The following is a 56,964-nucleotide window of genomic DNA, read 5'->3' as shown; positions in this document are numbered from 1 at the left end:
GAAAATATTTGGGTTGTATTCTGAAGACAATGGAAATTTAAATAAAATTGGGACAGCCTAATCTCCTTATCTTTCCTCAGCCAGTTAAATTTAAACACAATTTTACAAATACCACCCATTTTTCTAGAATTTTTAATATGAAAATCTGTTGAGTTCTTTACATCAGTCAAAATATATCCTCTTTGCATTCTAAATATCTACCTTGTTCTTCTCAGATATTTCATTTCTCAGTACCTTCATTTTTCAGCATTCATTATATAAAATCTCCTTCTCTTAAAGTTAAATGTTTAGGAAATTGATGCATTTCTTATGTATGTCAGTTCCTCTGTACAGAGCATGATCTATTTTTTGAATGTTTATTAACAATGATGTTCACAGAGTTAAACCACTCACATATCACAACTTTCTAGTTGGGAATTATATTTGCATAATAAATAAAATGTTTCATTCTTTCTTATTATCTATCAACATTTTTACTGATGAATATAGTAACGTTCCTTTTTTTAGAAAGTGAAATTAATTCTATAGAATTAAATTGATCCATCTTCATTTATATCTGACTTCATCTCTAAAGTTAAGAATGGCTTTATTTCTATTACTTTTCTCCTCTTTCCTCTTAAGTATTTAAATAATTTTTAAATATTTAACTCATAGTTAAAATATAACTTGAATAATATATTTTACTCCCTGAGAGTCTTCCAAGTCTCCATAAGTTTTATCACATTCACCAGCTTATTGGATATCTTTATTCTCTGGTGAGTTACAGAACCTTGTAAATATTTATTCTCCATCTTTATAAATGGGGTGAAAGATATCAAGAAGTTTATCTCTTTTTAAAGCATCAAAAAGCCACTATGCCCTTGACCAGTATAGAAAACTGCCAGTTACCCACTAAAAATGACTGCCAATTATTAAACACTTTGCTATGTACCAGGCACAGTATCTGAAGCTTTTATATATACTCTTTCCCTTAATCTTGACAAAAGCTTAGGGAATATTAGTACTCCATATATTTTAAAAAAAACCCATATCAGAGGGTAAACTTGTATAAGTGTATCAGGCTAACAAGCAGCAAAGCTGGGCTTCAGCTTAGGTGTTGGGTGTTTAAACTATATATTAATCAGTTGATTCAGCCCAATAATAATGATGATGCCTTCAGTTTCTTGGAAACTTGTCCTTCTCATCTGCTTGTGTCTGATGACATAACATCCCTAGGAGTAAACTCCACCCTTTTGAGAAGTTTCACCCAAAACAGCTGACTCTCTAAGAAACATCCAGTCCTCAAAACTATGATCATTTCTAAAACCAAGTTGAAATGTAGTATAGGCGTTGACTACGGCTGATGATTTAAAGCACTAAATAGGTTTAAAAATATAAAACTCTTCTGATTCTTAAACGATAATCACAGGAGCATTTCCTAATATCACTCACGATCTCCAGAATTTTGTTTTTCCCTACTTTTTGCTTTTCTACAAGAGGTCCTGTGATAAATGATTCCAAATACCTGTGATACGAGGAGGCAAGTTAGAGTCCTCCAACATTTGTTCTTTCTCAGGATTGTTTTGGCTATTCTGGGTCCCTTGCACTTCCCTATGAATTTTAGGATCACCTTCTTAATTTCTTCAAAGATAGCTTGTTGGGATTTTGTTATGGATTGTGTTTACTCTGTATATTATTTGGAGATTATTGTTATTTTAACAATATTGTCTTCCATGAACATGGAATGTCATTCTATTTACTTAGGTCTAATTAAATTTCTTTCAACAATGTTTTCTGTTTTCAGGGTACAAGCTTTGCATCTTTTTGTTAAATTTATTCCTAATTATTTCAATTTCTTTGATCTATGATAAATGCAGTTTTTTCTTAATTTCATTTTTGGATTTCTCACCGCTGGTGTGTAGAAATACAGCTGATTTTGAATCCTGATCTTGTATCCTGAAATCTTTCTGATCTTGTTTATTAGCTCTAGTAGCTTTTTAATTGATTCCTTAGGATTTCCTAAATCCAAGATCATGTCATCTGCACATACAAATAGTTTCACTTCCTTTCTAGTCTGGACGCCTTTCATTTCTTTTTCTTGTTCCATTGCCCTAGCTAGAACTTCTAGTACAATGTTCGATAGATGTGCGGAAAGCCAACAACTTTGTCTGCTTCCTGATCCTTAGATGCAAAAATACTGTCTTTCAACAGTAAGTTATGACATGAGTTTTTCATAGACTTCACAGTTTGAAGAAGTTTCTTTCCATTCCTGGTTTATTAAGTGATTTTTATCATGAAAAGTTGTTTTTCACTTTGTCAAATGTTCTTCTGATTTATTAAGATGATCCTGTGATTTTTGTCCTTCAGTCTGTTGATGCGGTATATTCCATTAACTGATGTTTCAGTAAACTAATCTTGCATTCCTGGGATAAATCTCACTTGGTCATGGTGTTTAATCCTTTTAGTACCTTACTGGATTCGATTCACTAACATTTTATTGAGGATTTTTATCTACATTCATAAGGGAGATTTGCAGTTTTCCTTTCTCCTGATGTCTCAACTGGTTTTGGTATCAGGGTAATACTGGCCTCAGAGCATGAGTTGGGAAGTGATACTTCCTCTTTTGGTTTGGTTTTTGTTTTTTGTTTTTTGGGGGTTTTTTTTGTTGTTGTTGTTTTTGTTTTTGTTTTTGTTTTTGATGAGTTTATAAAGAACTTACACTAATTCTTCCTTAAACATTTGGTCACATTTTGCTTTTTAACTTTATCTATTTTCGTATTTTTAAAAACGCAACTCCAGTAGCATGTCCAACAGGAGGAAATCAACGTCCACCCTTTCACTCTGTAACAACCCTGAAATTAATCTATGGGATGCAGCTGTGATCCACAACGGTATTTTCAGTTTGAGTTACTCCCAGGGAAGAAAAGTTCCCTAATTCGTCCTTAAAAGTTTTCCAAGTTGGATAAAAAAAAAAAAAAAAAGAGAGAAAATCTGTCTAGGTGTGAATGGCTGCTCCTGCATCCCCAGCCCTGCTCCGTTTCTCCACTCCCTCCCTTGATGCCGGGTTCAGGGGCCAGGTGCGAAGATCTAATAAATGACTCTGGGATGACAGTGGCATCATCCCACTTCCGCCAGCATCTGGAGAGGAAAGGGGGTTGGGCCAAGAGGGTCTCCCGGGCGGGGCAGAGGAGGAGGGAGTGCTAAACAGCCTCGCCCCTGGAACCCATGAAGCAGCAACGCCCCTCGCTATAAATTTGAAGCTGCCTCATAGAGGATGATTCCTGCGCCTGTCAGCCAAGCGCCCCAGGCAGTGGGCGACAGAGCGTCTGGGCGGACGCTCGACTAGCAGTTCAGCGGCCGGGAGGCGGCGATCCATGGGGAGGAGCCCGAGCGGACCCCGGGAGTGAGGGCGCACAGCCGGAACGCGGAGGCGGCGCGCCCACGCCCCGAACCAGCGCCGCCAGCTCTGTCGGCCGTGGGCGCAGCATCCTGGGTGCGGGTGAGTTGGCGCGGACTGGCCGTCAGGCTCGGGGTTTGGGGACAGGGGTGGTCACTTTCAGGCCAAAGTGTCAACTGGGGGTGCTGTGCCGGGAGGATCCCGGGAACGAAGGCGCGAGAGAGTTATTTCCAGTCGGCGCCCACCCCGACCCGAAGCTGACCGCCCTTACCCAAATCTGATGAAGGGCATCTGTGTTGGGAAGAAACGATTTGAGTTTGTTTGCTGCCTGCTCCCGAAATTTCATTCCGATTTGACCAAATTCTATCGAGCTCAAGCAAGAAATCTGTAGAAATGGTATGCAACCAAGTAAACTTTCTTCCCGAGGCTTCTAGTTAACTCTTGTCTTTTAACCGTAACCTGAGTGTACGACTCCGCAGGGCGTCCATTTAAAAGCTGTGCCACTTCTAAAGTGAAGTTAAGAGTGTCCCCACACTGTTTCCCTGGCCATGCACCAGCACGGCTCACCTCCCCCACACCCCTCCCTGCAAACCATATCGGTGGGTTCTCCGACGCCGCCCCCACGTAGGGCAAAGTCTCCACCTAGATAAAGTGCTCTTTGACTCATCTAAATGGGGAGGGGAAAAACCTGGGCTTCTCCACACCCCAATCCCCACAACCCTGTCCAGCGCACTTTTGTAACTGAGAGATTTTAGGAGCTCTTTTGCTTCCAACAGAGCCTGTTGCTGGCCCCTTCCCTTCATCCACTCCTCTACCTAGCACCCCATTCTCCAAGTCTCTTAAAGTCCGGCCAAGTATCTCCACAGTGCCAGATGCTACGTCTCCAGAAGGCCTCAGCAAGTCTTTCCCAAAGCATCTCCTGCCCTGTCTTCGGGCAGCCATCAGAGACTTGGCTAATGAAGCCACCTAGGGCCTCTTTACCTAATCTTTGCTGATGGCCTCATTAAGAATCACTCAGGAGTGGCCCTCTGGAGCCCTCTCTTCCTGGTCAAAGTTTGGGTGCTCACTTTCCCCTGGGATCACATTTGCAACTTGGCTACATTTACTTCTAGTGTCATTCCAAGAAGAGAATGTAACAGTGAGGGAGGCAGGAAATCTGGCACCCTGCTGCTCTGTTCTATAACTTTTTTTTAGCAATTTACATCTCCTAAAGGTGCCTCATCCCCAACGTGATTCTCTTGGTAGTTGCCACCGAAGGATCCTGGGTCCTCAGATGTATTCCCTTTAGCATAAGCTATAATGCCTTTATAAGTCTTCTCTAAAACAGAAACTGCCGGTTTTCCTTGTACCCTGCAGTGTTTCCCTAGCTCTAAAGGCCCCATGTGGATAATCTCTCCTCAGGCTGTGGTGGATTCCACAACCCTTCTGGAAGATAGTGCAGGGGCAGGGAAGCACAGGGCGCTGGGAATGGAGACTCTTACTTATCTGGCCATGTGCTGTTAGAGTTATTTCACAACTCTGAACCTCAAGTCCCTGCCTGTAAGTTTCCCTCCAATGACAGAATTCCTTGATTCCTTTTGTTGCCTAGTTATTGCTTAAAAAATAAAAGTTTAAAATAACTACCCCGTTAGCCCATGTCTGTGGCCCTCAAAGCTGTCTAAATAGCTCTCCCGGTAAATTTTCTGCCCTGGAAAATCATTAGGTCCAAGTGTCCCTCCGCAAATCACAACTGGCTCTTCCTACAACCTGGTTTAAGGCTCAGGGAGTGGCCCCAGTTGCAAGGTCTCACCATTTGCTGAAGTTTCATGATTTTTAGTGTCAAGTCTGTTATCTACTCTGTTTTCTCCTTTTTATTTCCTGACTTCGTTGTTCTTTGTGCCCATCATGAGGCCTTTATTTCTAGCTCAGTTCTTCTTCAACCTTAAACTGAATCAGCTCAGAAGAAAACTGGTTTTCTTCCAAGGATGCCAAAGGAAGGGAAAGTTTATCTTCCTTGAGATTTATAAAGGGTCCTTCAGCCACTGTTGCTTCGGCAATGCTCTGCATCCCAAGAGCTCCGAGCTTAAATCTTTCCCCTCTCTCTCTCTTACTCTGCTCCAGTGTTCAAACTGTGATTTTGTGGATTGTTCATGTTTCTTACTTTTTTTGTCTTTTCCTTTTCCCAGTTTGGGTCAGAGTTGTGTGTGTATGAGTGTACATAATTTGGGGGTTTTTGCTGCTGCTGCTGCTGCTGCTGCTGCTGCTGCTTATTACTGTTTTTGTTGTTACTATGACTAGTTGTTTGCCCTACACTAGAGGGAAAACAATGAAAGAAAATTCAATCTGTTGCTTATCTAAAGCCCAGGTGAAATACTTCGGTGAGAAGGAGTTAAGATGCATGATGCGTGTCTCCTGTAGTTTTATCTGTGCTGTCACACAGTCCTTTACAAGCAGATGACAGTTGCTGTGTTTTGCTTTCAAATTTGTTACAGGGACCAAGATCAAGTCCCATCACATTTAGAGATTTTGGCTGCCAGACGCAGGCACCTGGTCTTTAGCTCCAAGCTCGCTAGTTTCCCTAGTCCTTTTCCTGCTCAGTCATGAATGGGCAAAGCCAGAGAGCCTCCCAAATAAGAATTTTATTTAGAAGTTTGAAGTAAATCCAAGTGTTGTGAAAATTAAAAAGCTGTCTTGAAGACACACTGTAGCAATAAACAAATATACAGCCAGAGCAACAAAATATGACAAAACAGACAAGTCTGGGTTATAAACACTTCTCCCATGTTACCTAGCAAATTGGAAAAATCAGCTTTTAACCTATCACCATTGGAAAGTACTATTATTTTTCTTCAAAATGGTTATAAAATTTCTCTTTCAAAATTGCCTAAATCATTGGATTACATGGTTTGTGTTTCTTTTCACATAGGTGCTTATTAAAACAGTATATTAAAGCTCCCATAAGCAAAAGTAAATTCTGTTCCATTTCCAGCCTAAATTTAGCTATCACTTTACATTTTCTGTTTCATTCACATAACAGAGATTTTATTTACTAAAAATCAACTTTTCAATGGCTTATTATATAAAGCCATCTTAAATCAGGGAGTATCTATGGGGATTTAAGGTAAGATTCAACTGATTTGGCAAATGACTACCATTATCCTATTAAAGCTCTAAAATACACCTAAAACAAATCACAGCAAAAAAATAAAATAAAATAAAGAGCTATAAATTTGCCAAATGCTATGTTAGTTGATGGTTACTTTAATGACAAATTTGACAATTAGAAAAAAGTGTATACTTAGAACAATCATAAAAATGACAAGTGAATCCTGCTATTAGCTGTGGTTGTATTAACATTAAAAGTTTTTCTAATTTTGATTCTTTCTCTTCATAGCAGATGATCACAGGGGAAAAACTTCCCTTTAATATGAAAACCAAAAGTTCTTCAAACTGTTTTACTAATAAAGAATTCACTATATATTGTAAATGCTGTATGGCTGCTTTATATTACGTTATTTTTATAGCTTAGTTTAGAAGAGTTTGTTTTTATTTATTTGGCTCCTAAACAGATGTATCATCTAAATGTCTTAAGTAAAAATAAATGTCTAGACTCTGCCAGTTACTGTTTGATTTTCCTTCCTATAACTAGGAATATTTTAAATTGTCTGGCTGATCTCACATTTAATTACTTTTCCAACACAAATTGGAAAATGAGTAAGAAATTGATATGCCTCATTTTTTTCAGAATCCCATTGTGCCTTCATATTCCAAGTCCCAATTCTAGACGTCCTTAAAATTTTAAATCACAGAATTAATAATCATTCATTGGGTCAGCTTTTGTGTGATTTCTTATTCATTTTATACACATATAAGCTGCTTTGTTCTTCATCAAATAATGTTAAAATCTTATTTAGATAAGTGAATTAAAGTACATTGACTAGTTAACTTCACAGTAAGAATACTGGAGAATACACATTCAGTTGTGTACTTTTAAAGAGAGTTTATGATTGCTAATTTGCTCTCTAAGTTTTCTTTAGCTATTTTCCATTTTATATTAATCAAAGCTCCTCTTATCTACCTTGGAAAATGAAGGGTTATATCTATGAAATACATCAACAATAGCAGAAGATATTTACAGAGAAAATATAATGGATCGGAGTGATATCAGGCCCTGAGGACATACCAAAGTATAAAAACGGTCTTTGCCCTAGAGAGGTGTTGGTCAAGCTAAGTACATATTTAGACACGGGTCTCTTTAATCATCTCAATGCCACTGGGCTGCGCAGCCATTTAAAAACAACCCTCCTACCTTTCAGACCAAGGGGAAATGTTGAATGTGGTTACACTGATTCTGGCCACTTCCATAATAACCACCACAATCTTCCCCTCCCCATGGCGTTGTTACTCCTTTGATAGTATGCACTACATCCAATTCCATCCTTGTATTCTATTACTAAATGCTCTACAAGTCCCTTTTTGCCTGTTTGTTTTTGGTTAAAGCTATGGAAAATATTAAATACATTTTCAGATGCTTATATTGTAGAAGAGAAATGTTAGAGCGAAACCATTTCCTATTACACACAATAAAATGACTTAAAATCGATACTTTAGTCTTACTTAATGGGGAACTAAGTATTAATACCATTTTTTAGTCTAAAGCTGTAATGGCAAGGGGAAGGTAAGAAAAAGAGAAATGAAACAGAATAAAAGGTTGAAATACCAAATCAGTGGTTCTTCAGGCTTTAGGAAGCAGGTAAGGCAAGCGTATGACAATCACCTGGGGAGCAGTTTTAAATCTGTACATATTGTCGGCATCTTCCTTTTCCCTCCTTTCCCCCTTTCCGCCTATTGAGAATGTCCATATCTATTACAAATTAGAAACAACCATCCACAATTACTTCGGGTGTCAAGGCCCACAGACCAGCATCACGGGCATCACCTGGGAGCTTATCAGAATCACAGAACCTCAGACCCTACCCAAGCCATTGAATTAGAATCTGCATTTTAACCAGATCCCCATGTGACTCAAATGCACATTAAAGCTAGAGACGCATGAGTGAACAGTACCTCTGGCTTGTTCAGAATGATTCCCTAGAGGTTATTTTCTTGGCTTTTTAATAAACTAACATTTTTAATAAAGCTAACATTTATTGAGCACATACAATATGCCAAACAATGTTCAGCCTTTAAATACTGTGTTTTATTTAATCCTCACAACATCTCTATGTAATGGCTACTGCTTTACCCCCATGTTATAGACCAGGATACTGAGTAATAACAAGATAAGTAGCTTATCAAAATGTGGTAACTGGTAGAATCAAGATTTAAACACAAATTTCTGATTCCTGTGCTCTGAGCTGCCACCCACACTGTCTGTTCCACACCAGGCTGCCTGCTTTTGAAGGCCAATTATTTGAGAATTTATTTAAAGTTACAATTGGAAATCAAGTTCTACTTCCCTCATAGAAAAAACAAGATCTATTCCATTTTGGTTATGATGTTTGCCTGTCATCTTACCTTTAACTGCAATAATGAAGAACTCTAGAAATTCCTTCTTTAACTGGGAAATAAATACAGGAACTAAGAAAGCCCATTATTTAAACCTTAAGATTTGATATCTCTGTTTTTCCCATCATTATTTGAAATTTATTTTTTTTAACCTTTTAGTGTTCTGATGAACTTTTTTTTTTTTTAAAAACTTGTCTTGAATTGAACAAGCCATTTCCTACATACATAAACTGTTCTGCATTCCAACTCAAATTACGTATCACTGTTTCCGCTTTTGATATAAACACTTTTTATCTATAAGCATGGTTTACAAAACTTTAGTTGAATAGGGTTACTAACCAGTCAGTCTGCAAGCAAGGGTGATTTATTTTAAGCCAGTGACTCCCCAAATGATTCAGTCTCTGAAAGATTTCTCCCAGTGTATACAGATTCTCTGAGAGCTGTCAGGAGGATCTGGTCAAATGTCTGTTGTTTTGACAGGGGTTCACTGATGTTGGTCAAAAGACTGAGGTGAGTCTAGGTTCCTTCTGATCATGTTTGAGAGGAGAGGTGTGTCAACGGTACTGAGCAGCCACGATTTTTTCCATGATAAAAGGACATCCTTGGGAGACAGAAATTCACCAACTGCTTAGATCTAGAACTTTCGGCAGCACTAATAGTACACTGTCTAACTTGTAAGTCATGGCTTAGGGCAAAAATCAACCCAGAGATGCCATAAAGCCAAGTAGTGAGAGCTTAGAGGGAAATTCGTGCCCAGGAGACATCCTGCACATAGCAGGCAGAATGTCCTAGTGCTAATAAATGATAAAGTACTGATGATCCTCTTAGGATTCTTTACAGTCCTGATGGTCTTACTAAACCTAAATATTTGTGACTGTGGCTGAATTTAATCTGTATCAGGTTTTTTCCTAAATAAATTTTAAAAAATCTCACAGCATTTCTTCTGGTAAACTTCATACATTTACAATTTTATCTTACGTATTCTTTTCTTCACTTTTTGATCCAAACTTTTCTTGCTATACAATTCAAATGCATCTTACATGCTTCTAAATCTACATGGTGTGTCCCTAGAACAGGAATGTTCCACTGACCCAGCTTTAATAATCTAATTCTCTTTCCATTCAAATGATGTCACTTCACATAAAACACACTGTATCATGATGTCTTCCAGCACTTGACCTTCACACAGTTAATTGCTGCCACTTTATCAGGAATGGAAAAGAATCTGATGTGATTCCTACGTAATGATTTCCTGAATGTATTCTAGCATTTGATAGAATGGATTTCTGAGAGAAATACAAATCTATTCTTTTAAATTCCCACTAGGTTAAGCAGTATGATAGAATATTATATGGTCATCATATATTTATATATAGATTTTAAAATATTTAATGACAAGGAAAGGTAATCATAAGTAAATATAAAGATGTATAAAACATAAATCAGGTGTGAGCCTGTGTGTGCGTGTGTGCGTGCGTGTGTGCATCTGTGTGTGTGTGTGTGGCAGATTCTTGTCAAGGTTCCATTAAGGTCTTACTTGGGTCATTGATATTCTAACAAAAAAAGTTGTATTAGCACTGATTTGTGCAAAATCACTGATATTTTTTTAAATGCCTGTATATTTGTGGAACAAATAAGGAACACTAGGAAAAATATGTAACAAATCTTAAAAGCTTTTCAGGATTATTAAGATCAAGGTTAAGATCAAAGGTGACTTTTTCTTTACCCCCACCTTTTTTTCTTTTGCATGTGCTTTCAAATTTTCCTATAATGAACCTCTACTGTATTTCATACTTTGTTTGACTTGGAATTTATTTTACTTTCCTTCTAACTCACTCTAGATTTCAGATCTTAGAAAACCACTATTAACCCTCTAGAGAATGATATTGGTAAATCTGACCCTGTCTCTATTTTTTTCCCCAATGTATAGTAGAGTCCACAGATTTTACACCATAGTGGTATTTTATAGGAAAAAATCATCTAATGGGATTTTTTTTGCTATAACAAAAAAAAAAACAAGAAATAGGGATAAAAATAGGTCCTTCTAATGTCAAAATTCTCCCGTATCACTATGTGATAGTGAAGTTGGTATACACTGTTGTTAAAAAAAAAAAAAAGTAACCTATACGCAGTCTTCTTGAGTAAGTCTTTAACTTAAAAAAAAAAAAATTCTTACTTAAAAAAATCTCCAAATCCATAATGAAAAATATTGATGAATTTGGCTACATAAAAAAATTTAAATGGCTGTATTGTAAAAAGCACCATAAAGTCAAAAGATAAACAGGAACTTGGGAAAGCTATTTGCCACACATCACATGTAAAATGCCAATTTCTTTAATATAATACAAGCTCTTTAAAATGAGAAACAGTGAACAACCCAATGGAAAATTGAGCAAAGGCCATGACTGGGCAAACTAATAGAAAAATAACTACAAAAAATGAGAAAACAAAAAGAAGCTCAACATCATTCATAACTAAAGAAGTGCAAATCAAAACAAAAATGTACTTTTCACTTATCAGACTTAGGAAAAATTTAAGGTTTGCTACAAGCCAGATTTTTGGTATTATAAATTCATGTAACCTTTATAGAGGACAGTTTGTACATATCTTTCAAAAACTTAGAATGTATAAACAATTTGCATCAACAATTATGTTTGGAACTTTTTCTACTGATATAATCATGTAAGTACAAAATATGATCATTGAGGCTTTTTTTAAGCATCCAAAATGGGAAACTGAAAAAAAAAAAAAAAGCCCTGGGGCTGGATAAATATCATATTTTAGTGCAATGAATGGGCTACCAAATAGCTATCAAAACGAAAGAGATAAGTTTATGTATTGTGACGCAGAAAGTTCTGCTAGCCATATTATCAAGTTAAAAAACACACAGACTATATGGTGTACAAAATTTTAAAACATGGATATACACCTTTATATGCATGTGTATACATTTTTTAAAGTCCTAGAAAGGTACATAGCAAACTATTAGTAATAAGTATCTCTGAGAAGTGGATCAGGAGAGGCAATTAGTGAGGGTTAAAAGATGTGTACTATTTTTTTCCTGGGTCTTTTTATTTTTTTTCAGGAGGTACTTTTATTTTATACTTTTCTTTAATGACATTTATACCACATGCATGTATTACTTCTATGAAAAATTAAAACATAAAAAATATTTTTTAAGATTTGTTTTAAATTGTGATACAACAATACTTACATAAACTTTATATTAAAAAGAATCACGTATCAAAGTTTTACTGTAGATTCACAAGTAAAAATCTAATATTTCTTATATTTAGTAGTTATCTCTACAGAAATGCCTTAGAGGATTATGCTATTTTTTACCCCAAAAGATCCTTTTTTCTCCTTCTCTGGTGTTCATCTACAAGGGTCGAGGGACAATGTTGACTATAATCAGGAGGAGGACGAGATCCCATGACAGACAGCCACTTAGTAGAGCCTAACTCTATATAAGGAAAAATATGTTCTTGATGTGGCCCAGATGGCTTCATTCCCTTTAAAAACATTCTTAAGATGTAGTGTTAATGCTTATTCTGTAAATTAGAAAATAAAAGTCTGACCATATTCAGTGAATCATTTTAATCTTTTTTTTTCTTTCCAGATTTGATACATGATAAATTGGTCTAAAATGGCTGAGTTTTTATCTGAATAAGTCATTGACTCCATCCCAGAAGGTCTGCATCCAGGTAAATGTTCTACACCTGTAACATCGTATCTGTCCGCAATTTTCTCTAACATGTCAACAGTGAAGATGGCACAAGAAGCCACACAGGCCTTTGTTACATGACAAACAGAAGCAGCAGAAAAGAATGAAATTCCAATCTTAACTCATCCCTTCTAATATGCAGCTTAAAAACATATATATTTGTATGAATTTAAATGTAAAGTGTCAGAATTACCAAGATATTCATGTAGTGATGATAAACCATGTGAGAGATCTGCAACCCCTTGGCAAGGATCTCCTTGTGGTTAGAGGTGATGTCTCTGAGCAGCACTTTCCATACTATGTAGGGCTTTAGGAGGGTCAGGAGGGAGATGACCGTGCTCTCTCCCCAGCCACCAAATGGGGGACTTGAGTTCTGCGATGCCCCAGCACTCAGTTCTAGATGCACAGGTCTAAAGACTATGAACCTACAAACGTCTCCCTTACTCCAATAAGATATAGGGGAAGGGGCTCTGGAGTTGGATGCAGAGGCACCCTTTCATTCCCATGCAGCTTAGCCCACTGGTAGGCATGAGTTCCATGGAGTCACACAGCAGGGCACTTCACTCAAAACCTGAGAGAGCAGCCGGGGATGCTCTGTCAGTCCAGCTCCTGCCACATGGGCCCGTAGGATAGCTTTCATAAAGAGACTCGGCTAGCAGGATTTTTTCCTCCTGAAGTAAACTCGGCTCAAAGAACAAGCCCTCAGCTTCCCAGATTAACAGGGGAGACACTCCCTAGTTCCTCCAAGGAGAATGAAGAGTAGCTTGTCCCCTTCTGAATATGCTGAGGTAGATAAGATCAGTGGTGGTGGGCAGACATATGTTAGAGGTGACTGGTCTTTTTGATTGGCAGGTAAGAAACACTTGCTGGAAGGCACTCCACAGTGGTATTAGGAAACTATTTAGGACTGCTTTAATCTTGGAGACAGAAATAGTAACATTCTACAGAGCTGTGCCACTGGAAATCCTTAGGGGTTTTTTCGTGAGGTATAGTTAAACTTAGGAAGCTGGGCTGCGCGTGTTTTCAGAAAAAATCCAGCTCTGGAAAAAGTACATTAAAAATATGTCCTAGTTAGGAAGACACTAAGACTGGAATCTTTATTTTACATCCTAAGAGTGCTGAACAGAAGGAGCTCTTTGTCTGTAATACCCCATCAGCCTCAGAGCAGAAGAACCGGGACAGTAATGTTGGGGGAGATGGGGGCTCCTGCCAGGAATAATTCTTCGACCAGCCTCTCCTCCCCTGTATTTTGGAAGCCCCTTGGTTTCTGATAACATCACACATTTGTAGCAAAACTTCCCAGACAATGATGACATTTTGCTTACAAATAAGAAAATACTGAAAAAAATTCTGTAAACTTTTAAACTTTTTCAAATCTTTAGGTTTCAGACAAATAAGCAAAACATGCTTAATTCTAAGAAGTCAGCTTTTGTTAAAGAACTGATTCCATGCCAATTCTGCCACTAACTAGCAACACTGCCCTTGATTTCCTGTGGAAGCATCTCTGAGGCCCCATCCCAGTCCATGGTCACTGTACTGAAATATAGAAAGTGTTTTCGGAAGGTCCTTCTGAACTTTGTATTGTCACTTTGAAACTTCCACCAACTTACAGCTACAGAACTTTGATCTCTTATTGATTGAAACCAGTAACATGTAAACAGCATTTCAGAGCTTGTTTTATAGAACCAAAAATATTTAGATTGAAATCTACTTATGAAAATTGGAAAAACCTGGTTAGGACACGTAAAAGAATAAAACCATATTCAGTGGCTTAAAATCTACAGACCTGCATTGTTCAATATGGTAGCCATTTGCCCCATATGGCTATTTAAATTATAATAAATGAAATTAAAAATTCAGTTCTTCAGGTGTACTAACCACATTTCAAGTTCTCAATAGGCACATGTAGTCAGTGGCTACTGTATTGAATGGCACAGATATAGAACATTTCTATCATTACAGAAAATTCTATTAGACAGTACTATTATACACAAATTATTAATAATGCAGTGGACTTCATTGCTACTTGGTAAGAAAGTTTTGTGCTCTTTTACACTTATTTGGAAATTTTAAACTCTAATTTTCTCCATTGGAGGTTATCTGGTATACAGTTCTCACAGGTCCCTTTTTCTTTGTCCTATTTATTTGCATAGCAAAATGTGTGGAATTAACTATTTTAAATATTTATTTAAATATTTTATGTACTCTTCTAAAGTCAGAGATTTTTATTTTCTTAAAAATTGTGAAAAGTGGTACACAGCTATGTTGAGCTAATATGTGGCTGTTGGCTTTTTTACCTAAATCACTGACATGTCTAAGTAAGCAAAACAAGAAAAGATGTCAGATAATTTCTAAAGTCCAATATTTTTTCTTTATCCTTTATATTCTGTGAGATTTTATTTTTCCTACAATGATAGGTATGTCTCAGTTGTATATTTAACTAAAGCTGACTTACATTTTTTAAGCAGTTGGTAAGCCAAGCAAAATATATATTGGACCATTTATTTCTTTTTTCTTTTTTATGGAAATAAGTAATATATTAATAGTCTCCATTTTGATTTCAAAATTATATATATATATATATATATATATATCAGATAACAATAGTTTGTTTATAATTTTTAATTAATATAATCACCCTTTTTATAGTGTATTCTTAAACTTGTTGGTCACCATTTTCCTCCTAACATGATCCTACTCTTTTAATATCAGTCTCAATTACTTTCCAGTCACTTATACTTAGTAGTTCAATTAAATTTGATTCCTGGACTAATGGCTGTATGTTACACAAGCCAAAAATTTTTTTTTTTAATTTTGTCTTTGAGTCACTGAAGCATCAAGGTTTGGAAACAGTATAAATAGCTGTGAAAAAGACATATAAATATCCAGCCAATATTCCCTTCATACATTTAATAGTATCATTTTTCAGTGAAAGCATAAATAATAGAAGTTTGGGCCCAGTTTAGAATTGTTAAATATGAATCTCAGAGTCTTACCAATGGAAAAAAGGCAAAGTAAAGGTTAGCCATTTGTGGAAAAAAATAGCTTTCTTTATAGAATAAAGAATCTATTCCAAATAACCTGTTATTCATACAGTTTATCTACAGTAACATTGTTCCTATGTTTAAATAATATAGCTAGATATGTTTAGCTTACAACCATATAAGAGATTCTAATTTAAACTGGATTACTATTAATATTTTCAAAAATGAAAAGAGTCAGAGAATTAGTCTCTAAATTTAGCAGTTCGGTACTGCTCACAGGAAGAACTTTTCACTAGTACCAAAAGTGCTGTTATCCTCTACCTTCAACTAGCTAGTCATTCCTTTTAAGGTTCTTAAGAAGAGTTAGATATATAGGAGTGATTTTTTTAAATTCAAGAAAGATCTAGGATATCTCAGGAATGTAACAGTACAGTGCAGACCTGACAGAAGGTAACCCGTTATCTGGAACTAGGTCTTTGGCACCTTTCCAGAATTTAAACAAAATACTGGTCTCACTCAGGGTGTCCCTGGGACAACAGGAACAAGCTCATACTGCAAGTCCAAAATCCAGTCAAGAGCAAAATCTTATCCAGGCAAAACCAAAATATTTCCGCACACATCAGAGGCCACCATAAAAAAGTAAACAAAGCTACTGTAGATAAAGCCAAGGCAGTGGGTAAAGGCTGTCTTTTGGCCTAGAGTCTGACCCTCGGCTTCTCGGTGATGCTCCAGGCCAAAGAGGAAGAACAAGATGGGTATTTTGCTGCCTTTTGGTCTGTCCAGTGAAGTCAGTGTACAGATCAAAAGGATAAAACAACTGTCTCCCTTAACAATACAAAGCAGAAAATCCAACCTGCTTTGGCAGTGTGAAAGCAATGCAAATTCAAGTCACTGATGACAGAAGCTTCTTGTGTGATACATAAGATTATTCTATAATCTAATGGCCCAGCCATATTTAACCCAACTCTGAACTTTTAATGAATGCTCATCTTTGTTTTAATGAATGCTCATCTTCATTTTACATAGAACATACTCATCTATACCCAACTGAACAAACAGAGGATGATGGAAATGGCCCTGTAAGAAGTACTGGCCCACAGTGCATCTTCTAGGTCTGGGGCAGCTGAAGTAGCAGAGGCTCCCCCTGGATTTCTGCTAGAATTTAGGTTTAATTAGATGGATGCATTAGACACACAGCCTCTGAATTAAAGGGTGAGAAATACAACATGTACCAATTAAGTGAAGGAAAATTACTTTATGAATAAAGTAATAAATGTCAATAAATTTAAAAATTGATTTTAGCTTCCTTTATATGACAAATGTAACAGACCTAATTTGACATCTTAAAATGAAGAGATCTACGTGTAACCTATTTTGTGATTTTTATCTTCTCAGGAGGGTGTTTTTATATCTTTAACTTTCATATTTAATTTTTTTTTTTCTTTTTTCAGTTTCTATGGTGTCACCATCCATCAACCCATATTGGTTGAAATATATACACACACACATACACACACACACACACACACAAAGATCCCAAGAGAAAGTAATGCTGCAATCCTCCTCAGCAATTCATTCTAACAATTAAAAACCCTTAAGCTAAATAGAATAATTCATTTCACAGGAAACTTTTATTCAATATGCATAATTAGTTTTAGTTAACTTTATTAATGAAATGTCGCAAATCAATTAGGTTTGCAATAATCAGATGCTGAGGACCCAAGAGGGGCAATTTCCCTCACAAGAGGGGAAGGTGGTATACAATTTAGCTGGGAAGCAAATGTAATTAGATTTGATCAGTTGAGTATTCCTGTCCTTATGTGGCGTTAGGCACATACCCAAGCCTGAGTATATAGTTGGAAAGAGGTAGAAAAAACAATGTGATTTAGAAAATTTCTTCATGGTCCTATTGGACACAAACTGACAGACAAAGTGGGCCTTTGAAACCACAGGTAAACAGATTTTTTTTTTTTTCAGATAGGGCTATGTTTAAATTTCTTTTTCAAGTCTGAATGCCTTTAAGTAATAGTATATGAACTCAACTATTTGTCACAGACCCCTCTATTCCTTAATGCCTTATAACAGGTATTTCACACATTTATTTAACTGCCTAAACCCTGATGGCATTTCATTTTGCAGCTGTTGTGACCTAGAAGTTTATTACTGAATGAGTGTGAGGTAACCCTAAAGTTTCTTTCTCTGACTGTAAAATAGGAATATCAAAGAAATGTCATGACAGTAAAAATTCTTCTGAATGAAAATTACATTGAACACAAGTATTCCTATTTAGGGCTGCAGTGTGCAACAGATTCTGCTGTTATTCATTCAATAAGTATCTGTGTTGGACACCTACATGCCACTCACTATTCTCAGCATTAAGGACAAAGTGGGAGCAAAGCAGACAAAAATCTCTGCCCTCATAGGACTTATATCCTAGTGCATGTAGTCAGAAAAACAAGTAAAGTATATAGTATGTTGGATGACATGAAGAATGGAAATAAGAGTGTGGAAGCAGTGAGGGAGAAGGGTGCAGTTTTTAAAGGGTGCTTAGGGAAAGCCTTCGCAGTAAGAAGAAAGGAACTATGTGGACATCTGGAGGATTGCTCTGTGGAGAGGGCAGAGCAAATGCAAAGGCCCTGGGGCAGTACTATGCTGGCATATTCAAGACACAGCAAACAGGCCAGGATCCAGAAAGCAAGTTTTGAAGAGTATAAACTGACAGGCAGACTAGAGATGTATTTAGAATGGATGCTAGAAGAGGAAAATAAACGGAACTTTTTTTAACTTAGATGGTTTAAAGACTTAAAATGCTTTGAAATGTAGTGAAATGTTTTCACAAGAGAGATTTTTAAAGAAGTTAGGTCCATGATTCAATCCTCAGTGGTTGGTCTGGTAGCCATCTCAGTTGGCGGCTATGACTAGAACTCTAATCATTAAAAACCTGCATTTGATATCAGTTCCTCCTGGACACCCAACAGATTTCTTTGGTGTCTTTGGTACACTTCAAAAACACTTTGCCTATCACTGACCTGTAATCCCATGTCTCTGGACCTGAAAATAAAACTCCTTGTGGTAGAGAGTTAGTGGTGCATGACATTGCCATTAGATTATTTTTTAGTGAAAGCTTTGCCTTCTTACATAAATATACCAATGAACTTAACCATTCCTAGAGACACCACTGAATGCAAAATGATTTCATGTTCTGGTTATTCCATTTAAATTATTTTATCTGCAAATCCAACAAAAAGAAAATGCCAAATAAAAAGATATATTTTGGGTTGTATATGTGGCATCCATCCACATAAAACTAGGAATAAAATTATTTAATGGAAAATTTCTAATTCAACCACCTCTAACCATGTAAGATAGTCTGAATTAGAAGGAACGATTCTGACTTTGTATTATTTTAGTGGTGGTGTTCTCTCATAATTCCCATGGTTTTTTTCCTGTCCTGCTATTCTTCAAAATTTCCTAATGAGGATTAGGGAACAGGCATATTTAACAATCTGTATTTGCAGGCTGGAAACAAGAAAATAAAGACTAATCGTTTCTCTCCTGCTAATCTGATTTTCTACAGCTCCTCTCCTACCAGCTTAGGCAAAGGACTTAGTTACTATTTCCAGCAGATGGGGCCAAGGAAAAGACAAGTATCTGTGATGTCATGTGTCCCCTAGATGGGCCAGCTGCCTTACAGGCCTCCATCAGAGACCTCGCCGAGAGTGAGAAGTGGTCACGAACAGAATGAGGGGGAAAATGCCATTTCCTTTATTCTAGAAAAACAGCATTCCATGGCCAGTTAACAATGCTGCAGTAAACATTTTCACACATTTCCCCTGCATGTGTGGAGAGTTAGAGGGTGTATGCTTAGAAGCGGAAATGCTGACTTGATTTCCGAAGTGGTGATGATAGAAAGAGGCCTCTGGAAGTCGTGCTGAGTTGACAGAAAGTTGACAGGGGTTCAGTCCTTAACTGTTCACGTGTGACTGGCTCTCTGAACTGAAGTGTAACCCGAGAAGAACTGCTAGTACAATTTCAGGTCCCAGGGCCAGTTATTGGTACCAATAGTTATTTATTTACAACTGTACTGGAATTTATTTCCCAGGACCCCTTATATCGTTGACATCTCATAAAATCGGCCCTGCAAAGAACTAGAACATTTTGAGAATATACAATACACAACTTTCAATGAGAGGTTTTCATTTTCTCACACACAACATGAAAGTTGGTGTGAACTGACATGGACGTCTGTCCAGACAAGTGCGAGTGATTTCAGGAAGCATGTGTCTCTTTTGTAACTCCAGTGTGTCCTTGGCAATTCCTGCATAAAGGCCAAACTGCCAAAGTCAGGTCCTTCTCCTCCGAGTAAAACCTTATAGTTGTATGTCAGTAGCTAGTCTTTGTTCTCTTCAGTGCTTGTTGCAAAATACAGCAATTTTCATTCTAAACCCCAGTAGTATTGGGAAGACAAGTTGAGTTAAAATAATGCTTGTAATTTAATCAGTATTCTGTCCCTAATAAAAAGCTAGTTAGTCACAGCTTCCTTCAAATCTCTCTCCCACAGATTGTTTTCCCCTGAAAGGAGACACTATACAGCATTTTAGGGAAAACAAACTTTTCTCAATAGCTAGGGGTAAAGTAATGAAAGGGCTGAAAATAGCACAATCACGTTTTTTTCTCTCAATTCCCTGGGATTGAACAGATTTTTTAACTTCAGGTTTTTTTAACTGCCCTGAAAAGAGTTTATTTCTAGCTGACTCTTATTTCAGTGTAATATTATATCTTCTTAATCTGGTAGAGTCACAAGTTTAAGTCATCATCCTGATCAGAAAAAAATAAGTGAGACTTATAAAGTAATTGAAATGGTGTAATTGTCTCACTCAAAAATAAATATATAAATAAACCAACAAACAATCTCAAATCCAATAATGAAACATCCTTGAAACTCTCCCAACTTGCAGTCCAATTGTAAGGGTGAAAACATTGGGAGACCAGTTTGGGAAGCAGCCAGTGCCAGGTACTATTTCATACACTTGATCTTACCCACTTCTCCCAGCAATACTTAAAGGTGACTATGAGCATTGCCATTGTATTGTATTACTATTTTATGAATGTAGACACAAAGGACCAGAGAAAATAATAGTTAATGCCTATTAATTGGACAGGCACTGGGTCAGTCATTTCATCTGCATTTTTTTACTTAATCCACCAAAAAACATTACAGGCTAGATTCTCTTATTGGCTTCATTCTTTCACAGACACTGAGTCGACAGGGCCCATACTGCTAACCAATACCAGGATGAGAACTGGAATTTGGGACTGACTCCAATGCCCTAGTTCTGACCATTTCTCTCCCAGACGTAACCTATCAAATTCTCCAAATCTTCCTTCCCCTGTTTTTAATTAACTGCTACACTATCAGCATTTTTTACATATACACATGTAAGTGAACGCTGTGCTCATATTCAATTATAGGTTTATACTGATATTGGGTGCAAGTATAAGCTAGCATCATTTTGAAAAATAGTAAAAGAGTCAGGAGCTCTGAAGGTAATGTTCAGGATTGGGTAAAACAGATATTTTCTGCCACATTTCAGTGAGGAAATTGTTTATTCATATGCTACCAGCCATACGCAGAAATGCAACAGGAAATGAAAAACTTAACTACTTTAAATAATGTGGTCTGTAGTACAAATTATTGTGCTGTGAATTAGTTTCCTTCTGCTGTAGAATTGATCATTTGGATTATGTAGACAAGCAGCGTAAGACATTACTGAAATTATCCTTGAATCCTAGCTTTGAGATCTATATAAAACACTAGGCAATATGCCTGTGAATACATAGAAAACACTTTTTAAAAGGATTGGGATAGGCTATTTTCCCCTCTGTTAAATATTAGCCTTTGAAATGAACCCAGCTTATCTGCTAAATAACACTTGCAAATTGTTGTGTTTTAATAAAGTGACAGACTGAGAGAGAAGCCACACCAGAACTGCTTATGCTTCTGGTACGGGCCAGGAAGATTATGCATTAATGCCTTTTAAAAGAAGGGAGCCTCTTAGCGTTACACCTTGCCTGGCAACGAATGGACCCACTTACTCTAAATGCAGGGGTAATTAGAATCTATGAAAATCCAGCATCAAAATCCCAAACCCCTGAAGCAATATGTACTCAATAAATTACAGCTTTTTACCTCTGTAAATTTTCAACCATTCCATTTACGTACATCAATATATGAGTGTGCGGTGTTTTAGGGGGCCTGCTCTATAATGCTATGGAAAGGTTTCATCACTATTAATCAGGTGTCCTGGAAATAGGACACCTCGTTTTTTTGATTTCTGGAAGGCTCAGAGCCTGTGCTGCTGCTAGCAGAAGGTCGACTCAAATGGGCTAGGCCAGTGAAAATCCCCAGCAAACATGGAACCCAGTGAAAACCTGGGGGACTCAACTTGTGGTAGGTACCACTGGCAGTCACCTCTATTAGACCTTTAACCAGGTAAGCCCAGGCTCATGCATTTGTTTCTAAAATTGCAGCAAAGCCTTATAAATTAAGCCTGAAAGAACATTAATTTTTAGTTTAATCTTGGATGACCAAAAAAAGAAATTCTTATTTAAAAACCCTCATAAAAATGGTAAAACTAATGTTTTAAATGAACTAAACAGAAGACTTAACTTGCTTTAACTTTTTCTTTTGTTGCAGGAAACAACAAAGCATTTGTTTTAAAAGTTAAAACAGAAAGGTCTTAAAATGTATTGGGGAAAAACTATTTTACAGAAAATAAATTTGTTCCCTGGATTTGTGACAGAGTGTGAAGGTATCCTCAGCTGTCTCCTAGAAAGAGCAGGGGACACTTGGTATCCTTCTGAATGGAAGGGTTCCTATTAGCTTTTCTCCTCCATTTCCTAGAGCGTTGTGATGTTTATTCCTTGGTATTATGTTTTTAAAAGATTTTAAATTTTAAAACATCAAAATAGGCATTGAAACTGAGAACTGAAAGTCTCAGCCAGTTGGGTGTGATTTTTAAAAATAGGTAATACAGACCTCTAGTGGTTGAACAGTTTGAAAGCCTCTGCAAGGAAAGGAAATTGTGCATCAAGTGCTTGCATTTTAAGGAGGAAAAGTTATTCACAATGTAAAATTCACACATTTCATACAAACAAAACAGAGATAATAATGAGCAGCAAGAGAAGATGGAGCACTTCCCATCCTTTCAGATGCTCTCAATTCTTCCAAAACAAGCAAGGACCCTCCCATCAGAGTCCCAGCAAGAAGTCTGGATTTGTATTGTTTTTCCTCTGAAAGATTAACAACCAATTCACTTGTTACATGATTGGAGCTGGCATATGTGTGTTACGTGAAATAGATTTTTATTTTCCCTGGCCCACATTTTTCCCTCAGTGGGACTCTTCTTCCTCTAAACTCCAAGGGGTCCCTGTAGAAATGCAGGAGACCCTCACACAGCCACTGCTTGCCTGCCCTTTCCCAGGGTCTCTCCATGTGACAGCCACACTCCACTGGACTGGGGCTCAGTGACTGGGGTGGTTCTCCATCTATGTGAGGAGCAAACTACTGGATCCATGCACAAGCTTAAGTGATTAATAAATGTCTCCCTAGAGCTTCTCAAATATGAATGGACACACAAATATACCTGGAGAATTTTGTTCAAATTCAGATTCTGACTCAGCAGATGTGGAGTGGGGCCTGAGACTGTTTTACTAGAAAGCTCCCAGGTGATGCTAACGCTGGTATCCAGGACCACACTTGGGGAAGCAAGGAGGTGCTATAACATCTTTTTTTTATTATACTTTGTGTTTTACTGAGTTCTTCATCTTGCTTCTTCTTTTTTACTTTAATGGCATCTCAAAATTTAATTTTTGAATTTATAAAACTTTTACTCTCTTTCACTTGACTGTACAACTATCTCTGAGAAGCTGTTGATTCAAGTTTTGTAAAGTTGGTCTTACATTTTAAGAATGGATTCAGTGTCATCTGTTTAGTTTGGTTAGTTCATGATGATTGTGAGCACCTCTCTAGCACCTGAAGTCATTAGGCATTTGTAGCCACAATTTAATATCTGATTAGCCACACTGGGAGAGTAGGTGAGATCGGATCTCGGGCATGGTGCATGCTGAAAAACTGCTAAGGGCTCAAAGTAACATCCACATCATAAAATCAGGCAGAATAAAAAAGCACAAGCTGAAACTGTGAGAGTTTCATGGGGAAAACATGGGGAAAAATATTTTTCTAACAAAATCCATCATCTAAATAAGTTCATATCATAGCATGTTGTCAACCTTAATTTTGAAATCCATAATTTTAGAACTTATGTCATGGGGTAGTCTTTAAAAGCCTCTTGCAAACTTCTAACATCTAGTTTCAAATCAAAAATAATATATTAACAGGCTGTAGCATGGAGGGAGTACATAAATTATCATCATTGCCCTGCATGAACAGTAATTCACAGGTTTGGCTCAGACACGACTTAGATGAAATAATTAACTATGTACAGTACTTAACAGTATAAAAGTAATTAATCTAGCTGCCTCATACTGGTTTGGCCTAAATAAACATGCAATAAAAAAGCCATACAATTTTATTATTTTTTCACTCACGTTACTACTTTAGTAAGTTGGAATTTTAAGATGTCAGAAAAAAGATATCTTTCCCTTAAAAAAAAAAGCACTTTCTTTTCCAATGTTAATGGACTAACTATAAGCTGAGTGAGTTCTATATATTTATAATTGTGGGCAGATATTCTCAATTAATAACAGTATGCATTCTGCTTCACAGTAGTTTGGCAAAAATGATTACCTATTTTAAATTAAGGTGTAAATAAGAAAAAAATCAATTTTTTAAACTACAAATCACATAGACTCTGTTGAAGAACCACAGTCATGTGGTGGTGTAGCTTTGGCGAAAATGTTTCAGATAAACTGAATTTTGCCACATGGGTTCTGAGAGGAGACAAGTTGCCTTTTGGCCTATAGACTCTTCACCAGTGGGTCCACAAGGTAAAGGGCAGGGCCATTAGTTGGCATAAGGGTAACAAATAAGGCAAGTATCCCTGTTTGTGCAAGAGAAGAGAGCTCAGGTGATTCCTACAAGGGGGAGAGAGGTTCACCCCATGCAGGCCTGTGCTTTAAGCCTGCTCTCAGTGTATGCATGCTTCTTTGCTTTGCAAAGAAAGAGCATGGAGCCCTGTAAAGGGTCCCCCCTGTGTTTCAGTGTATGTGAGTGATCACCCAAAAGGATGAGATGGAAGAATCCCCAGAGATCACCGAGAGCCAGAAAACAGCTGTTGTTCCCACTAGCCAGAGAGGCAGAACTCGTAATTCTTGGGGCATCAGGTAGCATACTCAGAAAGGTTTTGCCTCAAGAATAGGAAAAAGCCCTAGGCTAAATACTGCTCTGGTCCCACCTAACAAAGCTTATAAGCCAGATCTGAAGGAATCAAACTGTTCGCAAGTAATTTAACTGCTTCCCAGAACAAAGCTGGAGAATTTGTATCAGAATACAAAAATATCCAGCATCCAACAACAAAAAATTCACAGTGTTTAGTTTCCATTCAAAAAGTACCTGGCACGCAAAGAAGCAGGAAAATAAAATCCATATAAAGAAAAAAAAATCAGTTAATGGAAATAGACGTAGTAATGACACAGATAACAGAATCAGTTTATAAGGACATTGGATGATAATAACTGTATTCCATATGCTCAGGAAGCTAGAAGAAAGTTTGAACATATTAACTAGAGACATAGACCATACAAAAATGACTGAAATTAAATTTCTAGAGCTGAGAACTCAAACCAAGACCTCAGACACTATGACCATATTTCTTCCACTGCCCCCACAATATTCTTCCTTGGATCCCGAGTTTGATCCCAGTAGCCAAATCCTTAGTACTTCCTTAATACTGAAACTCCCAGGTGAATAATTCCTTTGAGGGGTTTAGCAGCTAAAGACAACAGAGTTCCTGAAGGCCTCCACGTGGGCCCCTTCCCATCTCACTTTGACTGCCCCCTGGCCTGTCTCTGGCTCATGGAGGAGACGGCACCATCTTCCAGGGACTGACACTCCACTCTAGCATAAAGGCTTCTCAGTCAAGTAGCTGCTAGCAGTCCTTCTGAGTTATAAGAAAGTTTACATTATCAGACCATCGTTTTCCATCTCAATTTTCTATCTCACCTTGAAAACTCTATCGTTTGAAGAAGCATGAAATTTGTTTTCTTCGCCCAAAATAAAATCAAAATAGAAGTTTGTACTTGTATAGTTCCCCACACTTCCCAGCCAAGGCACTACATATGAAATCATGAACTGTATTCCTCCAGCACTTAAACAAAATGTACATGTTGTCCTTTTATGGAATTCAAAATATGCTCGGGAGAATTAAACTATTTTTCCACCCAAGCTAAAAAAAATCACCTTACTTGTCTGGGAAGTTTTATTAGGGCTAGAATCCCAAGAAATGTATATGCGAGCCAAGTGTTACTGTTCATCAGAAACACTCCATATTCATCCAGTATTAATCCGGTGTAACTCTGTCAGTCAATGTATCCACCTAACCAGTAGCAGACATATTCCCTTTATGGACTTTTTTTGTGCATGTGTTCCTAAACCTGCAGTAAGTTAATTTAGAAAATATATTAGTACCAAAAACACAACTGTAACCTTGCAACACAAATGTGTAGATAATTTCATGCTTGGAGCATCATAGCTCATTTTTAAAAACCTTTATTTGACAATGAAGCTTTCAAAAATATTTTTCAGCACTAGTTAGTAAAGATATTTTAAAGTTTAACCTTAATACCAGTTATATAACCAGGGCCACTGGGTCATTGTAGCTCTATGAAGTAGCATCAGGCCCTTTCACTACTGATCATCTTTTGGGCACTAGGTGATTTTTTTTGAATAAATGTTAAAATAATATGCAAGAAGACCCAAATATCACATGTGGTGTGTTGTATTCACCCACATGGAGGCATCACTTTAGTGAAGTGCAGCAACAGCTCTAAACGACCTAACAGTATCTGAAACAGAACAGAAAAAGGAAAGCCAAGTGGCTGGCAAGATCAGTGAAGCAGGGAGGTGCAGTCCTGGCTGCCGTCCTGAGCTGGGTCTCAGACTCTACGCCAGGCCAGGGCAGTGCACACCCAGACGGCGCAGCCCGACTCTACGAGAGCAGAGGTGGATAATAACTTCATCCCATCACTTCTCTTTGTTTTCCCACTACCTGCAACTCCTCAGTCATGGATTACTGTTGAATGTGGAATTTAATCTGGGAATGTCTAACAGAGGTACACTTCAAATATTTAGTGCAGTATAAACACACTGGAGTGGGGGTCTGTGGCATCTTGCTGGGGCTTGAAGTCTGTTTTCTTAATTGTAAAATTAGGTGGTTAGCCTGGATCCTAAGTTGTAAATTAGCAGCCCTTAGAGCACATTTGGTCTGAAGAAGGGTTCTGTTTATTTCCACACAATGTTGCTTTTTTTTTTTTTTACTTGCATTAGTTGAAAACATTTCAAAATAAGATATTTCACATAAAATTTGAAATTTCCAACTTATCTTTAAAAATCAGCCTGTATCTCCCTCATCACAGTTGACACAATTAAGGTTCCCATCCCTGCCTCCTCTGAGAAAGGGAAAGGGTCCTCCATTCACCAGCATGCCTGCTTCACCCGCCTCTGTTACTCTCAGCCCCTGTATAGTATTTAAATATGTGAACCCTGCAGCGTGTAATTTCTAAGGACCATTCCAGCAATAAAATGTTAAGAATCTCTGACTCAAGTTGTTTCAATAAAAGCGAAAGACTATAGAGAATAATAGTTCAACTACATGTAAGTTAAAATAGACTTTGCTTTTGGGTAAGCTGACAACCAAGACCCCATTTAGAATATAGTAATTGTGTATGTTTATAGGGACAAAGGGCATGCATATATATACTCCTGTATTTCTCTCAAGAAGAAAAGCAATAAATATGACCCATAAATTTCCTTCTATAGCAGAAATTTCTGTGACTTCCTGATCCACATTGAGATAAAGCTACTCTCCAAATCTAAATCGAAAGTCCATAGTTGCAGAATGACTTTTTATATAAAAGAACATCTTAATTTGTTGGTATAACAGGCATGTAACTTATCTAGAGAATGGCTTTAAGCTGATCATTGACAGGTATGTAACTATGCCTACTGAAACAAACTGATTTCTAAACATATTTTCTCTGGATTAGAACCTCCTCATTTCAAGATATCCAAAATTATTAGCATATTATGTTATTCTCACAAAATTCTAATGAACTTCACAAATCTGCCTGCTCTGAGTACAAAAATATTTAGCCTAATTTGTTTTTCCATTGTTTTATATAGTAATAAAGTAATACCAAAAACATTATTACCAGAAACAACACAGTGTTATATAATTATTAGAAAGTGAATCTCATGAAATCATATTAAAGAACAACAATTACCACATGTTAGGTCAGATAATTCAAGGAAGAGACTTATATGAATACTAGGGGAGCTGCTGGCAAAGAGTTTTTTTCTCTGAACCCTGCATTTTGAAGGAAAATTTTGCCATTTAATTAGTTTAGGTATGATTCACCAACCAAAGGTCTATAGTGTGATATTTTCCCCCTCCAGCTTAATCTTAAAATCGTCTGCACTTTAGATGTTCATACTTTCCACTTCTCTTAAAAAAATGAATACTTCCTGGATACTTTACATTGCTTTATGGTATTAATAACGAGTTGTATCACGATACTGCATTATACTGACAGAGCTCTAACGTCATTCCAGTCTGTTTCTTGGCCATGTGTAATAATGTGACAAGTTATACGTATAAACAAGGTATAATTTTAAGGGATAATTTACTTAGTATTTGGTGGGGATATATGAATATATATTGAGAATATATAAAATGATAGTAATAATAGATAACATTTATTGAGTGTTTAATATGTAGCAATCTTTCTTCCTCGATGTTTTATTTAACCCTCACATGAACAGTAAGTTTTTTTCCTGTTTTAAAAGACAAGGAGACTAAGGCTCAAAGAGGATGAGTAAATTAGCCAGGTACAAGATTAGTCAGAGGTGGACCCGGGATCTTAACTGACCTTTGTGGCTGCAAAGCTTCTGGTTTGTTTCCCATGATGCCTGCCAGCCACCAGACTCCACTAACATTAATTAATGTTCCCTTTTAAGATTCTAAGTGCTGAATATGTATCTCTTGATACATAGATTAGCTTTTTCACTTCAGCCATACATTAAACTTGTTTTTATGGTATATAGTCTATTCATACTGAATGAGTATAATATTCTATCTTTGAGGAAATTATTTTAAACATCAAATCTTACAAATTCTTACAAGGGCTAGGTAGAGGCTTTATAATCTCATTCCCATTTGTCAGATCGAAGTCCAGAGGAGGTTTAATGATTTGCCTAAGATCTCAGTTTCAAGAGAGGCAAGGAAAAAGCCACTAAGTCCTCCACACCCTAGTTCCAGACTAGTGTTTGTTCTGTCTTTTTTTTCCCCTGCTAAATCCTGCAATCAACTGATTTCTACTCTTCAACTTCTGAAATTATGTTGCTTTCTTACTCACTCCTATCGGTTTTACATATTGAGATTCGGCGTCAGTATTCACCATATCTTTTCACTCCTAATTCTGAGTGTTTCCATCTGATTGCTGATTTTTGTACTTTATGGGCTTTTTCTTTATTTCAGTTTTACCCCAATTATCCAGGAAAGGCTGCCTGCGTCTTTTGAAAGCTCTGATGTTCTCAATGAAAAGACCTTCTGAATGGCCTTGTTTGTCTCCCATGGAGTTGCATATCGCAACTTCAAATGCCCCACTAAAATATTACCCATTTGGCATCAGTATACAGAAAAGGCTGCATTCTGTGATAAGAAGTACAGTGGTGTTTTCCTAGTGAGAGAGTAGAGTTCTTAATGGGAAAAAGGGGAAGTATAATTTCCTCAGATTTTGCTGCTTTTCAAACACAATGCTGCTTTTCTTCTAGAACTAGTCTGTAAGAAATGTTTAAGGAAAATACCACAGGAACCAATAAATAATTAAAATTTTGGTCACAGAATTCTATTAATATTGGTCCTTTAGAAGCCCTTTTTTTCCAGAAATGTTTTTCTTCAGGTACAAAAACAACTACTCATTGCCCTTATGGATTAGAAAAGCAGCTGGGTAGAGGAGGCAAGTGACAGAGACTCAAACTAAGTCATTAAAACTCTTTGGTTGCCAAACATGGAGAGATTATCACTTGTAACTAGGTATATTTATCTCTTCTCACTTTTCTCTACTTGGTTTAATTCTCATGAGAGCCTTGATGATATTTAATGTGTTGATCCACAGAGAAAAAAAAAAGCTTAAATTAAGGTGAATGCAAAGTTGAATTTACAGTCAAATACTGTAAAAATCAGTTCAGACACCAATGACTCAGATTGACACAGCAGTTGTCTATGGCGTGATGCCACCAGAGGGCAGGGTTTGACTTCCGCACCTGGTGGCTGCCTCCCTCCTACTATAAGAGCCATCAGATCCCTTCAAGAGTTTATAATGAAACTAAGCTCAAATTCTCTCTTCCATTGTTCTTGTACAGAATCCTACAGTTCTGGAAAATGCTTAGAGAGTATCATTTTAGAATGATCTGACACAACAGCTGTTTAGTCAACTCACAATTTTAGAGCTCCTACTAGGTAAGTATTCAGCGTGACCTTGGACAATTGAAGGCTATCTGACAGAATGTTTTCTTTTGAGGGATCTATAGTTTTCCTGGGAAGATATGAATGTAATCTTTTTCTTTATTTCAGTTTTACTGCAATTATCCAGGAAAGGCTGCCTACACCTTTTGAAAGCTCTGATGTTCTCAATGAAACAAAGGCCACAAATAAAACATAATGTACAGTTAACTTATTCCATGAAAGATAAGAACTAGATTATCAAGAATTGAAAGGGAAGAAAAAAAAACTCTGGACTAGAAAGGTTTCTCAATAGCAGCACTACTCACATCTTAGGCGAGATAATTCTTTGTTGTTTGGGGTGCCTGTCCTGTGCCTTGCAATATGATCAGCAGTATCTTTGACCCCTACCCACTCAATGCTAGTAACACCCTCTTTTCCCTCTCCCCCTGTTATGGGAACCAAAAAATGTCTCCAAACATTGCCAGATGTCCCTGAAGGGCAAAATTACCCCTGATTGAGAAGCGCTGAATCAGAGTATGAAGCCATGACTTTACCAAACGGGAAAAAAAAAACCTGAGCCTTGAGACTTCAGAATGTCAAAAATGTAAGGACCTGCTCTCTAGGCCTCAGTTTCCTCATCTGAAGAGTGGGAATAATGGTGCCTGCCCTCATAGGCCCTGTATTAGTTTGCTAGGACTGCCATAACTAAATAACAACAGAAATTTCTTTTCTCACTGGAGGCTAGAAGTTCAAGATTAAGGTGGCAGCAGGGTTGGTTTCTGGTGAGACCTTTCTTCCTCACTTGAAGACAGACAGCCATCTTCTCACTGTCTTCACATGGCTTTTGCTCTGTGCAAGCACATTCCTGGTGTGTCTTCCTCTTAAGAGGACACCAATCATATTGGATTAAAGCCCCAAACTTATGACCTCATTTAACCACAATTACTTCTTTAAAGGCCCTATCTCCAAATATAGTCAAACTGGGGATTAAGGCTTCAACCTATGAATTTGGGGGCGGGGGGTGGGAGTGACACAATTCAGTTCATATCAGGGCTCTCTTACAGAGATGAAAGCCATTAGCACAAAACTTGGGATATAGTAAGCATTCAATTAACCATAAACTATAAATGTTGTTATTGTTAATATTAAGCCACTATAAGTCATCCATGTGAATCAGATACCATCAGAAACAGAGAATAGTATAAAACAATTATACATTAAATAAGTTCACTTGAATACTTGTGTGTCACTTTGTGCTAAAGTTATGCAACTGAAAAATTCAAATTGACATTTTCCCCATTGACATAGCTAATTATTTCAAAGATGTTCTGTCTTCCTTTATATGAAGGTCAAAGGCCAGTAGCTTCTGCATCCCCAGCATCTGATGAGTATTTAATGATCCAGAAATAAACTTTTAAGTGCCTCGGGGGATTTCTGTGTGTAAAGAAATTCTAGGTAAATATTTTTCTGAGAGGAGGCTTGAGAGTGATAATTCCCTTTCACCCTCTTAATTTGATTTATAAACTTCACCTATCTTACAGGAGATAAGAACAAAAATAAATTAGGAAGGAAAAAAAATAAACAGTTTCAAACAGTCATGGTCTTTAGCTAGAACCAAGTAACTAGAGATTTTGAAATTGCAAAGGAACGCGGGTCTTCTTCTGCCAAAAAGCTTGTTTATGAAAACTAAAGAGTATTAGATATTTCTACCATACTGGCTTATCATTTGAAATTTCTGCTGGCTCAAGTGAAACTGTGCTGTCCTATTTCCAGCTGTGGGGTTTCCTCCCTCACCACAATTGCTTTCCGATTGGAGGCTTGTAACTTTGATGACCAGGACAGAGTCAGCTTAGCTAGCTGGAAGAACAAGAGGGGAGTTTTCATATCTCATGAGGAAAGGGGAAGCACTAAAAGGGTTGTTGTTTCAGCAAGTTCGGGAAGAGTGGAGTCAACGCTGACAGTTGCTGGCTTAACAGTTTTATTGTTGGTAATAAAAGCAGAAATCGCTTTGAAAGTGAAGGTGAGAAAAGACAGAAACTGCTACGGTGAGGTTAAAAACAACAGGAGACGGTGGTCTTGGTGGGACACAGAATGTTTGAAAATTTTCACCTTGTCCTTAAAGAGTTGCTGCTGTATGAGTAATGTGCCACTTCACAACATAGCTCTCGTATGCAGAAATGCCGTATTTCCACTTGACAAACCAAGGGATGCGTTTATTTTACTTTAGAAGAGAAACAAACAGTCCAAGACAAAGTGGTACATGACCTTATGCAGCTCTCTTGGAAAGAGTTCATTTTTCCCTCCTGCTCAGACCGCACACAAATACTGGGAATATATCTTAATTTCAAATCTGATGTGTGACATCTGGTAACTCATTTATTGCTAATGAAGTTTTCACAGGAAGCTGCAGTCACCGGTATCTCATCATATTTTTCAGTTGGCAAAGTGTTGTTTACTTTTTATTGGCTCAGCATCGGTGCCTGTTATATCACAGGCTGATTAATTAGAAAACACAAATAGCCCCACAGAGAAAATGAATGGAGAGGCAGAATGGAGGGGTAAATAAATAATGGTAGATAGAATGGTCTAAACTTTGTATTATAATAGATAGTATAATATCATTGTAATTTATGTTTTAAAATTATGTAGGTATTCAAGAGGATGATCAGAGCTGGCAAAACTGTCTGGTCAAGTAGTTTATCAGCAGTGCTTTCAGCCTCCCTCTCTGAGCCTTTCCACCTTTTTCCGGTACTTTAGCTTCTTCTACTTCCAGCATCACATACAACTTCCCAAGGGAAAATTAGTCATTTACACCATAGTGTGATTTAATAACACTAACAAAAATCTCAAAGTTGCAGCATCTCATAGCATCTCCAAGTACATGATCTCATTTGATGTTTGCAACAATATTGTGAGTCAGACTGCACAGATTTTTTAACTTCATCATTACCATGAATTTCACTGTCATTATTTACCAGAGGAATAAATAAAATGAGTCATCACAGGTTAAGTAAAAGTTAACCCCATTGTGCATAAGAGGTAAACAGTATATTTGATTTAGATCTTTCAGTTCCCAGCACCATGCTCTTCCACTACCTTAACTCTGGCTCTCACCTGAGTCAGTGTATCTCCACCCCCAGGTAGATCTTGGTTCAAGTGGGGATACAGAAGTGGGTATCATCCACCCCACCCCAGTTAAAGACATTTCAGACATCTATGAGTAGGTGAAAGGGGTATTTGACTAGATGACATCCTGTCAGGCTCCCCTTAACTATGCCAGTCCTGGAAGTTTAAGAGGAATAAACAGTGTAATGAGTAATTCTCAAGCTGCATTTAGTATTTGTCCTACTTTCTTCAGGTTTTAATGCCTCAGAAGGGCCAAATGAAAACATTTTAGCTGATGGCACTTCTGCTATGTGTTGGATTTGGTTTTGCCTATGAATCATGATAAGCACAGAGTGCAAAAGCTAGAGTTGCAAGTTAAGATGCCAATAGGGCAGAGGGTTTTTAAACATTAGGGTGCATCAGAATCACCTCGAGGCTCATTAAACTATAGCTTGTTGGACCCCACTCCCAGAGTTTCTGATTTTGTACGTCTGTGTAGAGCCTAACATTTGCAGTCCAGAGGAATTCCCAGGTGATGGTAACGCTGCTATTCCAGAGACCACATTTTCAGAACCACTGCCAGAAGGGCCAGGTGGGTAACTTAAGTGAGGGACACTGCACTGTCCAGCACGGTGGCCAGCCTCTGTTGACTGAGCACTTGAAGCGTGGCTAGTTTCAACTAAGATATGCTGGAAACATTAACTAAACTCTAGATTTAGAAGACAGTGCAAAAAAAATGTAAAATACCTCAATAATTTTTATACTGATTACAGGTTGAAGTGACAGTATTTTGGATACACTGGGTTAAATATATTACCAAAATTAATTTTACATGTTCCTTTTTATTTTTTAGTATGGCTACTAGAAAAATTTTAAATTACATATGTGGCTCATGTTATATTTCTGTTGAACAACACTGACCTAAAGAATCAGAAAGTAGAGAATGGTGGGGATTAGTGAACCACAGAGGATTCAAATCCCAAAAGCTAGAAACACTTTGGGGACCAAAGAAAATATATCTTTCAGTCAGATTTAGCCTGAGGGCCCCACTTCATACCCAAATATTGTTGCTACAACACTGCTACAATATAATTGTAGAAGCTATGCAATATCTATCATTTTACCGTTCTTTCAGCATTAATCAAGTAACTTTTTATACTTCTTGAAATAAAAGCATTGGGTTATAATAATGAAAAATATTTCTGCTGAATTTCTGAATGAAAAAAAGTCCATTAATCTTGTGAAGTTCTGAGCTTTCTTTCATTAAATTTGTTTCACCTATCCTTACATTAAAGAAAGGTTATATTTTCAAAGTGCTTTCATATCTTTCAAAGACCTTACTTTTTAACTTTTAACAATCTGTGAAACAGAGGTGAAAACAGATGTTGGTACTCCCAATCTAAATATTTTGTAATATTTAAGGGATAACAAAGTAAAACATTAAATTACCTATGTACGATTTTAGTTGTAAAACAAGCCCTTGGACGGGGCTCATGTCCAGCGCTTCCTCAGCCAAATCCTTCTGCTGTCTCTCCATTTTTACAGCATTTGAATGTAAAAAATTAAAAGTAGCATACAAAATTGTATTCAAAAAAAAAGTTAACTCTGTGATAAAATCAAATGAACATTACCCTTACAGAAACATTTTCTTAACACAAAGTCCATTTCACTCTTCAAACCACTGAACAATATAATATTTTGAAGTGTTATACTAAATAGTATATTACTGTGAGGTTCCTTTATAATACTCTGCCCTCACCTCTATGTTTTTATCTGGGGAACTGAACCATGTTAAGTTTTTGCTAAACTTTAAAAAGTTGTATTTTCCCTCCAAAGGATCTGAGATAGGTTTGTTTTGAGTAAGTTATTTTAACAATAACATATTGTGCCACCTTTCTCATAGGATGACATAATCTATGGCTCCCTAAGCCACAGGGCACGCTTGTAATTTTGATTTGCAGCCATGAACCAATCTGTCTTTACCCTTTCACCTGGACTGCCAATGAATAAGACAGGTGGTGTCTGAGAGGCTCACAGTCTTTGACCATAAATGGAGTGAATACAGCTAGTCTAAATAGGGTCCAAATCTATAACCTTGACCTCATCAACCCAGAGTCACAACCAGCTATCCAAATGTTCTGCCAGGGAAATAGTTCTTTGGGGTAAATAGTTAATCTGAAAAATGGGGGGGGGACCCCCACTGTTACTATAACATAATAATAAATAGAATTTCTTTATTCATCTTTAGAAAAAGGTAAATTTTTTTCCATTTTTAACAAAAAATATCCTTGTATTTAGTTATAGAATATTATTAAATCATTGTGACACTCATAATATCTGTATCAATAGATAGATAATTGGCTGATTTAATGATTTATCAGGTAATTTCTACTTGTCAAGCCATTATTGCCTTTGTCTTCTTCAAGCGATGATTCAGAAGGAAGATTATGAAATTTCAGTGTTTCAGGAGATTTCTTTAAACATGTACCATTTCCCTGAGGGTAGAGAGTTCTAGAGAAGCTAAGTGATTGGTTCAAGATCACCTAGCAAGGCAGTGGAAAAACCAAAATTAGAACCCAAGTCTCCTTCCACATTGTGGGGGACCAACCTGTAAACTATAATTCAAAGAATATTCCTACTACAATCAGGGCATTGGGCAGTTTGGGAAAACATATACAATATACTGAATATTTAATCTTTCTAGTTTTAAGCTGAAACGAGCACATACAAATTATGTTACAACTTCTTAAGGGTGACTTAATGAATTAATGAATGGTTAGTAATGAATTAATTAATGCTTCCTTTCCTTTCTAATAACTTTCCTCATATTCCTCAGGAATTTGAAATGAGATAAGCAGTTTCAACTGCTGATTTAAAGTCTCAAGCAAGTGTGGAATGGCTTCACATGTGAAGTCTGGGGTTCTGCTCACAAGTTGAAAAAAGCAGCTTTTGTTGACTGAGGTGCTCTTCTTCATCTGATGAAAAAGAAAAGCTTGTAAACAGTCTCCAAAAGCCATAATATTAAAAATGATGTGTCACCTCCTTGATGGCTGAGATACTGATCTTCTGAATTGTGGTTATGATTTCTGTGGGGAAATTCTACAAGCCCATACATACATGTGAGGAAACTGGGAGAATTAAAGGACAGGGGCTCACTTACGTACAAGCTTTCCTCCAGGTTAGATGTTACTGCCCTTTTCTTCTAGTCTCTAGAGCACTCCTCTTTCTAGGCTCACTAGAAAACCTTCCATGGCCTTCTATATTTAACATAAGAAGCATATTTTCTAACATCGGTATGTCAAAGAAAAATTATTAAGCACCTAATTAGATTTAATCACATATCTTTCATCCCTATTTTTTCTTTTTGAAATTAAAAAAAAAAAATCACACAACAGAAACAGCCAAGAGTTTAGGACAGACAAGAGTTGGAGGAAGCATGACAGGAATGAGAGTTGTCTGGGGAGACAGGGATATCCATCACTTAAACTATAATTTATGATAAATAGGAGCTTCTTGAGGGAAGAGAAATTTAATTACAGTTTAGTGTTGCATTATTAGATATTAAAGTACTGAATAACTTCTAAGAAGCAAATACTTAGGATTAACATTTTATTTTTCTTGAAATGTATACTCTAACTTGGAAGGAACTTCTGAATTTCCTTTCATAAAGTTGAGTTCTTTATATGCTTGGGCTATTCTGGATAAAGTAAATAGGAGGACTGGTTGAGGATGACAGAACATTTAACCACCATCACCACAGCTGGTTACACTTGATATGAGTAGAAATAAGAAAGCAGCTTGCACTGTTTTCATTTCTTGCAAGGGCAGGCCATGGTGGATGGTACTGACTTGAGAAGAGGACAAGAAACCACTACTTACCACTTAGACATCTCATGCTCCTCATTAAGTTTGAGGAGATCGAATCTTAAGAACTTAATTAGTATGGCATTAATAATTTTAATAAAATATTTTTTGTATTAAAAGAAAGATTCACCTAGGAATTGCAGAGGCAAACAAAATCATTTCCAAGGAAAGTTAACATAGGGAGGTTAGGCTGGGATTGCCAACCAAGAGCATGGCATTTGTCCTCTGCATCTGACTTGAGTGTAATTCTGGTTACTTGCCTTATGATGCTCTCTGCCATGCTCCCTTCTTCATGGCTGCCAGGGGTACCAGCAGGGAGGAGACTGCGGCCCACAAAGGCCTGGATGCTTCATCATAGGGCATGATGAAGGAAAGTGGGGGCAAGAAGAGGGACAAGACTATAGTCCAAAGTTTACTGGATCCAAGCAACTTAACTACTATCACCAAATAATGTGTAGGGCAACTTCCAGTCAAGAGAAAGACAATGGACTAAGCAATCATGGACATTACCCTTTTTCTCTAAATACATAAAACATCACATTACAGTTCTGAAGAAGAATTGAGACTACATGGGCCAGAGAAAAACCAACACCAACTGAGATAAAGTTCTAATGACTTTATTAGGATGGAAGTCAAGACCATAAGACTCATGTACTGAAGGCAATTGAAACTGGGTTTGCTGGCTAAAACCAGGAACTAGAAAATTATTGCCCATTGTGACCAAAGATTAAGCTAATTTCTGTAGACCAGAAAAATGTGACAATGGGTAGAGGGCCTATTCTACAGTATCTGCAACGTATGGGGTTGGAAACTAGGCTGAGAACTGGCATTATAAAACTTTTCCCAATCAAGTGAGTGTTGTATCCCCAAGCAGAAATTTCACCGGCCACCACCATCCAGATGCTCAGGCCTCCCAAAGAAGTTAATTCTCACTAGAGATGAACTCACAGCTAAAGATTACAAAACCTACAACGAAGACAAATGCCAAGAAAGAGTGTCTACAGATGAAACAAACAGAATTTATACCTGAAGAACTACAAATAGTAGAGCAACTGGATAGGGGCTCTTAACATACAGATGTTCAAAACGTTTAAGGAGATAAGGGTAGAAATAGAACCCATAAAATAAGAACAGAAGGTTAAGGAACAAGAGCAAGTGGATCTGAAAAAGAAACAAGTAGAAACCCTAAAACTTTTAGTGCCAACCTCTATGAGTCAATGAATTCACAAATGGATACTGAGTTGCTCCCTGTAGAATGCCTCATTCATTACTGGGCATAAACAATTGCATTCTAACGTCTAAATTATAAGATAGGAGCAATAAAGAGAAAGACTTCTGAACAGGACAGTTCATTGAGCTGTCCAGCACTACAAGCAAGTAACTTACAAACACTCGCCTACTCTTTCTGATATTTAAGAAAGATACCTTGATAGATTATCCTAAAATATAATTACTTGGTCTTTTAGTTCTCTATTATCATAGGAAGCTATGGGGTACTTTTTTTCTTTAGATTGTAAACTCATTAAAAAAAGGAGTTTGTAATGAACAATTTAATTAGATTGGTTTTGGCTTGCCTAAAAGCTTAAGAAGGTATTAATATTCTAATCAAAAGTCTTGGGGAAATATTCTTAGGAAAGAGAAAGAAAGAGAGAAAAGAGAAAGAGAGAGAGAAAGAAAGAGAAAAAGAGAGAAAAGAGAAAGAGAGAGAGAAAGAAAGAGAAAAAGAAAGAAAAGAAAGAAAAGAAAGAAAGAAAGAAAGAAAAGAAAGAAAGAAAGAAAGAAAGAAAGAAAGAAAGAAAGAAAGAAAGAAAGAAAGAAAGAAAGAAAGAAAGAAAGAAAGAAAGGAAGGAAGGAAGGAAGGGAAAGAAAGAAAGAAAGAGAAAAAGAAAGAAAGAAAGAAAGAAAGAAAGAAAGAAAGAAAGAAAGAAAGAAAGAAAGGGAGAAAGGGAGAAAGAAAGAAGAGAGAGAAAGAAAGAGAGAGAAAGGAAGGAAGGAAGGAAGGAAGGAAGGAAAATCTTCTTTCTTAGGTTTGTTTTTAAGAACCAGGGGCGCTGTCAAGGAATGCAAAGTAACTCCTACTAAAACAAGCAGTAGATAAATGTGGTGTGGCCACCATAAGCCAACCTTGTGTTTGTAGCAGACTGAAAGTTCCCACCTGACTCACGGCAAATTTATTCAGCTGCTTAAGATTATTTTTTACTCATACTTTGAAAGAACAACAGCTTGGTATTTTTAGCCTTTTAATGGCAAGAGAAAGCGCTTACCAATGATAAACTTTTTTTTTAATCTCTCATGCTTTTTTCACCCATGGCCAAATCAGCACTTGCCTAACATTCAAAAAATTATAGTAAAGATTCAAATAAAACACATTTATTAAACACTTGCTATTTGAAAGATAGGCCCAGTGCTTTCCAGTTATCTCATTTAATTCCCACAACAATTAAGTGCAATAAGAATCATTGCTCCCACTTCTTACAGATGGGGAAACTGAGGCTTATGTTCAGAGAAAGGGGGTGAATTATCTAGAGCCACACAGATTTGTAAGTGGCAAAGGAAGATTCCATTAGAAGCACTTTGACTCCAAATTCCATCTTTTTTCTCCCAAGAGGAAATGGTGTTGTGGAATTCACGTAAACCACAGAGCCTGAGTAAAAGCGATGGCGAGACCCAGAAATAGAGAGAGGTGGGTCCTCCTGTGTTTTTAATCCATATCCTACCTGCCTATAACCCTACTGGGAGAAGCAGCAGGATAAACGAAAAGCAGCTGCATCCCGGGACTCACAGTTTTGGTGTCCTAGTAGACCACATCTCTCTCTTTCAGCTCCTCACCAAAATAGCAGCCTTTCAAGCTTCAAAGAGAAAAGCAGCCTACTCTTTCCCACTTCTTTATCATCAATCTAAGGTGATGCCAATCATAAAGAGTTCCATTTTCTCTCTTCTCAAGAACCAAATTTCCCTAAGAAAGCCTATGAGTGGCAACAGTGCAGGCCAGTACTGCCTGTGTCACTCTCCCATCCAGCACACATTCAGACCCCACACCCCTGCCCAGAAGGTTGTGCACTGTCTATAAATTTACAAGAGCAGTTGCCCATAGATGAAGCTGCAGGCACCTAGAAGAAGAGGAAGGTTCAAGTGATGACACTATCTACTCCACCTTAGCTGGCTAAATGGTTGCCTGGAAGTTCTAACCACTCTGTTTCCCATACATCCTCTACAGTCCAAGTACCATGTCTAGGAAACATCCCTGATCACTCCTGGACATCCCCCCACCAAGCTGGGTCAGTGATAAATCCAGAACATTCTATATGCCTCTGGTATGGTATGGTATGATATGGTATTCACCACGCTGGAGACAATTCTGTCTTCAGGGCTTCTGTTCCCCTAGCAAGACTCAAATGGCTCACTTGCACTGAAGACCCCAACATACAGTAGGTGTTTAGTGAATATGGGATGAATGGATGACTGCCTGCTGAATGCACTGTTTGCATCTCTGCTTCCTTGTGCTTGCTCCTCTATTTTCATCACCTAAAATTCCTCTCCCCTCTCTCCTTGCTAGGTAGGAAGTCTTGGTCATTACTTATACAGACATTTATGAAAAATTTTCTTCCAATTAGTATATTCAATGCTATGCCCAGAGTTTCTCAAGTAATATATTTGTTAAAATAATAGATGCTTCACTCAGAGTTCCAGAGCTGTTCCTCTAGCTGTCCAGAGCAACCTCTTACGTATTAAATATTAGTCATTATGAATCAATGGAAACAAAACGAGGCTGACCTTGGAATGTGAAGGAATCAGAGTCCAAAACTATGTTTACAAATCGGTCCTTTCAAATGTAAATTTTCCACAGAAATTCTTTTATAAATGCCGGTCACACTTCCAGCCTCGTCAATAAAATTTTATTCCCTCTAGACACAAAATTAATGAAACCACTGTGAGTTGTGTGCCCTCAAAGTAAGGTCAAGAGAGGAAAGAGGAAAGAGAGGAGAATTTCCTGCCTGCTCTCGGCCATCCAAGCTCAAGGCACCCAAGGGATCCTAATGCATCCAGTTTATTCCTTCCTCACTTTTAGCGCCTTGTGCCTAAGCTGCCGCAAATGTTCAACTCTGCTCTAGTTTTCAGTTACGGAGTTCAACCCAGGCCACTTTTAATCTTTGAGATTCTTTACCCTTGACATTTCCAATTTTTTCCTAGGCAAAATCCAACTTATTTCAACTAAATGTTAGAAGGAGAGCAAATAAGTAAAGTAATCCACACTAAGTTGTAAATGCCTGCTAGCCCATAAACTTTTTATGAAGCATTTTGTTTTTAATAGAGAATATTTGTTTACCTAAATGAATTTATACCCCTAAGTTGGCATAATTTCAGTAACTATGATTAAAAAAAAAAAACTGAAAAATCAGGAAAGTGTAGAGAAATCCTTCTGGGTGAGAAAGAAATAGGTCAAACCTCCCTGAGAGTCTAGCCCTAGTTTCTGTTAAATTATTCCTTCTTTCCATCTTCTGTTTGGTCAACTACAGATTTCTAGAAGTGCCAAGGGTTTTCTGGTCAGGTTGGTTTGGTTGGGGGTGGGTTTGGGTTTGGGTTCTGGCTAATTACCCAAGGTTGGGCCCAGGTTGACATTGTTTTCTGTCAGATTCTTAAGGGAGCAGAATGTAATTTGATTTCATTTGCCCCTAGAAAGTAATCTCAATACTCTGCTTATAGCTTTGTTGTATACTGTTCACTCATTCATTTGTCCACTCACTCTCTTATTCATCAGACATTTATCATCTGCCTCCTGGAATGTGCCAGGGCCTACACTAGTAAACAAGATGACTTGAAACAGGCCTTACCTCAAGCAGCTGTCACACAAGTGGAAAAGACAGATATGTCAACAGACCATTATAATATATAGGTCAAAACCTACACCCAGAGTGCCAAGGCAGCTCAGAAAATGGAACAGACAAGTCAGGAAGGCTCCACAGAGGATGTGACGTTTGCCTGTTTGTGGATGCTAATGCTCCCATGAAAGAAAAGGGAAGAAAGGGGTTTCAATTATATAGTTCAGAGTACAAAAGGAGAAGATAATGAGGACATAGAGCCAAAAACTTGGGTAGGGAGAATAACTGCCTCCTTCCGAGAGGCAAAGAGGCCACATATGAACCCCTTTTTCCCAGTGTTGTCTCTTAAAACCTGGCTACTTACATCTCTTCCCTTTCCTAGCACCACTTTGCACGAAGATGGACACTGTCTTAGGCACACATGTTCATCCAGCTCTTCCGGGTGCCAAGCACAGCTATCCTGGGCAGACTAGTAGTTCTATTCCTGTTCTTCTTCTTGCCCAGGACACTTTGCTAAAAAGGGGATGCACAACCTTGCTCATCTAGGGACCTGCTCCTGGCGGAGCAATAGGATCTTTACCCAGCATCACTACTCTTCATAGCCGACCTCGCCTAGACCCAGTGCTGGCCGTCACCTCAGAGCAAGTCTGTGCCACGTCCTGCCATGTTACCCTCACAGCATCTTCAGCCTCCCTCCCAAGGATTTTCTGATGGACTCCTGTCTAGGGAAGAATATGTGGCTTTCTAAATCACATAAATGAATAGCTTGATTGCTGATTATGTAAAATATTGGAGCAAATATTTGCAGAAGTCAGAACTCATTCCTGAACATCTGATTGTTCCTAAAATCCTAAAGAACTGCTGCTGTCTTGAGTCCCCCAAAATACATGTTTTATTGATAATCCTGGCCTAATCCATTCACTTGACATCCTTGTTAGACAAACGGTCAATCTCAGAGTTAACTCCAGAAATGGTTTGTATGCACAGAAGTTAGGAGATTCTGGCCTTTTTGCTAGACTGAGTTGGAACTTAAAGAATAAGTGGTGACTGCCAGTAGTGACCTGGAAAACCATGTAGAGAGTGCTGTTCCCCAAAGTCTTGAGCCCACCCTATTATTCCCTCTTAAATCAATTCCCACAATGACCGATTCCTCAGTAACCTAGAGGCAGCTATTCAAATCACTTAAGGGAGGATGCTAATAATTTTTATACCCAAGACTGTGAGATAAAAGAAGTGGCTTAAAGGGTAAGATATGGATATGTCTCTCTTCTGAGATGAAAGACTAATTAGCCTTGCTTATCTCAGGAAAAACTCAAGTCTTTCTGAACAACTAATTTAATTCAGTGGTATTCTCTGAGATTTAGATTATGTTTTTTAATCAATTTGGAAGTTAGACTTTACTTCTAGAAAAAATGCAAAGGACCTAGATAAGTTTATTCACAAAGGACCCCACTTCTATTTGTCTGCAGGATATTTATCACTTCTTAGAAAAGCAATATGTTCCAAAACTTAATTTAAATGTGCAATCTTAGATTTTACCAGTTCAGTTTTTCTCCAGAAAATGTGGTCTAATTTTTTTTCCTAAGACTAAAGTTGAGTTACTGTATTATGATTGAGAAACGAAACCATTTGTTTACATCTGGAATTTAATATTTTTTTTTGTCTTTTCATTTTTATTTTCTTTAGGTGCATTTGGCAAAGTGACTGAAACTAATTAACCCAGGAGATCAAAATGATCCTCAACTCTTCCACTGAAGATGGTATTAAAAGAATCCAAGATGACTGTCCCAAAGCTGGAAGGCACAATTACATATTTATCATGATTCCTACTTTATACAGTATTATCTTTGTGGTGGGAATATTTGGAAACAGCTTGGTGGTGATTGTCATTTACTTTTACATGAAACTGAAGACTGTGGCCAGTGTTTTTCTTTTGAATTTAGCACTGGCTGACTTATGCTTTCTACTGACTTTGCCACTATGGGCTGTCTACACTGCTATGGAATACCGCTGGCCCTTTGGCAATTACCTGTGTAAGATAGCTTCAGCCAGTGTCAGTTTCAACCTGTATGCCAGTGTGTTTCTACTCACATGTCTAAGCATTGATCGCTACCTGGCGATTGTTCACCCAATGAAGTCCCGCCTTCGGCGCACGATGCTTGTGGCCAAAGTCACTTGTATCATTATTTGGCTGCTGGCTGGCTTGGCCAGTTTGCCAACCATAATCCACCGAAATGTATTTTTCATCGAGAATACCAATATCACAGTTTGTGCTTTCCATTATGAATCCCAAAATTCAACCCTCCCTGTAGGGCTGGGCCTAACCAAGAATATACTGGGTTTCTTGTTTCCTTTTCTGATCATCCTTACAAGTTATACTCTTATTTGGAAGACCCTAAAGAAGGCTTATGAAGTTCAGAAGAACAAACCAAGAAATGATGATATTTTCAAGATAATTATGGCAATTGTGCTGTTCTTTTTCTTTTCCTGGGTTCCCCACCAAATATTCACTTTTCTGGATGTGCTGATTCAGCTGGGCGTCATACAAGACTGCAAAATCGCAGATGTTGTCGACACCGCCATGCCCATCACTATTTGCTTAGCTTATTTTAACAATTGCCTGAATCCTCTCTTTTATGGCTTTCTGGGGAAAAAATTTAAGAAATATTTTCTCCAGCTTCTCAAATACATTCCGCCAAAGGCCAAATCCCACTCAAGCCTGTCAACAAAGATGAGCACGCTTTCCTACCGCCCCTCAGAAAACGGAAGCTCATCCACCAAGAAGCCTGCCCCGTGCATTGAGGTTGAATGATCCACCCCGAAACCTGTCTGTGAAGTCATCTTGTGAAAGAAGGAGAAAGAGAAACATTCCTCTACAACATTTCAGTACCAAAACATGGGCTACTTTCCAGAATTTAAGAAGAAAATGGATTGTGTGGACTGAACTGACTTTTCTAAAGCTCTGAACAAAAGCTTTTCTTTCCCTTTGCAACTAAACAAAGCAAAGCCCCATTTTGCATTAGATAGAGGATGTTTGCTCAAAGAACGATGTCAGAAACTGAATAAATGTGTTGATTTGGAAAATTTTCCTAGTAGAAATGCCATCCCCCTCAGTCTGCTCTTGTTCTGTTATTCTTGATTTCCATATAAAGGTACTTAGAATATGTTAAACCTTGAGAGGAGCAACAGGAGATCGGAGCTCAAGATCGCTCTGCCCACCTTCCAAAGGGCAGTAAAGCTTTTCTGCCTATTTTGCTATTAGCAACTGTGAGCCACCTGTACCTGCTACTGCACATTTTGTGCAAAGACTTGCTAAGCAGTAGTTGTCAGGTTTCAGAAACATCTGTGAAATTCAACCAGTGTCTTCTAGATTCACACTGCCAAAACATGCCAGCTAAATGACCTATTTGTTTAATGACATTACTGAAGTCACGTATAAAAATTAAAATACTTGTGAAGGTGTTAATCTGGTCCCAGGTAGTAGTGTCTTCCTAGTCATATTAGTTTTATTTTGTATCTGAGAAGTATATATATTTTGTGGTAAAAAGATTATATATCATAAAGTATGTCTTATTGTTTTAAAAAGTACATATTCTACCTATATATGTAAATGTATATGTACATCTCTAAACTGTTACTTTATTGAAATCTGGCAAAGTTACATTCACATTAAAATAACGTTATTATAATGCATTTTAGCTTCATTACTTAAATAGATGCTGATTTATCTTTAAAACAACTGTGAACAAATATAAACATATTTCCATTTAAATTTTGATACAAATGATAGCTTAATACTGTTGGTTATAGGTTTTATATCCTGCCATTGAAAACATAAGGAACACATTTTGTTCCACCGCACAACATGGAATAAATACATCATTTTGAATTTTCCAAAGTTTTTCATGCAACAAAGAAAATTTTCATTCCTTATAACATTAAAATAATACATTATTTTACACAAAATTTTTAATAATAGGATTTTTCTAATGGCATATATGATCATTGTAGGAAATATGGAATATATAGGGAAGCATTTTTTAGAGGCTTATTTAGTTCTCCTGCTCAAAAACCAGCATTTTTAACATTTGGGTGCATTTTCTTCCACTTTTCTTTTATTCATTATACACACTTACATGTATAAATCATGATATTGGAGTCATAATGTGTATAGTACTTTGTATACAAATTTTTCACTTAACATCATAGCATAGTAGTTTGCAACACCATTAAATGTTTTTCTAAAACATTTTAATAATTGCATAACATTGCAAAATACAGACACATCATGATACACTTAGCTAGTATCCAGATTGGAATATTTAACTTTTTTTCTGATTTTTTAAGCATCATAAATTGTACTGTACTGTGCATGAACATTCAAGTACATGAATCTGATAAATCCCCTCAGGATACACTCCCCAATGGTACAACTGAGTATACAGATATGAACATTTTTAATATTCTTAACACTTATTGCCAAATACTCTCCAGAAAACTTACAATTTACCATACTACCAACTATGTATGACCATATCTCACCACAGCCTCAGCAGCATGGAATATTTACTAGATTTAAGCAGAGAAGGAAATTTTACTGTAAGGATCCAGGTGCCACATGCAAGAGCAGGGATGCAACTGCACTGAGGAAAGAACCGCAGTGTTTCTGCTCCCCTTGACAGCTGCCTCATGCTAGAGGCTTTTGCTGCTTTGGAGTCCACACAGAGCAGGTGGAAGCACTCATCTGAATCAATAAACAGTGGCCAAGGCTTGGGGTGATGCATGAAGAGCTGATGGGAGGCGTGGGGAGGGAGGGGTACGTTCAGATAGGCCTTGGTGGGCTGGGCAGAATCTCCACAAAGCAGCCTGTGACGTTAACATTCCCAAGGAGAGTTATTTTGTGAATAGATGTGGTCACATATGCCTCATTTGCCTTTTATTATGTTTTTAACTTCACTGATAGAATGCCAGCCACTATCTCCAAAGATCCTTTACTATTTTCACAGAGAATAACTTCTAAAAAAATAAGTTCTAGATCATCTCAAGTTATAGTGTAAACTCACCCTATTAGAAATCCCTCCGAGGCAAGTGTATAACAGTTTATTTTTTATTCCATAGTCATCTTAAGCCAAGAGATTACACGTACTCCAAACTCAGCAAAATATTTGATAAGTTACAGTTGATAAGATTTCCAGGAGATAATTAGATACCCACTATCTTGTGTATTTATTAACTGATGTGAATAACAAGTTTCAAGGCTTGTTTTCATTTTAATTTCATTAAATTATACTGTGATTTTTCCCCATCACACTTGTGAAATAAGATATTAATAAGTTAATGATTAATCTTGCTTTTTCAGTGAGGCCAACTTAATATTGAAGTTGAGACTACTTACCAAATGTTAGGATGGTATGCCATTATTTAGCCTTCATGAACATAGTTAGATGTTAGGTGGATTCTTTATTTTTTGGAATATTTTTTAAATTTATGCAGAAAGGAATATTTACCATGAGGTTTTAGGTGTCTAACAGAACTCAAAGGCTGTATGTATGTATATATATTCTGATTTACATTCCAATTCTTGTTTCCCCCATGAAAGTCACCTTTTCAGTCAATAATTCATTAATTCATGAATTCTAAAAATTTTGTATTTTTAACTATTCTGTGCTGGAGGACTACAGCTATGTAACAGTTAGCTTAAAATGCACAGTAAATGTCTCAAACAGCTGCTGTGGGGAGTATTAAAGAGAGTCAGGTAAGAAGTAGCTTGATTGCCAATCCATGGAAAGGCTCGCAAAGGTTTGATGCCACAGATTTTCATTTTCATAACTCTGTATACTGGGCCAATTTTCTTCCAACAATATGTGCCAACCTGGGGGACCAAAGAAGAGAAAATAGATCCAGACAGGTCACAAAAATGAAGTGAAGTGAGTGAAGGAAAGGTGTGGAGTGGAATTTTGAATACCGGTATGAAGGGTGGTTTCCCTGAGAGCTGCGAAGAAAGTAACTCAGGAGTAGATGAGATACAGGAAAGAATAAGGAGTGGCTGAGGCCTGGAGGCAGCCATGCCCTGCCTCAAAGGTCAGTGTGAAACCCTCCTGGAGAGCTGCATGCAGAGGCTTAGGGCCCCAAGGCCATATCGGATCCACTGGACCAAGACCAACTAGAGGAAGAAGGAACTTAAATATCAGGGAGGGAAGCTAGTTATAAACAGTAGACGGTGGTATGGGGCAAAACTCAACAGTATGATTTTTATATATTTCAGGCTGCATTTTGGGAAAGAAAAAGTCCTCTGAAGAGCCATCCATACTGGAGGTTTTGATGAGACCAAAGAATAAATATAAACAGAATAAGGAAATTGAAAAGGCAGAATACTGGAGCTGATGCTCAGAGAGTCATTTTCCAAATTTAAAAATATGATTGAATCAGTTAAAATATGACACCTGTCTGATGTATTTGTATAGTGGACACTTGTGGACCTATCTGCACAGTGTCCCTTCTCCCTTATCATGAGAATTTCCCAACTCATCCAAGAACAGGACCACCCCAGAAGGAGCCATTCAATTAATCCATTCAGGCTTGAAGTGAACCAGTCACAGCTTTTTTCCTAAGGATTTTTCAAACAGATACTGATGAAGAGCTGTCCCATCCCCAGTGCTGGAAGTTGCTGGGAGAGAAGTTGTGAGATATATGCTGGGGATCTATTAACAGCCATGTCTCCACTCTGGAGAAATCTGGTCTGCACTGAGAGTGCAGTTAACAGAAAAGACAAGAAAGTCCTGGAGATACCTGAGTCCTTGATTCTCTCAGTGTCTGATGCCCAGCTATATCCCTGTCCACCTTATACTCAGAACCAGCATCCATTTCTTAATCAGGGGACAGACTATAATGACCTGTAGCTGAGATCTGCATGTGTTCCTTCCTGCTTGACCAATATGAATTGCCTTTCTATAGCAGCCACCACATCAAGAATTGACCATCTAGCAGGAAGAGTAGCAGTCAAGGTCCACAAATACCTTGATCTCTATTTTAATAAGGGATCATGTGGACTGTCCTCCTTTCACAAGTCTCCTTATGAAAGGTTGAGGACCAGGACATCCAGTAGTGTATGTGTGTTAGAGGGGAAGAGGTGTACTGATACAGAGGGACCTCTATTTAGATGGGACAAAGGATACTACAGTACCTACCATTGTAAATTATTATAAACTGAGGTCGCCTCCTGAGGTGGCATACTGGTAAAACACTCTGAAGCATAATATAAGGAGAGAGGAAATGAGCACCCCAAACCCCCTGAGAACTCAAATACATGACCTACATCTGCCTGGACCCTCCCCTTCTACCCAAGGCCTGGGTGTTCTCCAGATCTCATAGAGCCTGCAATTACTTCATCCTACCCTGCCCAAACCCAACAGAAAAGGCCTTCGTTCAACAAGTCCACCAATCTTACTTGAGAAATGAGGTAACTGAGGTCCAAACAAATGAATCTTTATAATCAGAAAGAGACAGAATTAGAGTATCATCTTTTTTCCAAAAGACAATAACTTAGAATGAAAGAATTTAGCTATATGAATATTTAATTCCAAATCACTCATATACAAAGAAGCTTTCTGTAATAACCCTCTAAAAGTTTAAATACCCTGAGGTTTGCCCTTCAAGCAGCATGATAGGAAAATATTTATCTATGTGCTCAAGAGATGTAAATTTGATGAATAAATGATGTTCATTTTGAAACTATTAAAAGCCAGTTTTCTATTATGATTACTTTGCTTTAAATATCAAAATGATGATAAGCCAAATATGCCCCTGGGCCCATTTCTTGATTCTTTCCATGTCTTACAAAGCTTATTTTGAAAAACTGAACAAGATGAGAAATAAGAATCCTGGCTGAACGTCCCAGTGAGCAGGGATATATCTCACAGAACTCCTTTCCAAGCCTGATGAAATTCCACTATGCCATATTGGCACACAAAGTTGCTAACTGGTAATCTGCAGAAAATAAGCTTCAATTCTGCAAAATGGAAGACAGAAAACAGGCTGGTGTTAACCAACAGGGAAAAGCCCTCATAGACTTCACTACAGAGAGGAGAGTATCATACATGCAGACTCCTGAGCAAAAGTGCTGTGAATCAGCCAGCACCGTGTGATGGAAGAACCCCAGAAGTGGATTTGTTTTGACCAGTGGAATTCTCCTGGCCATTGCTGTCACAGAGAAGTTTCTAAGTAGTACTGAATAGACACAAAGAAAAGTAGATTAGACAGAGGGTAGGCAGGCATTTCTCTAAAGATACACCTCAATTTTAATCACTGGAAACATGCAACAACAGAGAGAGAGAGAGAGAGAGAGAGAGAGAAGGATCCCCTAACATATAATCTGATTCCCTTACAAATAACAACTGCTATTTTCATTAATTCACATAGCAAATGGAGAGTAGAAAAAAAAATCTTTCCACTGATATCACTGTATAGTTGTTCCTTGAGTCCCCCATCTGTTCCACCTTCTTCTCGAAATAGCCCCCTATTTCCATTTTGGTCCCCACTCCTCACATTTAGTGCAGAGTCTAGGTGGGGCTCTACCCCTATTGCCAACACACCCAATGGGAAATGTGAGGAGATCTAAGTAAATCAGCCCATATATTTCTCTGACTGCAATGGGATGGGCACATAACCTAAAGCGGCCCAATCAAGATGAATTTCCTTATTTTGCCAGGAGCCACCAGACAAAATGCTCGTTCTTTCTCATTACATAGAAGTTAAGCAGATGTGAAGAACAGATGCAGCATTTGGTCACTCCAAAGGGAGAGGCAGGAATTTTCTGGAGTTTTCAAAGGAAGCAAAAGAATAAAGCCAACACATGAGACCAAAATTGTGAAAGGCTGGACCAAGAATTGGAGAGGAATCAAGTCTCTATGACATCATTTGAGCATTGACTTTCTATGTCAGAAGCTAGCAGTACCTTCCAGGCTTCTCTTTTTTCTTAAGGTAATTGAGGATGAGTTTCTTATCAAAATTATCCAGTAAAACCCAATCTTCAGCAAAATCATCATAGCTGACACTTATTAAATTCTTATCAGAGGACAGTCAGAGTTCTCTGGTTATATTCATTATATTATGTAATCCTCATAACAACCAGCCTTATCAGTTCTATTATTATCCAATGGGACAAAAAGAGGCTTGGAGATTTTGTATAACTGGTCCAAGGTAACATGACTGGCAAATGCTAGAGCTGAAATCTGAACCCAGCCATTCTGACTCCAGATTCTGTGCTTTTACTTACTAAACTATGTTGCCCCCTGCCAGAAAATAGCATCACAAAATATGAATCATGTAGACACCTTCCAAAATATTGTCCATGTCTACTTCAAAATAAACATGGGCATTATTTTGCTTTGTGTTAAACTCATACTTCTTCGATCTCAAGTGAGAATTTCAATAGTTGTTGTCCTTGAAAGTTGGGCTCATTAATGGGAAGTACTAATTGACCGTACACAGCATAGCACTGGATTTCACATTCATTGTAATTTGATTTTGGATGAGTTTATATTGGGTCTAGCAAATAAACCGGCTATGACTGCTAAATGTCACAGTAATTAGTTCAATGCTCTGGTCCTTATGCAGCCAAGAATTTAGACAGTATTTACTAAATTAGAAAAGGAAGGAAATTCCTAAATTAATTTTTATGTCAAATTTTATCTTCTTACAACCTAATGGAATGATGTTCTTTTGAGAAAACATTGTGGAGAAACTATATTACATTCTGAGAAATTTTCTTATAAGTTATACAGATCAGATGTGACAATAAATTTAGATGAAGAATATACCTGGAATAATGAAAGCAAAAGTGTGATTTATCTCAACCATGACCAGAGACCAGAAGAATAAAGGCGATAAGGTAACAGCCATGAGTCCTAAGAAAAGTTCGTGTAGCGTCATTGAAAATCACCTCAAAATGGATACTATTCAAAACAATGAGAGCTAAAAAGAGAGTTGCAACAGATCAGATAAAACATGCTCACCACTTCACAGTGCTTCCGGACGCAGAGCAGGTAGAAAGGAATGGTTACACAGGAAACATTTTTTAAAAACAAGGTGACTGAGCCATGGGCTGAGAGAATAACCATGACAGGATGAAAGTTCCAACAGCCAGTATGAATCAGAAAGTAGTAATGGAAGAGATGGAACAAGATGGCACAGTAGGAAGATGTGGAACTCATCTCTCTCCAGGAACACATCAAAAATACATCTACATATGGAACAATTCTCACTAAAAACTAACTAGAAACTGTCATAAAGACTCCAACACAACCAAGGCTGTAAGAAAGAATCCCAAGTTCTCCCAGAGGCTTTTTGCTATTTGCTTTAACATAGGACAATGCCTCACAAGGAATGGAACTTCAGAAGTAGAATTCCAACACTTAAATATCAGACAGAGGGGAGAGAACTTTGGAGCAGATGTTTCTAGGACTCCTAAAATCACACCATAGGTCAATTCTGATAATAGAAAAAGGCAATTAGAGGAAATAACAAGTCACTCCTGGGGTCTGAGAAAGGGGAACAGGGGAAGGTAGGTTTAATGGTAATTAGGGAAGAGAAATCTAGTTCCATGCAGAAGCAGCTTTAATAAGCCAAACCCAATTCAGTGGCAGTTTGTCCTCGTTAGTTCTTCATAGTGACAGCTTTCACATGCCCCTAGGATCATGACTCCCAGCTCCTAAAATACTGAAACAGCAAAGTAAAGGACCTGAGGCAGGAAGGATCCAAAGCAGTGCTTCTCAAACTTTAAAGTGAGGATCCAGTACAGAAGGTCAGAGTTCAGCCAGAGTTCAAAATCAAATCTCCTACTGCCTAAGTATATAAGCCATATGCTCTCACCCAGGAAGCAATTGCTATACATGTAAAAGTTGTACTAAAATGAAATTTGGGGCAAGGGCAGGTATAGCTCATGGTGGAGCACATGCTTAGCATGCACGAGGTCCTGGGTTCAAGCTCCAGTACCTCTACTTTAAATAAGTAAATAAGTAAGTAAGTAAGTAAGTAAGTAAGTAAGTAAGTAAATAAATAAATAAATAAATAAATAAATAAATAAATATTTACTGAAGTTTGGGGAGTTTTTGCTCAAAACTCAAAACCATGTTACTTCTGACATGGTGACTATGAAGTATTGCTTAGGCAATTAGAGAGCAATAATAACAAAAACTTAAAACACTAAAAGCATCAAACCAGAAAGCACTTCCAAACCAAACCAAGGTTACTATGATTGCCCCCACACTGATTCTAGGGTTTCTCTAATAATCCTTTTGAGTCATCAGACATCTCAGAAGTGTCTATGGCTCTGTTCTTGCCATTTAATTTGGTGTTGCTTTGAGGAGCAAGTTGCAATTTCTTGCCTGTTAAATGACAATGCTCAGACTTCATGCAGATTCTAAGACTCAGTCTACGCAGCAATGCACAATCTTAGGCAGACTGTCTATTTAAAGATAGAGAAAACCATTCTATCTCTTTCAGGGTTTTATATTCTCTCAAATGCATATGGACGCACAGCAAGAAAGCAGCAGTACCACATTTCCCTGGTCATTGAATATCCTGCAGTGTACTTCTTAATTAAAACCAGCTTCACAAATATGATTGCTTAAGTACCAAAACCTGGCCCGCTTAATGGCCAATCAGAGAACTACATGATCATTAAATCCATTTGGAACTACTTTTTTTTCCTGAGGTGAATATAGTGAAGATCTAAATATTCTTATTGTTTTCCATCCAGTTTTTTTTTTTTTTAGCATCACAACTTCCATTTCACTTTTGTCATCAGATTTAACCCTATGTTACAATAGTTTATTACAGTATTTTGGGGTTGTTTTAGCTAGAGTCTGTAGCAATGCAAGGATTAAAGAATAATTTGAGTGAACAACACATACGGTGTTGCCTAGTAACACAGGCCGATCTGTACAAAGCCATAAATTGCAAAATTTCATAGCAGCATAAAAACTTTTACTGGCACTTAAGCATATTTTTCCCTGATTGAAGCAGAATTCATGCAACAATTACAACCACATGAAAAAAGCTGGTAATGATTAGCCTTCAAGAGCTGCTGTTATTTTCTGACAGTTCCAAAGCTGTTTTTGTTTGTTTCAGGAAAAAAAGCATCAAATCCTTTATTGAATAGCCTCACTGACAAGGCAGAATTGAGCCTATTAATTAGCCAGCACTAGCATTTTAACCCCAGCTCCCAGTAAAGGATGGAAGAGTTACATAATAATTTCTAATTCTAATTAACCTGTGTCAACCAAAACCAGCTTTATGTATACCAATACACACTTTAGAGGGCAGCCCTCCTCTTACATAATATAAAGGTGGAAACACATAACCCCATAATGGCACAAACATGCCTGTGACTATCATTGAAGAACTTCATGAAGGTGAAAGTTAGAAGCCAGGAAGGTTGTTATCATTAATTCTAACAAATATCTTAAGGAGCTATCTTAAGATATCTTCAATATTTATAGTTATTAAGTAAAAATTACAAAATAGCTGTTAAATTGTCCAGGGGAAATTATTTTCACAATGAATTCAAGGTAGCTTGTTGAGTAATATTCCATCATCAGTCCAAAGAAAGTATAGAAATTTGTGGAAATAATAACTTATCACAACTTCACACACAAACACACACACACACACACACACACACACAATGAATGAGTGTTTCACTGACTGGATACTGGATGATTTCTTTTTCTCTGAAAGACACATGTTTCTATGAACAGATTCACCATTGTCAAGGGATTCGTACCACAGCTCAAGGAAATTGAGGAATAAATGCTTTGATCCTTTCCTAAACTTTTCATTCCTCTAACTCTGGCTTGAATAAAAGATGTTTATAAAAACCTAACAGGCAGCAGGCAGGCACAAAAGAATGCACAGGAAGGGATGTATGTTCAGGCTTAGTTTTTCTAACAATTTTGTGGCTCAGCTTCCTGGTATACATTTTGATAAGTCCTAATTTACTATTACTTGAGTCTCATAATGTCACATTTCTGATTTGATTTCTCAGAATCCCCAATCTCAATACAGTTACAGCAAGTTACTTGCTAAGATTCAGATGCCAGCAGAGGAAATGGGACAAGATGGCACCAAAAGCAAAGACGGATGTCTAAAAATAAAATAAAATAAGGGAATCCAGCTAATCCAAAGAAGGAAGGTCCATCCACACACCACAGACGTAACACCTAGAATGTATGAAAATGGCCCAGAAGTATGATAAGCCCACTTAGTGACTGTGGGTGGGACCTTGAGAAAGTTGCTTAATCTTTCTGAATCCCAGTTTCCTCCTTCATAAAATTAGGGAATTGGATTATATGAGCTCTAAAATCCCTAACATCTACTAGATCCTATAACTAAATCCTTCCACTGATCCATAAGAACGTCCCCATGGCTTCCACTCTCCCATTTTACTACAAGCAATAATAAGGAAACCAGCAGTCAGAGCTGAGAAACTAGGCATAAGCTACAACAATCAAGGTGTGATATGCTTTCCAAACATACACGTTCACGGTACAAAACAGACCTGTGTAATTACTTAGCAATCTTGGCGCGTAGTGGACACTCAGCAAGAGTTCTTCTCACCCCCGACTGCTGCCCCTCCAGTACACACACAAACCTCCAAACAGGTTTTGTTGTTTGTCCTCCTTTATGGAGTGAGGCTTCAGTGATGATGAGTGTCAACTGTGGAAGACTGAAAATAACAAATCTGAAGAACTTACTTAAAAAGTGGCAGTACATTGCCTGGATTACGTATAGACTGAATGACAATTTAGTCACTAATTTCTGATTAGATTTTAAGGTTGATCCACTTAGATATTTTGAAAATAAGTTGACATTCATCAAATCAATCTTAATGATAAGTGAAACATGTCTTCTACACTGTGTTAGAAAGCAACAGAAACATCAAATTCTTGAATAATCATTAAATGAATTGGATGAATTATGAATATTTTGTTTCATTAAAACTAATAATTTATTCTGAAAAGAAGCAACAGAACATGGATTCAATACTCTACTGAAGCTAAGAGAAGCATAATGAGAGTAATCAAACCTCTGAGCATCTTTCTACAACCAACCCAAGAAGAAAACAAATAGATTTATCAAATTACTACTCATTTGTTGCTAGTCAGAATAAAATACAGCATGGAGATTCCCTGATATGTTTTCTAAAATATATATAATATATAAATAAATACATAAAATATATTATTTGAAATTTCCAAAGACTTCTTAAAGATGAATAATATATAATTTTCAATAACTAAGGGAAAGTTCTAAATTATATGGGTTATCATAATCATATATAAATTCTACAGTTTATCAAGTTAATGGGCATTCCTGAAGTGCTTTAGACACTGCATTACACAAATATAATGCACTTTTATTACATATCTCTGGCCCAAATAGACCAGTGGTGGAAAATTTTGAAAATTTGTGGGTTTTTTTAATTTATTCTATCCCTCAACCTCATAATTTAGGAGTAAAGTCTAATGTAGCCAAAATTGGGGAGTTCGGGTTCTGAACCAAATAAAGGGAAAGTTTCAAATTAATTTTTTGTCTCATCTATTTGATTTCCAAAGGAATGGAGTACTTATGCTTTTTATTATGTTTAAAAAAGTTTCAACAATTGTTAATGACCTGTTTGGGGCTCTTCCCATTTACATGAATGATGTTGGACACGCAGATTGCCTGATGTTAGAGATCTAAAGGTCTGAAGAGAACCAGCTTTCTTAAAACTAAACTTTAAAGTAAAAAACCATTAAAATAATGTACTTCTCTTAGAGGAGTGCACTAGACGTGCTCTACCTGCTAAACAAGGTGCAAAAGACAGGGATATTTTCACCCTTTATTCTAGGATTTGTAATGGTAGGACCATTCAAAGGTA

At 37.4% G+C, this 56,964-nt stretch overlaps 1 protein-coding gene across 7 annotated transcripts; it reads left to right on the top strand.

The window, feature by feature from the left end:
• The first annotated feature begins 3,153 nt into the window (after nucleotides 1-3,153).
• On the top strand, nucleotides 3,154-45,737 carry AGTR1 (angiotensin II receptor type 1). 7 transcript variants are annotated; one of them, XR_012509054.1, is made up of 5 exons: nucleotides 3,154-3,478; nucleotides 12,483-12,567; nucleotides 30,174-30,270; nucleotides 33,860-33,952; nucleotides 36,197-36,407. XR_012509054.1 is itself a non-coding variant. In XM_074369855.1 (5 exons), exon 5 carries the CDS (start codon nucleotides 43,777-43,779, stop codon nucleotides 44,854-44,856), a length of 1,080 nt encoding a protein of 359 aa, XP_074225956.1. In that variant the 5' UTR covers nucleotides 3,201-3,478; nucleotides 12,483-12,567; nucleotides 30,174-30,270; nucleotides 39,831-39,907; nucleotides 43,731-43,776; the 3' UTR covers nucleotides 44,857-45,737. The 7 variants fall into 7 exon arrangements, 3 of the variants coding, with proteins under 3 accessions (XP_074225956.1, XP_074225950.1, XP_074225944.1); XM_074369855.1 differs by lacking the exons at nucleotides 33,860-33,952; nucleotides 36,197-36,407 and adding exons at nucleotides 39,831-39,907; nucleotides 43,731-45,737 and having other exon boundaries at nucleotides 3,201-3,478; XR_012509053.1 differs by lacking the exon at nucleotides 33,860-33,952 and having other exon boundaries at nucleotides 3,161-3,478.
• The last annotated feature ends 11,227 nt before the right edge of the window (nucleotides 45,738-56,964 follow it).

The sequence above is a fragment of the Camelus bactrianus genome, chromosome 1, assembly GCF_048773025.1.
Source record: "Camelus bactrianus isolate YW-2024 breed Bactrian camel chromosome 1, ASM4877302v1, whole genome shotgun sequence".
NCBI classification, from domain to species: Eukaryota; Metazoa; Chordata; class Mammalia; order Artiodactyla; family Camelidae; genus Camelus; species Camelus bactrianus.
This window is presented reverse-complemented; position numbering and strand designations above follow the sequence as displayed.

Coding starts and splice junctions, on each gene's coding strand:
- AGTR1 (XM_074369849.1), top strand. CDS start 43,777: ATGATCCTCAACTCTTCCACTGAAGATGGTATTAAAAGAATCCAAGAT.